Source organism: Triticum urartu, chromosome 5A (assembly GCF_056163025.1).
Source record: "Triticum urartu cultivar PI428250 chromosome 5A, HENAU_Tu73, whole genome shotgun sequence".
Lineage (NCBI taxonomy): Eukaryota > Viridiplantae > Streptophyta > Magnoliopsida > Poales > Poaceae > Triticum > Triticum urartu.
The window spans coordinates 114,049,079-114,121,167 of record NC_141877.1 but is presented as its reverse complement, the minus strand read 5'-3'; the positions used below and the strand labels follow the sequence as shown (position 1 = coordinate 114,121,167).

Below are 72,089 nucleotides of genomic sequence, written 5' to 3'. Positions count from 1 at the left end.
CAGCCGGGATTAAATGGATGGCCTGGGGGCGCTGCCAAGCACGACGGTGATGTGAGGTCGAGGGGAGGGTGGGGCGGCGGAGGCAGGGGTCTGGGCCGGTGGTCGCTGGCGGTTCGAGAAAGATCGTCAATAGTGACTGGCGGGAGGTAGACGAAGCCCATCTGCCCGTTCCTTATAGATCAGACGGTTCATAAAAAATCGACTGACCTATTTATTTTCAGTCGACTGAGGAGTACCTGCATTTCCTGTGGTCATATATTACAAAATCATACGGAATGGAATCTAATTTTGTCTGCCATGCAATGTTGTAGAGCTATCATATGTCTCCTATCATTTATTTTTCAGCTACCTGCTATCTGCTACTTTTACAATGCACTAGTTCTGCACACACTTCACCCATACTCTCACTATTGTGTTTTTATGAAAGGGTATTTCAGACTCTGCTGCCTTCACGGAAGCAGAAAATAAAAGAGAGAAGTTGCTCCAGCGTGGTACGCGGCTAGGCCAGACACGTTTCAGCCATTTAAAGGCTATAGTGTCGGCAGATGGAGACGGTAAACGTAGCTCTGGAGTTGATGACCTCGCTCCCAATGAACCATCTGAAGGAAATATGCCCTAGAGGCAATAATAAAGTTATTATTTATTTCCTTATATCATGATAAATGTTTATTATTCATGCTAGAATTGTATTAATCGGAAACATAATACATGTGTGAATACATAGACAAACAGAGTGTCACTAGTATGCCTCTACTTGACTAGCTCATTAATCAAAGATGGTTATGTTTCCTAACCATGGACAAAGAGTTGTTATTTGATTAACGGGATCGCATCATTAGGTGAATGGTCTGATTGACATGACCCATTCCATTAGCTTAGCACCCGATCGTTTAGTATGTTGCTATTGCTTTCTTCATGACTTATACATGTTCCTATGACTATGAGATTATGCAACTCCCGTTTGCCGGAGGAACACTTTGTGTGCTACCAAACTTCACAACATAACTGGGTGATTATAAAGGTGCTCTACAGGTGTCTCCAAAGGTACATGTTGGGTTGGCGTATTTCGAGATTAGGATTTTTCACTCCGATTGTCGGAGAGGTATCTCTGGGCCCTCTCGGTAATGCACATCCCATAAGCCTTGCAAGCATTGCAACTAATGAGTTAGTTGTGAGATGATGTATTACGGAATGAGTAAAGAGACTTGCCGGTAACGAGATTGAACTAGGTATTGAGATACCGACGATCGAATCTCGGGCAAGTAACATACCGATGACAAAGGGAACAACGTATGTTGTTATGCGGTCTGACCGATAAAAGATCTTCGTGGAATATGTAGGAGCCAATATGAGCATCCAGGTTCCGCTATTGGTTATTGACCGGAGATGTGTCTCGGTCATGTCTACATTGTTCTCGAACTCGTAGGGTCCGCACGCTTAAGGTTTCGATGACAGTTATATTATGAGTTTATGCATTTTGATGTACCGAAGTTTGTTTGGAGTCCCGGATGTGATCACGGACATGACGAGGAGTCTCGAAATGGTCGATACATAAAGATTGATATATTGGAAGCCTATATTTGGATATCGGAAGTGTTCCGGGTGAAATCGGGATTTTACCGGAGTACCGGGAGGTTACCGGAACCCCCCGGGAGGTATATGGGCCTTAGTGGGATTTAGTGGAAGAGAGGAGAGGTGGCCAGGGCTGGGCCACGCGCCCCTCCCCCCCCCCTAGTCCGAATAGGACAAGGAGAGGGGGGCGGCGCCCCCCCCCCCCCCTTCCTTCCCTCTCTCCTCTTTCCCCCTCCCGAATCCTATTCCAACTAGGAAAGGGAGGAATCCTACTCCTGGTGGGAGTAGGACTCCTCCTGGCGCGCCCTCCTCCTGGTCGGCCGCACCCCCCCTTCGATCCTTTATATACGGGGGCAGGGGCACCCCTAGACACACAAGTTGATCCACGTGATCATATTCTTAGCCGTGTGCGGTGCCCCCTTCCACCATAGTCCTCGAAATATTGTAGCGGTGCTTAGGCGAAGCCCTGTGACGGTAGTACATCAAGATCGTCACCACGCCGTCATGCTGACGGAACTCTTTCCCGACACTTTGCTGGATTGGAGTCCGGGGATCGTCATCGAGCTGAACGTGTGCTAGAACTCGGAGGTGCCGTAGTTTCGGTGCTTGATCGGTCGAGCCATGAAGACGTACGACTACATCAACCGCGTTGTGCTAACGCTTCCGCTGTCGGTCTACAAGGGTACGTAGATCACACTCTCCCCTCTCGTTGCTATGCATCACCATGATCTTGCGTGTGCGTAGGAAAATTTTTGAAATTACTACGTTCCCCAACAGTGGCATCCGAGCCTAGGTTTTATGTGTTGATGTTATATGCACGAGTAGAACACAAGTGAGTTGTGGGCGATATAAGTCATACTACTTACCAGCATGTCATACTTTGGTTCGGCGGTATTGTTGGACGAAGCGACCCGGACCGACATTACGCGTACGCTTATGTGAGACCGGTTCTCCCGACGTGCTTTGCACAAAGGTGGCTAGCGGGTGACAGTTTCTCCAACTTTAGTTGAACCGAGTGTGGCTATGCCCGGTCTTTGCGAAGATTAAAACAGCACCAACTTGACAAACTATCGTTGTGATTTAGACAGGGAGAGTCAAGAGGGAGTTGAGCAGGGATGCAGAGAAGAAAAGAAGGAAATAGGTTAAGGACAGTGCATGAGGGACTGGCCTGGTGGTTGCCGGCGGCGGCGCTGGTCGTTGGATAGCGAGGCGAGGATGGGGCCAGGGACGAGGCATGGCTCGGGCAGGGGAAGGAGGGGCGCTGCGGGATTCAGGCGGCTACGATGTGGTGGTTGGCTCACTGGGGAAATCGAGGGAGAATGGGTGCATCTGGATCCCGAGGAAGATAGTGGCGGCGGCCGAGAGGGATCGATGGGACATCTCCCTAGAAGTTAGGGTTTTGTCTAGATTTAGACTAGGGATTTTTATATAAATAAAGAGGGGGAGTTTAGGGTAGATTCGGACCCTCCGATCAAAATCAGGCGGTTCAAGAAAACTAGGATAGGAAGTCCAAATAAGAAAACAGTGATATTTTGGAGATGTTTGGGGATGATCTAGATCCAATGGTCACGACTACTCGGGTCGGGTTCGGGACAACTTCGGACACGCGCAAGGGGTCGATGCATTGTGCAAAGAGGGGTTAGGCGAACGAGGTCAAGTGTGTGGTTGGACTGAGAAGAGAGAGGGGGAATGCAACCCGGCAACCAATTCCGGAGACCGGAAACGTCTCACGATAGACCGGCAGCGGTGCCACTATAGTTATCCGTTGGGGCATCAAACGGACTCCGAATGCGATGAAACTTGGCAAGCGGCCTACTGACAACATAACAACACCACATGCCAACTTTCATCCCATTTCGAGAACATTTTTTGGCCACTTATAAAATAATATTTCAGACGTGTCGTGGGCGCATGCAAGTGTAACTGGGCTCAGAACGGACAACGGCCGGAACTGGGGGAACCCGGACGAAGGCAAGTTTTGCAAACATGATGATGCAATGCACATGAAGACATGGCAAGATGCAACACGCAAGCAGAATGACATGGCAACGACGGCGAATAACTGGAAGACACCTGGCGCAACAGTCTCGGGGCGTCACAACACTCCACCACTACAAGAGGATCTCGTCCCGAGATCTAGAATGGCACCGGAGGGAAACGAAAGAGGAAGAGAAGAGGTAAAACTAAGTTGCTTCTTTGACAAACTAGTGAAACCAAAGAACCTTGAGAGGTTGAACAACTGGAAAGAAAAAATACAATGGAGATGAAAGAAGTTGAAAACACTCCGTTAGAAAAGAGGAACAAGGAACATTACTAGAACCTTGTAGGTTGAAATACATAAGAAAAAGGGTTGCAATGGACAAGAAGTACATGCAAGCACTCCGGTTGAAATGAGATGTACAAGGAACGATAAAGATCAATTACGACAACACTCCGATTGGAAAAGGAAGGCATAGAATATGAACTTGACAAGATGAGAGGATACTTAATGAAATCAACAACACACTGCCTCTGGAACAAATGAGTGGAATGAAAAGAACGGAGAAGAGAACATCAACTTTCACCATGAATGGACATGAAGTAGCCTTCCTACAAAGAAGGGTTGAACGGAGTTGTTGAAAAATCAACAACAAAAGGATATGATTCCCGTGGACTTATGGAAAACATCTCAAAATTATGAGGTGACGACCAGCCACTAACGGAATTAATCAATTTGATTGAGAACACCAAAGAGACGAAAAACTTCTTTCATCGCGAGAATAGGAGGAAACTTGGATTATTGATAGACACCACAATAAGCAACATTCCTTAGGGAAGGCTTTAGGTGAAATCTAACCCAAGATAACTCCAAGGAGGAAAGTTATGGGTTTAAAATACCTCATTCCTGACAACTTGTGAATCATGAAACACAAAAGAAATTGTCAAGAATGACATAACACCACTTCAAAATATGAGATATGAAAGAGTTGCACTTCCGAATGCAAGATGAAGAATGCTTGAACTCCTCAAAACAAGACATGTGTTGGGCACCATGTTTATTTTAGAGTATGGCTTGGCAGATCTTAACTTAGAGAGAAATCTTGAAGAACAATTCAAGAATAAAAAGAATCCTTGACGAACCACCATGTTGAGCCTCCATGAAGAACTCCGGTAATGAAAGAATGATCAAACGAAAGGGAAAATTGAAAAGAACTCCGGGAGAAGCCTTGCAATGATTAGATGAAGTTTTGAAATGATATAATTGAAATAACTTGGAGCTCCATAAAATAAACATGAACAACTCTGGAAGAAGAAATTAGATCCCTTGGATGAAACAATAATAAGAATTACATTATACGTATCCTTCACCAATTTAGATTGATGACGAGTAACGGATTTGGCATACTACTTATTCTCGTAGAAAGGATTAAGATAGATATAGCGCAAACTTGGGAAGGTCTTCAATGATTCGCCGATAGGATTGGGAAGAAGGAATGAATTGATATTATAACCAAGGAAGGAAACTCTTGAACGAACCACCGTAAGAATTGAAAATGAATGTAGCAAAGGCAAAAATCACCGGGAAGAATTGGAGAACGAATGAAGATACTTGAGGGGATTTGGATACATGAGAACGAAGAGATCCTGAGCTGATTAGAGGATATTTGAACGATGCACCGGTAAGATTTGGAGAATGTGAGCTGAAAGCTTGAATGAATAATTCTGAGATGATGGGGTACGGAGAATCAATCTGAAAAGACTCTTGAATTGCTCCGGATGGGTGAAAAGAATTCTCACAATCGGAAATAATTATGAGAGTATGGCAACAAGCTTGAACTACGTATCTCTAAGAGAACGGATAAGATTTGGAGGAAAAACTCTTCTTCGGTCTTCAAGTGTTGAGAATGACGATGAGAAACACCACCATGAATTGTTGAGATACTCCGGGATGAAAATTAGAAAGGTTGAACCGACGATGACAAGAATTTAAAAAAAAATCTTGGAGAAAGACATTTGACTGATGACAAATCATTCTTACGTCAAACTTTGAAATGAATTTGAGAGTTACACCGGCAAAATAGAAGAGTCAGGTAAGATCCTGGGAAAAGACCTGTGGGTTAGGGCCCACTCAAAAGAAACTCCGTTGAACGATTTAAAAGAGAGATTGCGTCGGTTTGAATTAATGGCTTGAATGAGATAACAACCTCAAGATATGTTGAACGGATTAAGAATGAAAACACGAATCTCCTGAGATATCTTCAGCACTCCATAACAATGAATAGCGAGAAGTGAATGATTAAGAGGTGCACCGGCATGAGAAAGCATTTGAAACGAGGAAAAGATATGATCGAAACCAAAAGCTTGACTTGAATCCACCGGAGAAGAAAAAATGAAGAATAATAAACTTGAAGCTCTGTTAGTATCTTCCTGAGAATCACCGGATAAGAACATTGAGGAAATAATGAAGAAACCTCACATCCGTAAGATGGATACTTAATTCAGAAATCTGAGTCCTTGAAGAAAAAGGGTGCGAGGGCGGGAACACAAATGCAACTTGGGATGGATGAAACAAACACCGTTGAGAAAAACCGAGAGGTGATCTTCCGGATGTTGAAATGATCGGATCCACTTGAAGAGAAAACATGCCGGTTGAAAAGGATTGACATGACAATCTCGGTTATCATGAAGGATTAGTATTGACATAGAAGTGTGAGAAAACCACTTAGGGAAGGTATGGAATCAACACTTGACATTGAAGCAACTCGAATACCACAACTCAAAACAAAACAAAGGATTTGGCTTGCAGAATAAGCCGGAAACAAACATATGATAGACCCCATATCGTATCATGTGTCTGTTGGAAGGATATCCTACGTGGTACTTGAATTCCCACTTATAAACTCCCGAAACTTTCTGGTTATGCAATCAGGTGTTGGGGATACATGGGAAGCATAAAATCTCACCCAAACTAACAATTCCTACATCCAGCTGTATCCATCCTTCAACACATAACCAAGAAACCTTCGGAAATCATGTACCTCAACCTTCGAAAAGCATCCGTTATACGATTTATGGCAATACTCCCGAACTCCTGCCCCAGGTACTGGGTGGCGTCGAGGTTATCTCACCAACAACTACATAAAAATAGATTTTCGATGTCAGCAAAACTCAGGTATTCCAGAACTGCAATGATAAAATTGTGACGGCAACACCTTGGAGCTCAACTCCCCGGGACACGTCCACAACCCCTAAAAGTCAGGAGGCACCAAGAACAATGTTCTCGTCACAAGACTATCTGAACGATTCCAAGATACCCGCGTGATCCTAAAATTTTTTTAGTGAAATTTGAGGAGAGGAGAGTCAAAACTTCTACGTTAGGAGGCCTCACTAGAGCGACGAAGGGACTGAGGAGTAAAAAGAATCCTACTCTCCGATATATATAGTCCTAAGACTCAAAACATTTTGTTCTAGACTCGACAACGTCAGCGATTCGATCAGGCAGGGGGCTCCTAAGTCGGGGATGGCTCTGATACCAACTTGTCACACCCACAATGCGGCTATATCTCCCACGTGTCAGGGCAGGACTTAGAGGCATAGCCGCAGGGTAGGCTTGTCCCAAGAGGGGTAATCTTCACACATCCCATGTACTGAATAAGAAAGGGATAAAGAGTTGGCTTACAATCACCACTTCACACAATACATGAATAATTCATACATGCTCCAAAGTACAAACAAAGGTCCAACTAAGGAACCAAAATAAAGGAAGACAACCCCAAATGCTAGATCCCCGATCGTCCCAACTGGGCTCCACTACTGATCAACCGGAAATGAAACAAAACAACGATCAAGATCTTCATTGAGCTCCCACTCGAGCTGGGTTGCGTCAACTGCACTGGTATCATCGGCACCTGCAACTGTTTGGAAGTATCTGTGAGTCACGAGGACTCAGCAATCTCACACCCGTGAGATCAAGACTATTTAAGCTTATGGGTAGGGTAAGGTAATGAGGTGGAGCTGCAGCAAGCACTAAGCATATATGATGGCTAACATACGCAAATAAGAGCGAGAAGAGAAGCAACGCAACGGTCGTGAAGCTATAAGTGATCAAGAAGTGATCCTGAAACTACTTACGCACAAACATAACACAAGAACCGTGTTGACTTCCCGGACTCCGCCGAAAAGAGACCATCACGGCTACACACGCGGTTGATTCATTTTAATTAAGTCAAGTGTCAAGTTCTCTGCAACCGGATATTAACAAATTCCCATCTGCCACATAACCGCGGGCACGGCTTTCGTAAGTTCAAACCCTACAGGGGTGTCCCAACTTATCCCATCACAAGCTCTCATGGTCAACGAAGGATAATCCTTCTCCCGGGAAGACCTGATCAGTCTCGGAATCCTGGTTATAAGACATTTCGACAATGGTAAAACAAGACCAGCAAAGCCGCCCGAATGTGCCGACAAATCCCGATAGGAGCTGCACATATCACGTTCTCATGGCACACCGGATTGTCCAAACTTCTGGTAGGCCAACCCAAAGTTGCCCCTGGTGGCCACCGGCGGCTAACAGGTTGGACCAACACTCAGAGGAGCACTGACCCGGGGGTTTAAAATAAAGATGACCCTCGGGCTTTGGAAACCCAAGGGAAAAAGGCTTAGGTTGTTAGGCAAATGTAAAACCAAGGTTGGGCCTTGCTGGAGGAGTTTTATTCAAAGCAAAATGTCAAGGGGTTCCCATAACACCCAACCGCGTAAGGAACGCAAAAATCAAGGAACATAACACCGGTATGACGGAAACTAGGGCGGCAAGAGTGGAACAAAACACCAGGCATAAGGTCGAGCCTTCCACCCTTTACCAAGTACATAGATGTATTAATTAAAATAAGAGATATTGTGATATCCCAACATATCTGTGTTCCAACATGGAACAAACTTCAACTTCACCTGCAACTAGCAATGCTATAAGAGGGGCTGAGTGAAAGCGGTAACATAGCCAAACAACGGTTTGCTAGGAAGGTGGGTTAGAGGCTTGACATGGCAATATGGGAGGCATGCTATAACAAGTGGCAGGTAGCGCGACATAATGATAGAGCGAACAACTAGCAAGCAAAGACAGAAGTGATTTCGAGGGTATGGTCATCTTGCCTGAGATCCCGCAAGGAAGAAGAACGAGTTCATGAAGAAGACAAGTGGACTTAGTCGAACGAATCCTCACAACTCCAGAATGAAACCGAAGCTAACGAGAGAAGCAACCCGGAAAGAAGCAAGCAACATAGTAAACAACCATCACATAAACATGGCTTGATGCACAACCAATTATGATGCATGTCTGGTTTAAAGAGGCATGGCATGGCAAAGTGCACAAACAATACTACAAATTAAGTGGAGCTCAATATGCAACGAGTTGCATATTGACGAAACACCACATGACTTATTTAGTTCTCTCTTGGTTATGTACCCAACAATATTAAATGTTATTAAACATGGAAGGGGGTGAAGCACAACAAAACTATCTATCTAGGCAAATTTAAATGAGGCCGGAAGCAACAAATAACAATTCCGAAAAATCCCCATGTGCAAATTATGGATTCAGTTTTCTGTAAAACTGCAGAACCCTGGATAAAAGCTAAATTCGTAGATCTAGGGGAAAACATGATACGGGCCGAAACTGCTGGACTGGGCCGGACTGGAGTGCGCTGAAACTGGGCTGCTCACCTAGCGGCCAGATCTTGCTGGGCCGAACGAGGAAGAGAAGGGTCGGCCCAGGGGATGGAGTTGACCGGTCCACTAGCACTGGGACGGGGTCAACACGGGCAAGCGAGGCATCGGTTGCGGGCGTGGCTCCACTGTTTGAGATGAAGCAGACAGAGGAGAACGTGGGCGGCTTCAGACGATGCAGGGGGAAGCGGTGGCGCGCACAGGAGGTCGAGGATGGACGGGTTCATGGCGAGGCGGCGAGATCCAGCGGGGAAGCAGCTTGGCGGCCCCGGGCTTGAGAGGAGGCCGTCGGCGGAAACGGCGCGGATGGAGCAAGGTGGCGGCGACGCGGTACATGAGGCGCAGGGGCAAAGCAGAAGACACGGGCACATGGGCGAGGCACGGGATGGGGGCGCCGGACTTGGCGGGTCGAGCAGCGGGACTTGGCGGGTCACTGGAGTGTTCGACGCGGGGCGGCGTGCTCATCCAAGGTTCGACAGAAGCAGAGCTCGGCAGCAGCAGGACTTGGTGAAGGGCGGCGGATCCGGGCGATGGCGCGGCGGAGCTCGGGCCCTGGGATGCTGGCGAGGTGGCCGTCCGGGCCAGAAGACAAGCGCGGGGTCGAGCGATGCTGCGGGGTGCTCATCTCCCGTATGGTTCGGGTGTGAGGGGGTCAGGAGGTCGAGAAAGCATGGCGCGCCCGGGTGGCCAGAAGGTCGAGGTCGAGGCCAGGTTCGTGGGATGTAGCACGGGCACGGGACTGCTACTGCTTGGGTGGCCGGTGGCCATCGGCGCGAGGTCGACGAGGAACACGAGAAGGCTTCGGAAGAAGGCGAGGCGGTCGAGGTCGTAATGGAGCTTCAGGTTTGGGTGTCCATGGTGGTTTCCTGGATAGGGAGAGTCAAGAGGGAGTTGAGCAGGGATGTGGAGATGAAAAGAAGGAAAGAGGTTAAGGACAGCGCATGAGGGACTGGCCTGGTGGTTGCCGGCGGCGGCGCTGGTCGTCGGACGGTGAGGCGAGGAGTGGGCCAGGGACCAGGCATGGCTCGGGCAGGGGAAGGAGGGGCGCCGCGGGATTCGGGCGGCTGCGATGTGGTGGTTGGCTCACTAGGGAAATCGAGGGAGAGTGGGTGGATCTGGATCCCGAGGAAGATAGTGGTGGCGGCCGAGAGGGATCGATGGGACATCTCCCTAGAAGTTAGGGTTTTGTCCAGATTTAGACTAGGGAGTTTTATATAAGGAAAGAGGGGGAGTTTAGGGTAGATTCGTACCCTCCGATCAAAATTGGGCGGTTCAAGAAAACTAGGTTAGGAAGTCCAAATAAGAAAACGGTGATATTTTGGAGGTGTTTGGGGATGATCTAGATCCAACGGTCACGACTACTCAGGTCGGGTTCGGGACAGCTTAGGACACGCGCGAGGGGTCGATGCACTGTGCAAAGAGGGGTTAGGTGAACGAGGTCAAGTGTGTGGTTGGACTGAGAAGAGAGGGGGGAATGCAACCCGGCAACCGTTTCCGGAGACCGGAGACATCCGACGATAGACCGGCAGTGGTGCCGCTATAGTTATCTGTTGGGGCATCAAACGGACTCCGAATGTGATGAAACTTGGCAGGCGGCCTACTGACGACATAACAACACCGCATGCCAACTTTCATCCCATTCCGAGAACATTTTTCGGCCACTAATAAAATAATATTTCGGACGTGCCGCGGGCGCGTGCAAGTGTCACTGCGCTCAGAACGGACAACAGACAGAACTGGGGGAACCCGGACGAAGGCAAGTTTTGAAAACATGATGATGAAATGGACATGATGACATGGCAAGATGCAACACGCAAGTAGAATGACATGGCAACAACGGCGAATAACTGGAAGACACCTGGTGCAACGGTCTCGAGGCGTCACAACTGGAGCGCGGCGACAAGACGACCCACTGCCACCTTCGAAGCGGGCCCGGCGGCATGGCGGCTGGCCGTAGCCGCCGCTGCTGGAGCTGTCGCTGGAAGAAGAGTCGCTGTAGCTGGACGAGCCATGGCTAGCGCCGAGGGCGGGCCCGCCTTCACTCTCATCGCGGCCATCTTCCCTAAACACCCTCACATAGAGGGTCGCGTCGCCATCGTACTTCAAGTGGAGGGAGCACCGCCGGCCCAGGCCGCGCACGCGGGCAAATGTCTGTCAGCCGCGTGCCAGGGCTGCGTTGCCTGCGGCGGAGACCTCGACCGCGACCCACGAAGCCTTGGTGCAGCAGTCGTCCTCCTGCAGCTAGAAACCGCCTGAACCCATGGCTAGCATCTTGTCGGCAAAGAAGCGCGAGAGCTGAAGCCTAGTACCAGCCGGGTTCTCTGACCACACGACGAACTCCGACAGTACTTCCGACGAGTGGAAGCGCGGTCTGGGGGCCGTGCGACCATGGCGCGCCTCCCTTCATCGACGGGGCTGCCACGACCTAGGCGGCCACCACCGGGCGAAGAGGCGCCACCGCGGCCACGAGGGGCCGCGGCGGGGGTCACGGTGTGCTTGCGGGGACGGCTGCGCCCCCTCTTGGGCGGCGGTGAGCCGGGCCCCTCCTGGCGAGCCTTTCCCCCTTCGATAACTTGTACTAGTTGTCCCCCTTTGAATTTGGCCGTTGTGGGATCCCTTCCCGCTCAATATTTGGGGAGAGGACCAGGGCCTCTATAAATATGGCTAGCCACCACCATATAAGGGGGGATGGGGACAGATCCAGAGAGAGAGAGAAAGGATTCAGTTCATCCTCAACCACACAAGAACACCTCTCCTCAAGAGGTTGTTCTTCCCTTGTAACTGTTCATCCCCAGCCCAAGACGCAATCCACCAAACCGCACTGGAGTAGGGTATTACACCACATCGGTGGTCCGAACCAGTATAAACTCTTGTGTCTCTTGTTCTTTGGGTTCGTCGAGCTAGGCCGTGAGATCATGATGTGTGCGAGCTAGAGGGGGAGAGATCTTCGTGCGCACCCAGTGTTCGAACCTCAAGGGTTTTGCCGGAACCCGAAATCCGACAGAATCATACTCGTCGATTAGGAAGAGAGGTGTGAGACAATGCGTGAGAGATAGACCTGGAGATAATGTGCATACAGGAGACACGTAGGCAGGTCTATGTATATAGACAGGGTCGATGGGGATTGTGCGTGTGTATGCTTGTGAGAGGAAGAGTGCTTGTGATAAAGGTTAGTGAAAACAGTCGTGAATGGTTATGAGAGGGAGGGAGGGTTATATCGAGAGCATGTATGCGAGAAAGACACGTCGGGAGAGAGTGCGTGAGCATGTGTGATAGACCATCGATGGAGAGTGAAACTACATGTAAAAGACTGATGTACACATTGATTAAAGATATAAATTGTATCCAAATATTAGGATGGGATCATGATATTTGCAATTTTTGTAAGGAACGGTCATTGATCCATCAGACATCTAGATTCTATCGAATTTGAGCATGTCTATGTTATTATTCGACATAATTGATCCACATAGTTAGTATTTTGCACTCCAGACAATGCATCCTTTAGCAATCGAATATAAACATGAGTATAGTTCATGTTGTGTGTGTAAAGCACATTATACATACGAAAGTTACACAATGTACATTATAAATAGCTAGCTATGAACTAGTATACATTTGAATTCAACTTAAGGTGGTTTAAAAAATTGAATTCAACATGAAGTCCATTCAATTATTTGAATTCGATATCATGGCATTTGTAAATCATACCTAAATTATGGGGGCACCAATCTTTGCTCTGATTTTTTACATGATAGCATATATAGTCGTGTACAAAACAGATTCAAATTTAGCTCCTCCATTCCAAAATAATCATAGTTATATGATTTTCAAGGGTCAAAATTTCAAAAAGAAGCGGATAATTTAATGTGGTTTTCAAACATACAAGGTCAAATTTAACGTTGTCTATTTAGGTCAATCCTCAAAGTTCAAGAGTACTCTAAACGTGAATGCTTCTGTTTCAAAATTTCGAACGAAGCGCCAAAAGAGCCTCTACTTGCCCGAAACCGTGTGAGATCAATGTTTGGTAGTAGAAGGAAATTACTTTTCTAACTCTAACCCGTGAAACCTACCGGCCCGACGTCCAAAGGTCTAAACCGGGGTAGGTTTGTAGCTTCATCTAGACGCCACGCAACCACCTCCGAAGAACATTCATACACAATGGCCGCCTAAGCACACATGCGCACGGCCGAAATCGCTCCCGCCCACTATTTGGGACACCTGGGATTACCATCCTACCCCCGACCCATGGCAGGTCCAAAATTTAAGAGGGGGGGCAAAGTTTGTACTTTCCCCAAATTTCAAACAAGCGCGTCCCATCTGTTCAAAAAAGCCGAAAACAAGCGACTCCCAGACCGAAACATGGTTCTCCCTTAGCTCCCCCCCCCCCCCCCCCGTCTGATTCCCCATTTGTACTCCATGGGCGCCAAAACTACCTCTCCACCAGTCACGAAACCCCGGCGTCCTCCGTCCGCCACCCCATCCCACCCATCAACCGCCGCCCTCCTCCATCACGCCAGAGCCGATACCCCGACGTCGTCGTCCACCGCAACCTCAACCGCAACACTCTCCAAGGCTAGTAGTTGAAGCCGAGGTCGAGCCGTCCGTACCCGAGCCAGTTCAACCACACCGTCCTGGGCCTCACCACTGCCGCTCCAACTTGCCACCGTCCACTGCACCGGAGCTATTCCTGGTACGCCCTCCTTCACCACCTCAGATCTGCTTCCCCTCCGCCGACATACGGCCACGGCAACACAGTCAACAATTTGGCCATGGGTTTGTCCAAGCCTGCACCCTCCTCCAAAACATCGTTTTCCCCGGCAAAAAGAAGAAGATCGGCGCGACATGTGGAGGCGACCACAGTGGCAACCAGAAATGGTACTCATCTTCCCTTATTCGTGCAAATCTTACGTGTCTTCTTACACGGTATTCATCCCACAGAAGACACTAGTTGACCGCTTCTTCTTGATACTAGATGTTCCTAGTTACTCGTGATGCACAAGGTTTCTCCTCATATACTATTTCACCTTAGCTAGAGGTACGTCGCCTCCCTGGATTTCAATTCCTGGTCAGTTGATTCCTAATTAATGGAAGCATTCCCCGGCGTAACAGTCGCTAGTCCACCCGTTACGCCGGGGAAGCAGCACCTCGGTGTTTATCTTAGGGGCGTGTGGGGCCTAGAGCTGTTGGCGCCCGATCTGGAGGTCAGCCGGGATTAAATGGATGGCCTGGGGGCGCTGCCAAGCACGACGGTGATGTGAGGTCGAGGGGAGGGTGGGGCGGCGGAGGCAGGGGTCTGGGCCGGTGGTCGCTGGCGGTTCGAGAAAGATCGTCAATAGTGACTGGCGGGAGGTAGACGAAGCCCATCTGCCCGTTCCTTATAGATCGGACGGTTCATAAAAAATCGACTGACCTATTTATTTTCAGTCGACTGAGGAGTACCTGCATTTCCTGTGGTCATATATTACAAAATCATACGGAATGGAATCTAATTTTGTCTGCCATGCAATGTTGTAGAGCTATCATATGTCTCCTATCATTTATTTTTCAGCTACCTGCTATCTGCTACTTTTACAGTGCACTAGTTCTGCACACACTTCACCCATACTCTCACTATTGTGTTTTTATGAAAGGGTATTTCAGACTCTGCTGCCTTCACGGAAGCAGAAAATAAAAGAGAGAAGTTGCTCCAGCGTGGTACGCGGCTAGGCCAGACACGTTTCAGCCATTTAAAGGCTATAGTGTCGGCAGATGGAGACGGTAAACGTAGCTCTGGAGTTGATGACCTCGCTCCCAATGAACCATCTGAAGGAAATATGCCCTAGAGGCAATAATAAAGTTATTATTTATTTCCTTATATCATGATAAATGTTTATTATTCATGCTAGAATTGTATTAATCGGAAACATAATACATGTGTGAATACATAGACAAACAGAGTGTCACTAGTATGCCTCTACTTGACTAGCTCGTTAATCAAAGATGGTTATGTTTCCTAACCATGGACAAAGAGTTGTTATTTGATTAACGGGATCGCATCATTAGGTGAATGGTCTGATTGACATGACCCATTCCATTAGCTTAGCACCCGATCGTTTAGTATGTTGCTATTGCTTTCTTCATGACTTATACATGTTCCTATGACTATGAGATTATGCAACTCCCGTTTGCCGGAGGAACACTTTGTGTGCTACCAAACTTCACAACATAACTGGGTGATTATAAAGGTGCTCTACAGGTGTCTCCAAAGGTACATGTTGGGTTGGCGTATTTCGAGATTAGGATTTTTCACTCCGATTGTCGGAGAGGTATCTCTGGGCCCTCTCGGTAATGCACATCCCATAAGCCTTGCAAGCATTGCAACTAATGAGTTAGTTGTGAGATGATGTATTACGGAATGAGTAAAGAGACTTGCCGGTAACGAGATTGAACTAGGTATTGAGATACCGACGATCGAATCTCGGGCAAGTAACATACCGATGACAAAGGGAACAACGTATGTTGTTATGCGGTCTGACCGATAAAAGATCTTCGTGGAATATGTAGGAGCCAATATGAGCATCCAGGTTCCGCTATTGGTTATTGACCGGAGATGTGTCTCGGTCATGTCTACATTGTTCTCGAACTCGTAGGGTCCGCACGCTTAAGGTTTCGATGACAGTTATATTATGAGTTTATGCATTTTGATGTACCGAAGTTTGTTCGGAGTCCCGGATGTGATCACGGACATGACGAGGAGTCTCGAAATGGTCGATACATAAAGATTGATATATTGGAAGCCTATATTTGGATATCGGAAGTGTTCCGGGTGAAATCGGGATTTTACCGGAGTACCGGGAGGTTACCGGAACCCCCCGGGAGGTATATGGGCCTTAGTGGGATTTAGTGGAAGAGAGGAGAGGTGGCCAGGGCTGGGCCACGCGCCCCTCCCCCCCCCTAGTCCGAATAGGACAAGGAGAGGGGGGTGGCGCCCCCCCTTCCTTCCCTCTCTCCTCTTTCCCCCTCCCGAATCCTATTCCAACTAGGAAAGGGGGGAATCCTACTCCTGGTGGGAGTAGGACTCCTCCTGGCGCGCCCTCCTCCTGGTCGGCCGCACCCCCCCTTCGATCCTTTATATATGGGGGCAGGGGCACCCCTAGACACACAAGTTGATCCACGTGATCATATTCTTAGCCGTGTGCGGTGCCCCCTTCCACCATAGTCCTCGAAATATTGTAGCGGTGCTTAGGCGAAGCCCTGCGACGGTAGTACATCAAGATCGTCACCACGCCGTCATGCTGACGGAACTCTTCCCCGACACTTTGCTGGATTGGAGTCCGGGGATCGTCATCGAGCTGAACGTGTGCTAGAACTCGGAGGTGTCGTAGTTTCGGTGCTTGATCGGTCGAGCCGTGAAGACGTACGACTACATCAACCGCGTTATGCTAACGCTTCCGCTGTCGGTCTACAAGGGTACGCAGATCACACTCTCCCCTCTCGTTGCTATGCATCACCATGATCTTGCGTGTGCGTAGGAAAATTTTTGAAATTACTACGTTCCCCAACAGTGGCATCCGAGCCTAGGTTTTATGTGTTGATGTTATATGCACGAGTAGAACACAAGTGAGTTGTGGGCGATATAAGTCATACTACTTACCAGCATGTCATACTTTGGTTCGGCGGTATTGTTGGACGAAGCGACCCGGACCGACATTACGCGTACGCTTACGTGAGACTGGATCTCCCGACGTGCTTTGCACAAAGGTGGCTAGCGGGTGACAGTTTCTCCAACTTTAGTTGAACCGAGTGTGGCTATGCCCGGTCTTTGCGAAGGTTAAAACAGCACCAACTTGACAAACTATCGTTGTGATTTTGATGCATAGGTAAGATTGGTTCTTGCTTAAACCCGTAGCAGCCACGTAAAACTTGCAACAACAAAGTAGAGGACGTCTAACTTGTTTTTGCAGGGCATGTTGTGATGTGATATGGTCAAGACATGATGCTTAAATTTATTGTATGAGATGATCATGTTTTGTAACCGAGTTATCGGCAACTGGCAGGAGCCATATGGTTGTCGCTTTATTGTATGCAGTGCAATCGCGCTGTAATGCTTTACTTTATCACTAAGCGGTAGCGATAGTCGTGGAAGCATAAGATTGGCGAGACAACAACGATGCTACGATGGAGATCAAGGTGTCGCGCCGGTGATGATGGCGATCACGACGGTGCTTCGAAGATGGAGATCACAAGCACAAGATGATGATGGCCATATCATATCACTTATATTGATTGCATCTGATGTTTATCTTTTACGCATCTTATCTTGCTTTGATTGACGATAGCATTATAAGATGATCTCTCACTAATTATCAAGAAGTGTTCTCCCTGAGTATGCACCGTTGCGAAAGTTCTTCGTGCTGAGACACCACGTGATGATCGGGTGTGATAGGCTCTACGTTCAAATACAACGGGTGCAAAACAGTTGCACACGTGGAATACTCAGGTTATACTTGACGAGCCAAGCATATACAGATATGGCCTCGGAACACGGAGACCGAAAGGTCGAGCGTGCATCATATAGTAGATATGATCAACATAGTGATGTTCACCAATGAAACTACTCCATCTCACGTGATGATCGGACATGGTTTAGTTGATTTGGATCACGTAATCACTTAGAGGATTAGAGGGATGTCTATCTAAGTGGGAGTTCTTTAAGTAATATGATTAATTGAACCTAAATTTATCATGAACTTAGTACCTGATAGTATCTTGCTTGTTTATGTATGATTGTAGATAGATGGCCCGTGCTGTTGTTCCGTTGAATTTTAATGCGTTCCTTGAGAAAGCAAAGTTGAAAGATGATGGTAGCAATTACACGGACTGGGTCCGTAACTTGAGGATTATCCTCATTGCTGCACAGAAGAATTACGTCCTGGAAGCACCGCTGGGTGCCAGGCCTGCTGCTGGAGCAACACCAGATGTTATGAACGTCTGGCAGAGCAAAGCTGATGACTACTCGATAGATTAGTGTGCCATGCTTTACGGCTTAGAATCGGGACTTCAACGACGTTTTGAACGTCATGGAGCATATGAGATGTTCCAGGAGTTGAAGTTAATATTTCAAGCAAATGCCCGGATTGAGAGATATGAAGTCTCCAATAAGTTCTATAGCTGCAAGATGGAGGAGAACAGTTCTGTTAGTGAGCATATACTCAAAATGTCTGGGTATAATAATCACTTGATTCAATTGGGAGCTAATCTTCCAGATGATTATGTCATTGATAGAATTCTCCAATCACTGCCACCAAGCTACAAGAGCTTCGTGATGAACTATAATATGCAAGGGATGAATAAGACTATTCCCGAGCTCTTCGCAATGCTGAAAGCTGCGGAGGTAGAAATCAAGAAGGAGCATCAAGTGTTGATGGTCAACAAGACCACTAGTTTCAAGAAAAAGGGCGAAGGGAAGAAGAAGGGGAACTTCAAAAATAATAGCAAGCAAGTTGCTACTCAAGCGAAGAAACCCAAACCTGGACCTAAGCCTGAAACTGAGTGCTTCTACTGCAAGCAGACTGGTCACTGGAAGCGGAACTGCCCCAAGTATTTGGTGGATAAGAAGGCTGGCAAGGTGAACAAAGGTATATGTGATATACATGTTATTGATGTGTACCTTGCTAATGCTCGCAGTAGCACCTGGGTATTTGATACTGGTTCTGTTGCTAATATTTGCAACTCAAAACAGGGACTATGGATTAAGCGAAGATTGGCTAAGGACGAGGTGACGATGCGCGTGGGAAATGGTTCCAAAGTCGATGTGATCGCAGTCGGCGCGCTACCTCTACATCTACCTTCGGGATTAGTATTAGACCTAAATAATTGTTATTTGGTGCCAGCGTTAAGCATGAACATTATATCTGGATCTTGTTTGATGCGAGACGGTTATTCATTTAAATCAGAGAATAATGGTTGTTCTATTTACATGAGTAATATCTTTTATGGTCATGCACCCTTAAAGAGTGGTCTATTCTTATTAAATCTCGATAGTAGTGACACACATATTCATAGTGTTGAAGCCAAAAGATGCAGAGTTGATAATGATAGTGCAACTTATTTGTGGCACTGCCGTTTGGGTCATATCGGTATAAAGCGCATGAAGAAACTCCATACTGATGGGCTTTTGGAACCACTTGATTATGAATCACTTGGTACTTGCGAACCGTGCCTTATGGGTAAGATGACAAAAACACCGTTCTCCGGTACTATGGAGAGAGCAACAGATTTGTTGGAAATCATACATACAGATGTATGTGGTCCGATGAATGTTGAGGCTCGTGGCGGATATCGTTATTTTCTCACCTTCACAGATGACTTAAGCAGATATGGGTATATCTACTTAATGAAACACAAGTCTGAAACGTTTGAAAAGTTCAAAGAATTTCAGAGTGAAGTTGAAAATCATCGTAAAAAGAAAATAAAATTCCTACAATCTGATCGTGGAGGAGAATATTTGAGTTACGAGTTTGGTGTACATTTGAAACAATGTGGAATAGTTTCGCAACTCACGCCACCCGGAACACCATAGCGTAATGGTGTGTCCAAACGTCGTAATCGTACTTTACTAGATATGGTGCGATCTATGATGTCTCTTACTGATTTACCGCTATCGTTTTAGTACGCTCTAGAGACGGCCGCATTCACGTTAAATAGGGCACCATCAAAATCCATTGAGACGACGCCTTATGAACTGTGGTTTGGCAAGAAACCAAAGTTGTAGTTTCTGAAAGTTTGGGGCTGCGATGCTTATGTGAAAAAGCTTCAACCTGATAAGCTCGAACCCAAATCAGAGAAATGTGTCTTCATAGGATATCCAAAGGAAACTATTGGATACACCTTCTATCACAGATCCGAAGGCAAGACTTTTGTTGCTAAATTCGGAAACTTTCTGGAGAAGGAGTTTCTCTCGAAAGAAGTGAGTGGGAGGAAAGTAGAACTTGACGAGGTAACTGTACCTACTCCCTTATTGGAAAGTAGTACGTCACAGAAACCTATTTCTGTGACACCTACACCAATTAGTGAGGAAGCTAATGATAATGATCATGAAACTTCAGAACAAGATACTACTGAAACTCGTAGATCAACCAGAGTGAGATCCACGCCAGAGTGGTACGGTAATCCTGTTCTGGAAGTCATGCTACTAGATCATGATGAACCTACGAACTATGAAGAAGCGATGGTGAGCCCAGATTCTGCAAAATGGCTTGAAGCCATGAAATCTGAGATGGGATCCATGTATGAGAACAAAGTATGGACTTTGGTTGACTTGCCCAATGATCGGCAAGCAATTGAGAATAAATGGATCTTCAAGAAGAAGACTGACGCTGACGGTAATATTACTGTCTACAAAGCTTGACTTGTCGCAAAGGTTTTCGGCAAGTTCAAGGGATTGACTACGATGAGACCTTCTCACCCGTAGCGATGCTTAAGTCTGTCCGAATCATGTTAGCAATTGCTGCATTTTATGATTATGAAATTTGGCAGATGGATGTCAAAACTGCATTCCTGAATGGATTTCTGGAAGAAGAGTTGTATATGATGCAACCATAAGGTTTTGTCGATCCAAAGGGAGCTAACAAAGTGTGCAAGCTCCAGCGATCCATTTATGGACTGGTGCAAGCCTCTCGGAGTTGGAATAAACGCTTTGATAGTGTGATCAAAGCATTTGGTTTTATACAGACTTTTCGAGAAGCCTGTATTTACAAGAAAGTGAGTGGGAGCTCTGTAGCATTTCTGATATTATATGTGGATGACATATTACTAATTGGAAATGATATAGAATTTCTGGATAGCATAAAGGGATACTTGAATAAGAGTTTTTCAATGAAAGACCTCGGCGAAGCTGCTTATATATTAGGCATTAAGATCTATAGAGATAGATCAAGACGCTTAATTGGACTTTCACAAAGCACATACCTTGACAAAGTTTTGAAGAAGTTCAAAATGGATCAAGCAAAGAAAGGGTTCTTGCCTGTGTTACAAGGTGTGAAGTTGAGTAAGACTCAATGCCCGACCACTGTAGAAGATAGAGAGAAAATGAAAGATGTTCCCTATGCTTCAGCCATAGGCTCTATCATGTATGCAATGCTGTGTACCAGACCTGATGTGTGCCTTGCTATAAGTCTAGCAGGGAGGTACCAAAGTAATCCAGGAGTGGATCACTGGACAGCGGTCAAGAACATCCTGAAATACCTGAAAAGGACCAAGGATATGTTTCTCGTTTATGGAGGTGATAAAGAGCTCATCGTAAATGGTTACGTTGATGCGAGCTTTGACACTGATCCGGACGATTCTAAATCGCAAACCAGATACGTGTTTACATTAAACGGTGGAGCTGTCAGTTGGTGCAGTTCTAAACAAAGCGTCGTGGCGGGATCTACGTGTGAAGCGGAATACATAGCTGCTTCAGAAGCAGCAAATGAAGGAGTCTGGATGAAGGAGTTCATATCCGATCTAGGTGTCATACCTAGTGCATCGGGTCCAATGAAAATCTTTTGTGACAATACTGGTGCAATTGCCTTGGCAAAGGAATCCAGATTTCACAAGAGAACCAAGCACATCAAGAGACACTGCAATTCCATCCGGGATCTAGTCCAGGTGGGAGACATAGAGATTTGCAAGATACATACGGATCTGAATGTAGCAGACCCGTTGACAAAGCCTCTTCCACGAGCAAAACATGATCAGCACCAAGGCTCCATGGGTGTTAGAATCATTACTGTGTAATCTAGATTATTGACTCTAGTGCAAGTGGGAGAATATGCCCTAGAGGCAATAATAAAGTTATTATTTATTTCCTTATATCATGATAAATGTTTATTATTCATGCTAGAATTGTATTAATCGGAAACATAATACATGTGTGAATACATAGACAAACAGAGTGTCACTAGTATGCCTCTACTTTACTAGCTCGTTAATCAAAGATGGTTATGTTTCCTAACCATGGACAAAGAGTTGTTATTTGATTAACGGGATCACATCATTAGGTGAATGATCTGATTGACATGACCCATTCCATTAGCTTAGCACCCGATCGTTTAGTATGTTGCTATTGCTTTCTTCATGACATACATGTTCCTATGACTATGAGATTATGCAACTCCCGTTTGCTGGAGGAACACTTTGTGTGCTACCAAACGTCACAACGTAACTGGGTGATTATAAAGGTGCTCTACAGGTGTCTCCAAAGGTACATGTTGGGTTGGCGTATTTCGAGATTAGGATTTGTCACTTCGATTGTCGGAGAGGTATCTCTGGGCCCTCTCGGTAATGCACATCGCATAAGCCTTGCAAGCATTGCAACTAATGAGTTAGTTGTGAGATGATGTATTACGGAACGAGTAAAGAGACTTGCCGGTAACGAGATTGAACTAGGTATTGAGATACCGACGATTGAATCTCGGGCAAGTAACATATCGATGACAAAGGGAACAACATATGTTGTTATGCGGTCTGACCGATAAAAGATCTTCGTAGAATATGTAGGAGCCAATATGAGCATCCAGGTTCCGCTATTGGTTATTGACCGGAGATGTGTCTCGGTCATGTCTACATTGTTCTCGAACCCGTAGGGTCCGCACGCTTAAGGTTTCGATGACAGTTATATTATGAGTTTATGCATTTTGATGTACCAAAGTTTGTTCGGAGTCCCGGATGTGATCACGGACATGACGGGGAGTCTCGAAATGGTCGAGACATAAAGATTGATATATTGGAAGCCTATATTTGGATATCGGAAGTGTTCCGGGTGAAATCGGGATTTTACCGGAGTACCGGGAGGTTACCGGAACCCCCCGGGAGGTATATGGGCCTTAGTGGGCTTTAGTGGAAGAGAGGAGAGGTGGCCAGGGCTGGGCCGCGCGCCCCTTCCCCCCCTAGTCCGAATAGGACAAGGAGAGGGGGGCGGCGCCCCCCTTCCTTCTCTCTCTCCTCTTTCCCCCTCCCGAATCCTATTCCAACTAGGAAAGGGGGGGAATCCTACTCCCGGTGGGAGTAGGACTCCTCCTGGCGCGCCCTCCTCCTGGCCGGCCGCACCCCCCCTTTGATCCTTTATATACGGGGGCAGGGGGCACCCCTAGACACACAAGTTGATCCACGTGATCATATTCTTAGCCGTGTGCGGTGCCCCCTTCCACCATAGTCCTCAATAATATTGTAGCAGTGCTTAGGCGAAGCCCTGCGATGGTAGTACATCAAGATCGTCACCACGCCGTCGTGCTGACGGAACTCTTCCCCGACACTTTGCTGGATCGGAGTCCGGGGATCGTCATCGAGCTGAACGTGTGCTAGAACTCGGAGGTGCCGTAGTTTCGGTGCTTGATCGGTCGAGCCGTGAAGACGTACGACTACATCAACCGCGTTGTGCTAATGCTTCCGCTGTCGGTCTACAAGGGTACGTAGATCACACTCTCCCCTCTTGTTGCTATGCATCACCATGATCTTGCGTGTGCGTAGGAATTTTTTTGAAATTACTACGTTCCCCAACACCACCATCCCAGGTGCCCTTAACTTCGCGGTGTCATACGTGGTTGCATGTTGCATATGGTGTCTAGCTTGTATTCAAAAGGCCGAAGTCAGTCTTTATTAAGGTATGGAAAGATAGTTTTTACATGAACCACCATCCCGGGAGCACCCGAAGTCAAATGGGTAGTCAAGGCACTGGCCGAGCCAGTGACAAGCCCAGACAGACAGGCATCACCTGGAAGCCAACTAAAAAGCCACGATGGTGGCGAAGTAGCCCGCCTTCCACCAGGCTCTCAAGTCCTAGATGATCATGCTCACCACTCCAGCCGGATGTCTAGCTTGTATTGCTTCCAATTTGGTTAAATTGCATCAAACTAATGTTCTTGTGTATCTCTCATAAATCACTATACCTTTGAATATGACATGCCTTCCTATTTTTGGTACATACTAGTACATCTGTCTATTAACCACGTTCTTACATCAAACTAATGTTCTTGTGTATCTCTCATCAATCACTTATGATGAGGCAGTCAGGCAAGTGGACTACTGTGAGAAAATATCCTCATTTAAGGATTGCAGTGTCAGCCTCCCCACATGATTCTCAAGAAACAGTAAGGCTAGATGAAGATAGTTAACGTAGCTCTATAGTTGATTACTGCATTTCCCCTACACTAGCATCGCAGGTGCTTGCTCTAACTTGGCAGCGTGATATGTGGTTGCATGTTGCATGTGGTGTCTAGATTGTAATTCTTCCAATCTGGTTAAATTGCATGTGCTATTCTGCTTAGTTAATACATTATACGTGTTAATGTGACATGCCTTCCTGTTTTTAGTACATAGTACATCTGTCTATTAAGCATGTCCTTACATAAAACTATTGTTTTTTTGTATCCCGCATAAATCAATATGACGAGACACCTTTACTATATGCAGTGTGATATTAGTTGCATCTTTCCTATGATTTATAGCATGTGCTGCTTCTGATTTGTTGAAATGCCATTTATGATGGGACGCTTTTAACTTGGCAGAGTCATATTGGTTGCATCTTTCATGTGGTGTCTAGCTTGCATTGCTTCTTATTTATTGAAATGGTTTCTGCTTAGTTTACACAAACAGTTGTGAATATGCCATGTCGTCCTATTTTTCATATTATTCCATCCTGGAATCATTTGTTTGCCTTACATCAAAGTAGTGATTGTCAGTATCATGCACGAATGAGTTCTGAAGAGTAAATTTTATTGCTTTTTCTTGTCGGTTTTACTTGACAATTCATAATCAATAAAGCGGAAGGAAGTTAGCAAGGCAGCGGATGATGGTGCTCCTTCCAAACGGAGGGCCTCTACAGATTCTACTCCTCCATCCCCCCAAGATGATTTCCAAGACAACACATGCATAGACACTCAACGTAGCTGTGTTGATGATGAGCACGTCTCCCCTAGTGCACCATCACAGGTGCTCCCTCTAACTTGGCACTGTTATATGTGGTTGCATGTTATGTATGATGTCTAGCTTGTGTTGCTTCTAATTTTGTTGAATTTCATCTGCTTACTTTACACATTATACTTATGAATAAGACACATGTTCTTATTTCTAGAACATACAATATCTGTCTATCACACCATGTTCTTGCATCAAAGTACTACTATTGTGTAACCTGCAACAATCACTTATCATAAGACACGTTTGACCTGGGAGTGTGATATAGGTTACATCTCGCATTCTTTTCTAGCTTGTACTACTTCTAATTTGTTGAAATGGCACTTATGACGAGACATTTATAACTTGGTAGAGTGATATTCGTTGCATCTTTCATATGGTGTCTAGCTTTCATTGTTTCTAATTTGTTGAAATGCCTTCTCCTTAGTTTACACATCATAAGCTGTGAATATGCAATGCTGTGAATATGCAATGGCACTAATGACGAGAGACCTTTAACTTGGTAGTGTGATGTTGTTTGCATCTTGCATATGATTTATTTCTTGTACTGCTTCACATTTGTTTAAACGACATTTATGATGAGACACTGTTAACTTGGCAGAGCGATATTTGTAGCATCTTTCATATGGTGTCTACCTTCCATTGCATTGCTTCTAATTTAGTGAAATGTCTTCTGCTTAGTTTACACATCATAGTTCTGGTTATCTCATGCCGTCCTGTTTTTCCTACATATTACATCCTCCTATCATGTGGTTGTCTAACATCAAAGTTCAGTTCTTCTGTATCACGCATCAATTTTTTCTGAAGAACTAAATTGTTATTCGTTTTTCTTGTCGGCTTGACTTAACATGGCACAGAGAAAGAGGAAGCAAGACAGAACGACAGGGAAAGGGAAGCGGAAGAATCCTGAAGATTCTGCTGGTACTGATGGTTGATACGTCCATTTTGCATCATGCTTTTATATCGATATTTATCGCATTATGGACTGTTATTTCACTTTATGTCACAATACTTATGGCTATTCTCTCTTATTTTACAAGGTTTACACAAGGAGGGAGAATGCCGGCAGCTGGAATTCTGGTCTGGAAAAGGAGCAAATATTAGAGACCTATTCCGTGCAACTCCAAAAGTCCTGAAACCCCATGAAACGTCTTAAAAGAAATAAAGAAAAATCCATGCCAAAGATGAAGGCCAGGGGGCCCACACCCTTCTCACGAGGGTGGGGGGCGCCCCCCCTAGGGCGCGCCCCCTACCTCGTGGGCCCCCTGGTGGCTCTCTGATGCCCATCTTCTCCTATATGAGGTCTTTCGATGAGAAAAAAATAAGAAGGAACTTTTCGGGACGAGACTCCGCCGCCATGAGGCGGAACCTTGGCGGGTCCAATCTAGAGCTCCGGCAGAGCTGTTCTGCCGGGGAAACTTCTCTCCCGGAGGGGGAAATCATCACCATCATCATCACCAACGCTCCTCTCATCGGGAGAGGGCAATCTCCATCAACATCTTCACCAGCACCATCTCATCTCCAAACCCTAGTTCATCTCTTGTATCCAATTCTTGTCTCAAAGTCCGGGATTGGTGCTAGTAGGTTGCTAGTAGTGTTGATTACTCTTTGTAGTTGATGCTAGTTGGTTTAATTGGTGGAAGATCATATGTTCAGATCCTATATGCATATTATTACCCCTCTGATTATGAACATGAATATGCTTTGTGATTAATTACGTTCGTTCCTAAGGACAAGGGAGAAGTCTCGCTATAAGTAGTCATGTGAATTTGGTATTTGTTTGATATTTTGATAAGATGTATGTTGTCTAGCCTCTAGTGGTGTTATGTGAACGTCGACTACATAACACTTCACCATTATTTGGGCCTAGAGGAAGGCATTGGGAAGTAATAAGTAGATGATGGGTTGCTAGAGTGATAGAAGCTTAAACCCTAGTTTACGCATTGCTTCGTAAGGGGCTGATTTGGACCCATATGTTTCATGCTATGGTTAGGTTTACCTTAATACTTTTGTTATAGTTGCGGATGCTTGCAATAGAGGTTAATCATAAGTGGGATGCTTGATCAAGTAAGAACATCACCCAAGCACCAGTCCACCCACATATCAAATTATCAAAGTATAGAACGCGAATCATATGAACGTGATGAAAACTAGCTTGACGATATTCCCATGTGTCCTCGGGAGCGCTTTTCCTATTATAAGAGTTTGTTCCGGCTTGTCCTTTGCTACAAAAGGATTGGGCCACCTTGCTGCACTTTATTTACTTTTGTTACTTGTTGCTCGTTACAATTTATCCTATTACAAAACTATCTGTTACCACTTATTTCAGTACTTGCAGAGAATACCTTGCTGAAAACCGCTTATCATTTCCTTCTGCTCCTCGTTGGGTTCGACACTCTTACTTATCGAAAGGACTATGATAGATCCCCTATACTTGTGGGTCATCAAGACTCTTTTCTGGCGCCATTGCCGGGGAGTGTAGCGCCTTTGGTAGGTGGAATTTGGTAAGGAAAATTTTATACAGTGTGCTGAAATTTACTGTCACTTGTTACTATGGAAAGTAATTCTCTGAGGGGCTTGTTCGGGGTATCTTCACCCCGTCCAGTAGAGCAAAGAGTTGCTCCTCAACCTACTGAACCTATTGAAAATGAAATTCCTTATGAGTATCCTTCGGGTATGATAGAAAAACTGCTAGCTAACCCTTTCACTCGAGATGGAACAAAGCATCCTGATGAGCACTTAATATATGTGGATGAAGTTTGTCGATTATTTAAGCTTGCAGGTATACCCGATGATGTTTCTAAGGATAAGGTCTTCCCTTTATCTTTGAAGGGAGACGCATTGATATGGTATAGGCTATGTGATGATATGAGATCGTGGGACTATAAAAGATTGAAGCTGGAATTTCATCAAAAGTATTACCCTATGCATCTTGTTCATCGTGATCGCAATTATATATATAATTTCTGGCCTCGCGAATGAGAAAGCATCGCTCAAGCTTGGGGGAGGCTTAAATCAATGTTATATTCATGCCCCAATCATGAGCTCTCGAGAGAAATAATTATGCAAAGTTTTTATGCTCGGCTTTCTGAAAACAATCGCACCATGCTCGATACTTCTTGTGCTGGCTCTTTTATGATGAAGACTATTAAATTCAGATGGAATTTATTGGACAGAATTAAACGCAACTCTAAAGATTGGGACCTCGATGAAGGTAAGGAGTCAGGTATGACACCTAAGTTTTATTGTGTTAAATCTTTTATGGACACCGATATTTTCCGTAAGTTTAGCACTAAATATGGACTTGACTCTGAGATAGTAGCTTCTTTCTGTGAATCTTTTGCTACTTATGTTGATCTCCCTAAGGAGAAGTGGTTTAAATATCATCCTCCCATAGAAGTAAAAGTAGCTGCACCTATTAAAGTTGAAGAAAAGACTGTCACTTATAATGATCCTATTGTTCCTACTTCTTATATTGAGAAACCACCTTTCCCTGTTAGAATAAAGGATCATGCTAAAGCTTCAACTGTTGTTCGTAAAAGCAATATTAGAACTTATACACCTCCTGAACAAGTTAAGTAGAACCCAATATTGCTATTGTTAAAGATCTCTTGTCTGATAATATTGATGGGCATGTTATTCAGTTCGAAGGTGAAACTGCTAGAATTGCTAAACCTTGTGCTAAAGATAAACATAGACTTGTGGTAGGCATGCCTGTTATTTCTGTTAAAATAGGAGATCATTGTTATCATGGCTTATGTGATATGGGTGCTAGTGCTAGTGTTATACCTCATGACTTATACAAAGAAATTAAGAATGAAATTGCACCTGTTGAGTTAGAAGATATTGATGTTACTATTAAACTTGCTAATAGAGATACTATTGCACCAATTGGAATTGTTAGAGATGTTGAAGTCTTGTGTGGGAAAACTAAATATCCTGCTGATTTTCTTGTTCTTACTTCTCCGCAAGATAGCTTTTGTCCAATTATATTTGGTAGACCCTTCTTAAATACTGTCAATGCTACCATAGACTGCACTAAGAATATTGTTACTGTTGGTTTGGATGATATGGTTCATGAGTTTAATTTCTCTAAATTTAGTAAACAACATCGTGCGGAAGAATTACCTAGTAAGGATGAAATTATTGGTCTTGCTTCTATCGTCGTACCTCATAGTGATCCTTTAGAACACTATTTGCTAGACCATGAAAATGATATGTTCATGAATGAAAGAAGGGAAATAGATGAAGTATTCTTTAAACAGGAACCTATTCTGCATCACAACTTGCCTGTTGAAATTTTAGGAGATCCTCCTCCACCCAAGGGTGATCCCGTGTTTGAGCTTAAACCTTTGCCTGATAATCTTAAATATGCTTATCTTGATGAAAAGAAGATATATCCTATTATTATTAGTGCTAACCTTTCAGAGCATGAATAAGAAAGATTATTGAAAACTCTGAAGAAGCACCACGCTGCTATTGGATATACTCTTGATGATCTTAAGGGCATTAGTCCCACTCTATGTCAACATAAAATAAATTTGGAATCTGATGCCAAACCAGTTCGTGATCCTCAACGACGTCTGAATCCTAAAATGAAAGAAGTGGTAAGAAAAGAAATACTCGAGCTTCTGGAGGCAGGTATAATCTATCCCGTTGCTGATAGTGAGTGGGTAAGTCATGTCCATTGTGTCCCTAAGAAGGGAGGTATTACTATTGTTCCTAATGATAAAGATGAATTGATTCCACAAAGAATTATCACAGGTTATAGGATGGTAATTGATTTCCTCAAATTAAATAAAGCTACTAAGAAAGATCATTACCCCTTACCTTTTATTGATCAAATGCTAGAAAGATTATGCAAACATACACACTATTGCTTTCTAGATGGTTATTCTGGTTTCTCTCAAATACCTGTGTCGGCTAGAGATCAATCAAAGACTACTTTTACATGCCCTTTTGGTACTTTTGCTTATAGATGTATGCCTTTTGGTTTATGTAATGCACCTGCTACCTTTCAAAGATGCATGATGGCTATATTCTCTAACTTTTGTGAAAAGATTTGTGAGGTTTTCATGGACGACTTTTCCGTCTATGGTTCCTCTTTTGATGATTGCTTGAGCAATCTTGATCGAGTTTTGCAGAGATGTGAAGAAACTAATCTTGTCTTGAATTGGGAAAAATGCCACTTTATGGTTAATGAAGGTATTGTCTTGGGGCACAAAGTTTCTGAAAGAGGCATTGAAGTTGATAAAGCCAAGGTTGATGCTATTGAAAAGATGCCATGTCCCAAGGACATCAAAGGTATAAGAAGTTTCCTTGGTCACGCTGGATTTTATAGGAGGTTCATTAAGGACTTCTCAAAAATTTCTCGGTCTCTGACTAATTTATTGCAAAAATATATACCATTTGTATTTGATGATGATTGTGTAGAAGCATTTGAAATACTTAAGAAAGCATTAGTCTCTGCACTTGTTGTTCAACCACCTGATTGGAACCTACCCTTTGAAATTATGTGTGATGCTAGTGATTATGCTATAGGTGTTGTTCTAGGGCAAAGAGTTGATAAGAAATTAAATGTTATTCATTATGCTAGTAAGACTCTAGACAATGCTCAAAGAAATTATGCTACTACTGAAAAAGAACTCTTAGCAGTTGTATTTGCTTGTGATAAGTTCAGATCTTATATTGTTGATTCTAAAGTAACTATTCAAACTGATCATGCTGCTATTAAATATCTTATGGAAAAGAAAGATGCTAAACCTAGACTTATTAGATGGGTTCTCTTGCTACAAGAATTTGCTTTGCATATTGTTGATAGAAAGGGAGCTGAGAACCCCGTTGCAGACAACTTGTCTAGGTTAGAAAATATTCTTGATGACCCACTACCTATTAATGATAGCTTTCCTGATGAACAATTAAATGTTATAAGTACTTCTCGTAGTACTCCATGGTATGCTGATTATGCTAATTATATTGTTGCTAAATTTATACCACCTAGCTTCACATACCAACAAAAGAAAAAGTTCTTCTATGATTTAAGACATTACTTTTGGGATGACCCACATCTTTATAAAGAAGGATTAGATGGTGTTATTAGATGTTGTGTACCTGAGCATGAACAGGAACAGATCCTACGCAAGTGTCATTCTGAATCTTATGGAGGACACCACGCTGGAGATAGAACTGCACATAAGGTATTGCAATCTGGTTTTTATTGGCCTACTCTCTTCAAGGATGCCCGTAAGTTTGTCTTGTCTTGTGATGAATGTCAAAGAATTGGTAATATCAGTAGAAGTCAAGAAATGCCTATGAATTATTCACTTGTTATTGAACCATTTGATGTTTGGGATTTTGATTATATGGGACCTTTTCCTGCCTCTAATGGATACACACATATTCTAGTTGTTGTTGATTATGTTACTAAGTGGGTAGAAGCTATTCCAACTAGTAGTGTTGATCATAACACTTCTATTAAAATGCTTAAAGAAGTTATTTTCCCGAGGTTTGGAGTCCCTAGGTATTTAATGACTGACGGTGGTTCACACTTTATTCGTGGTGCTTTCCGTAAAATGCTTGCTAAATATGATGTTAATCATAGAATTGCATCTCCTTATCACCCACAGTCTAGTGGTCAAGTAGAGTTGAGCAATAGAGAGCTCAAATTAATTTTGCAAAATACTGTTGATAGGTCTAGAAAGAATTGGTCTAAAAAACTTGATGATGCATTGTGGGCTTATAGAACTGCATACAAAAATCCTATGGGTATGTCTCCGTATAAAATGGTCTATGGAAAAGCATGTCACTTACCTCTCGAACTAGAACATAAGGCATATTGGGCTATTAAAGAGCTTAACTATGATTTTAAACTTGCCGGTGAAAAGAGGTTATTCGATATTAGCTCACTTGATGAATGGAGAACCCAATCTTATGAAAATGCCAAGTTGTTTAAAGAAAAAGTTAAAAGATGGCATGACAAAAGGATACAAAAGCGCGAGTTTAATGTAGGTGATTATGTATTGTTATACAACTCACGTTTAAGATTTTTTGCAGGAAAACTTCTCTCTAAATGGGAAGGTCCCTATATTATCGAAGAGGTCTATCGTTCCGGTGCCATAAAAATCAACAACTTCGAGGGCACAAATCCGAAGGTGGTAAACGGTCAAAGAATCAAACATTATATCTCAGGTAATCTCATAAATGTTGAAACCAATATTATTGAAACCGTAACCCTGGAGGAATACATAAGGGACACTTTCCGGAATGTTTCAGACTCCGAAAAGGAATAGGTATGTGGTACGGTAAGTAAACCGACTCCAGAACAATTTTTAAGGCAATATTTCTCCGTTTTGGAATATTTAGAAAAATAGAAAAATAAGTAGCAGTCCGGGAAGGACACGAGGGCCCCACGAGGGTGGTGGGCGCGCCCTACCCCCCTGGGCGTGCCCCCCTACCTCGTGAGCACCTCGTGTGCTTTCCGAACTCCGTTTTCTTGCACGTTACGTATTTTGGTCGGTAAAAATTCATTATATATTCTCCTGGAGGTTTTGACTCCCGTATCACGCAAACCTCCTCTGTCTTCGTTTCGAGTTGTTTTCTGTCAGGGTTTTCCAGGCTAGGCATCATGTCGTCTCCCTCCTCCAACAATGGTGACAACGATGCTTGGCTAATGAAGATAGATCTGAAGAGGGAAGAACCCACGAAGGTCAACAAGGATGAAAGGATCAAGCTCCAGCAGCAGAAGACACCCTTCAAATTGATCATAACCTTCTTACCCCAACTGAGATCGAAGCTTTCAAGATGATTGAGTTGGCTCGTGTTCAAAACAAGTATCTCACACAAGAAAATATTTTGTTGAAGGAGCATATTGTCGCACTCAAGGGCATTATTCGCAAGCTGGAGGACCTCTTACGCTCAATGTGCGATTATCCGTTACCTCCACCTTCTTCACCAACCAAGGAGATATAATTACATGGGTATGGGCACTCCCCTTGGCAACTGCCAAGCTTGGGGGAGGTGCCCCGGTATCGTATCACAATAACAACTCCTATCTTTACCGTTTTTCTTAGTTTAATCCTATTAGTAGTATCTTGATCTAGTAGAATAAAGTTTATGGCATGATCTAGCTCTGAGTTTTGCTTTATGATCTCTCTATGTAATAGAGTCCGTGAGCTATATATAATAAAGATTAGTGTTGAGTCAAGGGCTTGATTATTTTACCATGATCTTGGGTAAATAAAAGAAAAGAGAAAAGGAATAAAAAGAAACAAAAAGTTCATATTGATCTTATTGAGAGTAATGACTTCACATAGAAAGAGTATGATAATTAAAAGTTGTTGGGAGTGGCAGACATAGCTTTGGTCATTGTTGCAATTAATAGGAAGTAATAAGGAAAGAGAGGTTTTCACATATAGATATATTATCATTGACATCTTTTATGATTGGGAGCACTCATTAAAATATGGCATGCTAAAGAGTTGATGTTGGACAAGGAAGACAACGTAATGAGTTATGTATTTCTTATATCTGAGATAAAGTATGTTGTCATGGATCCTCTAACTTGTTGAGCTTGCCTTTCCACCTCATGCTAGCCAAATTCTCAGCACCAAGTAGAAATACTACTTGTGCTTCCAAATATCCTTAAACCAGTTTTGCCATGAGAGTCCACCATATCTACCTATGGATTGAGTAAGATCCTTCAAGTAAGTTGTCATCGCTGCAAAGCAATAAAAATTGCTCTAAATATGTATGATTGATTGGTGTGGGATAAATAAGCTTTATATGATCTTGTGATGTGAAAGTAATAAAAGCGACGGACTACATAATAAAGGTTCATATCACAAGGGGCAATATAAAGTGACGTTCTTTCGCATTGAGATTTTATATATCCAACCATAAAAGCGCATGGCAACCTCTGCTTCCCTCTGTGAAGGGCCTATCCTTTATTATTATCTTCTACCTTATGCAAGAGTCATGGTGATCTTCACCTTTTCTTTTTCATTTTATCCTTTGGCAAGCTCAGCATGTTGGAAAGAACATGATATATATATATATATATATATATCTAATTGGATGTAGGGGAGCATGAACCATTATTGTTGACATTACCCTTGAGGTAAAAGGTTGTGGGGAAAAATTATAAGCCCCTATCTTTCTCTGTGTCCGATTAAAACTCCATAACCACAAGTATCGCGTGGGTGTTAGCAATTATGGAGGACTAAATGATAGTTGAGTATGTGGACTTGCTCTCTAGCTCTGACATAGACTCTTTCCGGTGTAATTATAAATTGCAATTGCTTCAATGACTGAGATTATAGTTTGTCGGAGCCCAATAAGGTTTATGATTTATACTTTTGCATTGTGAATAGATCATCACTTGAACATAAGTAATCATATGACAAAATCTATATATGTTGCTGTTATGAGAATAATCATGATGCCTTCATGTCCGTATTTTATTTTTATCGACGCCTCTACCTCTAAACATGAGGACATATTTATTGTTATCGGCTTTTCGCTTGAGGACAAGCGAGGTCTAAGCCTGGGGGAGTTGATACGTCCATTTTGCATCATGCTTTTATATCGTTATTTATCGCATTATGGACTGTTATTTCACTTTATGTCACAATACTATGGCTATTCTCTCTTATTTTACAAGGTTTACACAAGGAGGGAGAATGCCGGCAGCTGGAATTCTGGTCTGGAAAAAGGAGTAAATATTAGAGACCTATTCTGCGCAACTCCAAAAGTCCTGAAACTCCACGGAACGTATTAAAAGAAATAAAGAAAAATCCACGCCAAAGATGAAGGCCAGGGGGCCCACACCCTTCTCACGAGGGTGCCCCCCCCCCCCCCCGCGCGCAAGGGCGCGCCCCCCTACCTCGTGGGCCCCCTGGTGGCTCTCCGATGCCCATCTTCTCCTATATGAGGTCTTTCGATGAGAAAAAAATAAGAAGGAACTTTTTTGGACGAGACTCCGCCGCCACGAGGCGGAACCTTGGCGGATCCAATCTAGAGCTCCGGCAGAGCTGTTCTGCCGGGGAAACTTCTCTCCCAGAGGGGGAAATCATCACCATTGTCATCACCAACGCTCCTCTCATCGGGAGAGGGCAATCTCCATCAACATCTTCACCGGCACCATCTCATCTCCAAACCCTAGTTCATCTCTTGTATCCAATTCTTGTCTCAAAGTCCGGGATTGGTGCTAGTAGGTTGCTAGTAGTGTTGATTACTCTTTGTAGTTGATGCTAGTTGGTTTAATTGGTGGAAGATCATATGTTCAGATCATATATGCATATTATTACCCCTCTGATTATGAACATGAATATGCTTTGTGAGTAATTACGTTCGTTCCCGAGGACAAGGGAGAAGTCTTGCTATAAGTAGTCATGTGAATTTGGTATTCGTTTGATATTTTGATAAGATGTATGTTGTCTAGCCTCTAGTGGTGTTATGTGAACGTCGACTACATAACACTTCACCATTATTTGGGCCTAGAGGAAGGCATTGGGAAGCAATAAGTAGATGATGGGTTGCTAGAGTGACAGAAGTTTAAACCCTAGTTTACGCATTGCTTCGTAAGGGGCTGATTTGGATCCATATGTTTCATGCTATGGTTAGGTTTACCTTAATACTTTTGTTGTAGTTGTGGATGCTTGCAATAGAGGTTAATCATAAGTGGGATGCTTGTTCAAGTAAGAATAGCACCCAAGCACCGGTCCACCCATATATCAAATTATCAAAGTATCGAACGCGAAACATATGAACATGATGAAAACTAGCTTGACGATATTCCCATGTGTCCTCGGGAGCGCTTTTCCTATTATAAGATTTTGTTCCGGCTTGTCCTTTGCTACAAAAGGATTGGGCCACCTTGCTGCACTTTATTTACTTTTGTTACTTGTTGCTCGTTACAATTTATCCTATTACAAAACTATCTGTTACCACTTATTTCAGTACTTGCAGAGAATACCTTTGCTGAAAACTGCTTATCATTTCCTTCTGCTCCTCGTTGGGTTCGACACTCTTACTTATTGAAAGGACTACGATAGATCCCCTATACTTGTGGGTAATCAATGGTGCAATAGAAGGTCAAAGTCCAGCGGAAAATTGTACCGACAAGGTATCCCGTGCTACACGAGCTGCAGAACAAGCCAAACAGAAACAAATAGCTGCCACCAAACAAGTAGAGACAGCCCTAGTTGTTGCAACACCTTCCACAGTACCACCAGCTCCACGATTTACTTGTTGGTCAACTCAGCTAGCAGCACGTTCCCAAGCTCCCTTGCCACCTGACACTACTTCCGAAGCACTCTTGACACAAGATGCGTTGGCAAGATTAGATGAACTTTGTGAGCTTCAACAGTAAGAAGGTAGTTGCTGGAGCCAAGTTACAGTTGCATGCTTCTTTATATGTAGTCTCACAGTTTGATGTACACTAACACTTCCTATGTTTGTTGTTGGACTAGCACCTAGGCGCAAGAGGAAACAAACATTAGGGATAATGCTCGATAGGTTAACTAAATCTAGAGGAGGAAGAATGGAGATCCGTTTTGAGGCAGGTTTAAAAAGGCCACGTGATGCTACAAAGTGAGCCAAGTTAGTATCAGAGGCAGCGGTTGTTGTTAGGTGTAATGTACGTATCCTCCCAACATGGATTCAGTACAGGAATGACAAAGACGAAACACAGCTCAACACCTTCCTCGACCATTTATCTGTAAGTATGGTTATGTATGGAAAGTAGTAATATCTGCTTGCTCTGTCCAATACTTTCTAGGTTGCTAATTATGAGACTCCCATAATTTTCAACAGATGAGGTTCAAGTTGGATAGCCAAGATGATGCAACTAGACAAGCTTGCACCCATGTTTTCAAGTCTCCTCTGCGACAGTATCGGTATAACTTGAGGAAAACTCACTTTGAAGGCAAGGCTAACAGTGAACTTGCCCAAACATCTCCAGTGGAAAATATATCAGATGAAGACTGGAGAGACCTCGTTAAACACTGGTCCGATCCGAAGTATCAGGTACATTATATATATGTGATCATATCACATGTTGAAGTCCTATTTACGCATGTGCCACACAAATCTATCTTCTTGTAGGTGAATTGTTCAAAGAACAAGGCCAACCATACGAAAGTGAAATTCCAACAGATGACAGGATCTTGTAGCTATATTGCACACTGCTACGCTCTTGTAATTAGCTGTTGTTTCACTCTTTTTGTTGTACCATATTATCAGATCTATATTGACTTGTTCCAAATGCAGAGGAAAGCCCGCAAGGACCAAAAAGTACCTGAACCAAATGTTGTGGAAATCTTCAAGGACTGGCACACCAGCAAGACGAAGGGCATGACTACACCAGTCAAAGCCGTTGTTGTAAGTACTTAATCCTCATGCCTTTTAACTACTACTTACTCTGACTCGTGCCTTGAACTGCATGGTTTGCAGCCAATGTCTATTACTCTTTTCAATTTTATACACAATTGTCTTAGCGTATCATTACACCTTACAAGGTTTAAAAGAGAGGAGTGATGTTCTTTTGATCTTGACCTGTAATCTAGTTCCGTGCTGGACTTGCCCACACAATGTTACAATTGTCTGTTTGTCTGTTCTCAGTTGTTTTGTGATACGAATGATGTCATATTATGCTTACCGTATTATAAACTTTGTCTCTTTATCCTTAACTTTCAATATAATGTGAAGAAATAGACAATACATTAGCCATGGTACATGGTCATATGTTTGGAACCTGGTTTTATTATGTACTTTGTAGTAAAATACAACTAATATTTTACATGGGTTCACCAGAATAAGTTCTGTATATAGACCAAAGCTATTTTGTTTGGTTTTGCTGCCTCCTTAATATCTTCTGTTCTAGTAGTAATGTAAAAACTCAACTTTTCAGCAAGCTATGGAAAAAATGGTGGAACCGCCACCTTATGAAGGTGGCGAGGCAACTATAACCGCAATGTCAACTCTTGCTGCAGTGGGTCAGTACCTGTCCACTAGCAGTGCCAAAAGCACGTTCCTACGTAATACTGGGTTGGTTGTTCAGGCAATCTCGTCCAAACTGCCTCATGATCAAGATATGCAAGCTCAAAACAATGCCATATCTGTGCTCCAGACACAACTCCGTTCCCTAACAGAGACCCTTTGTGAAACAAGGACAGACATTGTTCGATGTCGTCAGGATATGCATGGTTTTGAAACCAGACTATCGGACATTTGCTATGTTGTTCAGGATCCTAGGAGAAATGAAAGCGAAGGTTATGGTGCTCCATCGGACAATACAGCATGAAAACGTAACAGTCAGGCCAAATGAACTGAGCTTCTGAACTTCTGGTGGTGCATTTATCTGCTAGACTGTTAAATTTTATGCCAACCTTCCTTTTGTTTTATAGTTGTAATTTGTTTTGTTGCGATACAAAATTTGTTCTTAACGTGCAGCCACCGGCTGAATAAAATAGCAAGCCATTTTTGTATAGTGTAGGGTGTTCCCTATATTTGCACTGGTGGAGATCTTTGATGCCCACTGGATGTAATCTGTGCAATCGCCTTAATAGCCTAGCGATAGTTTCGGGCTTATTTATTTCCTAGTCTTCGTTTTCCCTGGTTTGCTAGTGGCCGCAACAACCATGGGCCATATACGGACCGTGGTAACCATGACCCTGCTACGGGCCGTAGGATCCATGGGCCTCCTATGGGCCATCTTTAAATGGGCCTCCAACACGGCCGTAGAATCGGTGGGCCTCAGGCCGTCGGATAAATGGGTCTACATGGGTCGTAAACGGGCGTAATTGGTATCGGCCCAGCACGGTAACGGGCCATTAACAGACCGGAGGACAGCAAAGGCTTAATTCTGTCACAGGCATAACGGGTCGTTAATGGGCCAGAATATAGGACGGGCTGGAAATGGCGCAATGAGTTAACAAGCCAGGAACGGGCCGACTCTTGCCATGGGCTGAATTTGGCCCATTAGGGGAACAGGCCAGTAACAGGCCGGAAGTAATCGAGGGCCGGAAAGGAGCCCAAGAACGTGTGGGCCGTTAGTAGGCCGAAAGCTAACACGGGCTGGAAACGGCCCATGTGAATCATGGGTCATTAACGGGTATAAAGAAATTTACTGTTCATTCTGGGCTAGAGTCACCGTGCGCCTTTAAAGGGCCTAAAGATACGAAGGCCTCATATGGGCCGAAAGACGTCGTGGGCCATACATGGGCTGAAAGTGAAATGGGTTGGTGTTATATTTGACAGCCCACATGACATTGTTGGGCCGATTTCGGGTAGGCCCTAACGGGTCGTGAGTTACCGGACCGTAAAATGGGCTATTTGCGAAGAGACCGTTAACAGGCTTTTCATGGGCCAGTCCGCTAACTTTTGACCAAGTCAAATGGGTCGGCCTTTGGAAGCTAAATGGGCCGGTGGTGGGCCGTCGCATGTGTCGACATATCATAGGCGCCTATCTGACCCACTGACGAGCTGACACGTGTTTCCTCCAGCCAATCGGAATTTTACACATGGAAATTTCCCATTGGTTCGGGCTGTTAACGGGTTATCGGATCCAAAACCAGACCAAATAGCTTAATGGCGACCCATTACGGTGGATACCACGTGTCGGTAACCCTCGACAAAAGCACTTCTGTGACGTGCGATTTATCATCATGGAAGTGGACACTTTCGTGATGATAATTTTGGTAATGTCATGGAACACTTCTACTGTTGGGGAACGTAGTAATTTCAAAAAAATTCCTACGCACACGCAAGATCATGGTGATGCATAGCAATGAGAGGGGAGAGTGTTGTCGACGTACCCTCGTAGACCGAAAGCGGAAGCATTAGCACAACGCGGTTGATGTAGTCGTACGTCTTCACGATCCGACCGATCAAGTACCGAACGCACGGCACCTCCGAGTTCTGCACACGTTCAACTCGATGACGTCCCTCGAAATCCGATCCAGTCGAGTGTTGAGGGAGAGTTTCGTCAGCACGACGGCGTGGTGATGATGATGATGTTCTATCGACGCAGGGCTTCGTCTAAGCACCGCTACGGTATGATCGGGGTGGATTATGGTGGAGGGGGGCACCGCACACGGCTAAGAGATCAAGAGATCAATTGTTGTGTCTTTGGGGTGCCCCCTGCCCCCGTATATAAAGGAGTGGAGGAGGGGGAGGGCCGGCCCTCTCTATGGCGCGCCCTAGGGGAGTCCTACTCCCACCGGGAGTAGGATTCCCCTTTTCCTAGTAGAATTAGGAGCCCTTCCATGTAGTAGGAGTAGGAGGGAAGGAAAGGGAAGGGAAAAGGAGAAGGAAGGAAGGGGGCGCCCCCCCTCCCTAGTCCAATTCGGACCAGCCCATGGGGAGGGGTGCGGCCACCATTTGAGGCCTTTCTCTCCTTTCCCGTATGGCCCATTAAGGCCCAATACGAATTCCCATAACTCCCCGGTACTCCCGAAAATACCCGAATCACTCGGAACCTTTCCGATGTCCGAATATAGTCGTCCAATATATCGATCTTTACATCTCGACCATTTCGAGACTCCTCATCATGTCCCCGATCTCATTCGGGACTCCGAACTCCTTCGGAACATCAAAACACATAAACTCATAATATAACCATCATCGAACTTTAAGCGTGCGGACCCTATGGGTTCGAGAACTATGTAGACATGACCGAGACACGTCTATGTTCAATAACCAATAGCGGAACCTGGATGCTCATATTGGCTCCTACATATTCTACGAAGATCTTTATCGGTCAAACCGCATAACAACATACGTTGTTCCCTTTGTCATCGGTATGTTACTTGCCCGAGATTTGATAGTCGGTATCTCAATACCTAGTTCAATCTCGTTATCGGCAAGTCTCTTTACTCGTTCCGTAACACATCATCTCGCAACTAACTCATTAGTTGCAATGCTTGCAAGGCTTATAGTGATGTGCATTACCGAGTGGGCCCAGAGATACCTCTCCGACAATCGGAGTGACAAATCCTAATCTCGAAATACGCCAACCCAACAAGTACCTTCGGAGACACCTGTAGAGCACCTTTATAATCACCTAGTTACGTTGTGACGTTTGGTAGCACACAAAGTGTTCCTCCGGTAAACGGGAGTTGCATAATCTCATAGTCATAGGAACATGTATAAGTCATGAAGAAAGCAATAGCAACAAACTAAACGATCAAGTGCTATGCTAACGGAATGGGTCAAGTCAATCACATCATTCTCTAATGATGTGACCCCGTTAATCAAATGACAACTCATGCCTATGGCTAGGAAACTTAACCATCTTTGATTCAACGAGCTAGTCAAGTAGAGGCATACTAGTGACATACTATTTGTCTATGTATTCACACATGTATTATGTTTTCGGTTAATACAATTCTAGCATGAATAATAAACATTTATCTTGATATAAGGAAATAAATAATAACTTTATTATTACATCTAGGGCATATTTCCTTCAGTCTCCCACTTGCACTAGAGTCAATAATCTAGTTCACATCGTCATGTGATTTAATACCAATAGTTCACATCACCATGTGATTAACACCCATAGTTCACATTGACATGTGACCAACACCCAAAGGGTTTACTAGAGTCAATAATCTAGTTCACATCGCTATGTGATTAACAACCAAAGAGTACTAATGTGTGATCATATTTTGCTTGTGAGAGAAGTTTAGTCAACGGGTCTGCCACATTCAGATCCGTAAGTATTTTGCAAATTTCTATGTCAACAATGCTCTGCACAGAGCTACTCTAGCTAATTGCTCCCACTTTCAATATGTATCCAGATTGAGATTTAGAGTCATCTGGATCAGTGTCAAAATTTGCATTGACGTAACCCTTTACGATGAACCTTTTTGTCACCTCCATAATCGAGAAACATATCCTTATTCCACTAAGGATAATTTTGACCGTTGTCCAGTGATCTACTCCTAGATCACTATTGTACTCCCTTGCCAAAAACAGTGTAGGGTATACAATAGATCTGGTACACAGCATGGCATATTTTATAGAACCTATGGCCAAGGCATAGGGAATGACTTTCATTCTCTTTCTATCTTCTGTTGTGGTCGGGCTTTGAGTCTTACTCAGTTTCACACCTTGTAACACAGGCAAGAACTCTTTCTTTGACTGTTCCATTTTGAACTACTTCAAAATCTTGTCAAGGTATGTACTCATTCAAAAACTTATCAAGCATCTTGATCTATCTCTATAGATCTTGATGCTCAATATGTAAGCAGCTTCACCGAGGTCTTTTTTTAAAAAACTCCTTTCAAACACTCCTTTATGCTTTGTAGAATAATTCTACATTATCTCCGATCAACAATATGTCATTCACATATACTTATCAGAAATGTTGTAGTGCTCCCACTCACTTTCTTGTAAATACAGGCTTCACCGCAAGTCTGTATAAAACTATATGCTTTGATCAACTTATCAAAGCGTATATTCCAACTCCCAGATGCTTGCACCAGTCCATAGATGGATCGCTGGAGCTTGCATATTTTGTTAGCACCTTTAGGATTGACAAAACTTTCTTGTTGCATCATATACAACTCTTCTTTAATAAATCCATTAAGGAATGTAGTTTTGTTTATCCATTTGCTAGATTTCATAAAATGTGGCAATTGCTAACATGATTCGGACAGACTTAAGCATAGATACGAGTGAGAAACTCTCATCGTAGTCAACACTTGAACTTGTCGAAAACATTTTGCGACAATTCTAGCTTTGTAGATAGTAACACTACTATCAAAGTCCGTCTTCCTCTTGAAGATCCATTTAATCTCAATGGCTCGCCGATCTTTGGGCAAGTCAATCAAAGTCCATACATTGTTCTTATACATGGATCTCATCTCAGATTTCATGGCCTCAAGTCATTTCGCGGAATCTGGGCTCATCATTGCTTCCTCATAGTTCGTAGGTTCGTCATGGTCAAGTAACATGACCTCCAGAACAAGATTACCGTACCACTCTGGTGCGGATCTCACTCTGGTTTACCTACGAGGTTCGGTAGTAACTTGATCTGAAGTTACATGATCATCATCATTAGCTTCCTCACTAATTGGTGTAGTAGTCACAGGAACATATTTCTGTGATGAACTACTTTCCAATAAGGGAGCAGGTACAGTTACCTCATCAAGTTCTACTTTCCTCCCACTCACTTCTTTCGAGAGAAACTCCTTCTCTAGAAAGGATCCATTCTCAGCAACGAATATCTTGCCTTCGGATCTGTGATAGAAGGTGTACCCAACAGTTTCTTTTGGGTATCCTATGAAGATTTACTTCTCCGATTTGGGTTCGAGCTTATCATGTTGAAACTTTTTCACATAAGCATCGCAGTCCCAAACTTTAAGAAATGACAGCTTAGGTTTCTCGCCCAACCACAGTTCATACGGTGTCATCTCCATGGACTTAGATGGTTCCCTATTTAACGTGAATGTAGCTGTCTCTAATGCATAACCCCAAAACGATAGTGGTAGATCGGTAAGAGACATCATAGATCGCACTATATCTAATAAAGTACGATTATGACATTCAGACACACCATTACACTGTGGTGTTCCAGGTGGCGTGAGTAGTGAAACTATTTCACATTGTTTTAACTGAAGGCCAAACTCGTAACTCAAATATTTTACTTCTGCGATCATATCGTAGAAACTTTTATTTTTGTTACGATGATTCTCCACTTCACTCTGAAATTCTTTGAACTTTTCAAATGTTTCAAACTTGTGTTTCATCAAGTAGATATACTCATATCTGCTCAAATCATCTATGAAGATCAGAAAATAATGATACCTGCCGCAAGCCTCAATATTCATCGAACCATATACATCATCATGTATGATTTCCAACAAATCTGTTGCTCGCTCCATTGTTCCGGAGAATGGAGTCTTAGTCATCTTGCCCATGAGGCATGGTTCGCAAGCATCAATTGATTCATAATCATGTGATTCCAAAAGCCCATCAGCATGGATTTTCTTCATGCGCTTTACACCAATATGACCTAAATGGCAGTGCCACAAATAAAATGCACTATCATTATTAACTTTGCATCTTTTGGCTTCAATATTATGAAAACGTGTATCACCACGATCGAGATCCAATAAACCATTTTCATTGGGTGTATGACCATAGAAGGTTTTATTCATGTAAACAGAACAACAATTATTCTCTAACTTACATGAATAACCGTATTGCAATAAACATGATCCAATCATATTCATGCTCAACGCAAACACTAAATAACATTTATTTTAGGTTTAACACTAATCCCGAAAGTATAGGAAGTGTGCGATGATGATCATATCAATCTTGGAACCATTTCGAATACACATCGTCACTTCACCCTTAACTAGTCTTTGTTCATTCTGCAACTCCTGTTTCGAGTTACTATTCTTAGCAACTGAACTAGTATCAAATATTGAGGGGTTGCTATAAACACTAGTAAAGTACACATCAATAACATGTATATCAAATATACCTATGTTCACTTTGCCATCCTTCTTATCCGCCAATTACTTGGGGTAGTTCCACTTCCAGTGACCAGTCCCTTTGCAGTAGAAGCACTCAATTTCAGGCTTAGGTCCAGACTTGGGTTTTTTCACTTGAGCAGCAACTTGCTTGCCGTTCTTCTTGAAGTTCCCCTTTCTTCCCTTTGTCCCTTTACTTGAAACTAGTGGTCTTGTCAACCATCAACACTTGATGTTTTTCTTGATTTCCACCTTCGTTAATTTCAGTATCACGAAGAGCTTGGAAATCGTTTCCGTTATCCCTTGCATATTATAGTTCATCACGAAGTTCTAGTAACTTGGTGATGGTGACTAGAGAATTCTGTCAATCACTATTTTATCTGGAAGATTAACTCCCACTTGATTCAAGCGATTGTAGTACCCAGACAATCTGAGCACATGATCACTGCTTGAGCTATTCTCCTCCATCTTTTAGCTATAGAACTTGTTGGAGACTTCATATCTCATAACTCGGGTATTTGCTTGAAATATTAACTTCAACTCCTAGAACATCTCATATGGTCCATGACGTTCAAAACGTCTTTAAAGTCCCGATTATAAGCCGTTTAAGCATGGTGCACTAAACTATCAAGTAGTCATCATATTGAGCTAGCCAAACGTTCATAACATCTGCATCTGCTCCTGCAATAGGTCAGTCACCTAGCGGTGCATCAAGGACATAATTCTTCTGTGCAGCAATGAGGATAAACCTCAGATCACGGATCCAATCCGCATCATTGCTACTAACATATTTCAACTTAGTTTTCTCTAGGAACATATCAAAAATAAAACAGGGAAGCAATAACGCGAGCTATTGATCTACAACATAGATATGAAAATACTATCAGGACTAAGTTCATGATAAATTAAAGTTCAATTAATCATATTACTTAAGAACTCCCACTTAGATAGACATCCCTCTAATCATCTAAGTGATCACGTGATCCATATCAACTAAACCATAACCGATCATCACGTGAAATGGAGTAGCTTTCAATGGTGAACATCACTATGTTGATCATATCTACTATATGATTCATGCTCGACCTTTCGGTCTCCGTGTTCCGAGGCCATATCTGCATATGCTAGGCTCGTCAAGTTTAATCTGAGTATTCTGCATGTGCAAAACTGGCTTGCACCCGTTGTAGATGGACGTAGAGCTTATCACACTCGATCATCACGTGGTGTCTGGGCACGATGAACTTTGGCAACGGTGCATACTCTGGGAGAACACTTTTATCTTGAAATTTAGTGAGAGATCATCTTATAATGCTACCGTCAATCAAAGCAAGATAAGATGCATAAAAGATAAACATCACATGCAATCAATATAGGTGATATGATATGGCCATCATCATCTTGTGCTTGTGATCTCCATCTCCAAAGCACCATCATGATCACCATCGTCACCGGCGCGACACCTTGATCTCCATCGTAGTATCGTTGTCGTCTCGCCAATCTTATGCTTCTACGACTATCGCTACCGCTTAGTGATAAAGTAAAGCATTACAGGGCGATTGCATTGCATACAATAAAGCGACAACCATATGGCTCCTGCCAGTTGCCGATAACTCGGTTACAAAACATGATCATCTCATACAATAAAAATTAGCATCATGTCTTGACCATATCACATCACAACATGCCCTGCAAAAACAAGTTAGACGTCCTCTACTATGTTGTTGCAAGTTTTACGTGGCTGCTACGGGCTTAGCAAGAACCGTTCTTACCTACGCATCAAAACCACAACGATAGTTTGTCAAGTTAGTGCTGTTTTAACCTTCTCAAGGACCGGGTGTAGCCACACTCGGTTCAACTAAAGTTGGAGAAACTGACACCCGCCAGCCACCTGTGTGCAAAGCACGTCGGTAGAACCAGTCTCGCGTAAGCGTACGCGTAATGTCAGTCCGGGCCGCTCCATCCAACAATACCGCCGAACCAAAGTATGACATGCTGGTAAGCAGTATGACTTATATCGCCCACAACTCACTTGTGTTCTACTCGTGCATATAACATCTACGCATAAAACTTGGCTCGGATGCCACTGTTGGGAACGTAGTAATTTCAAAAAAATTCCTACGCACATGCAAGATCATGGTGATGCATAGCAACGAGAGGGGAGAGTGTTGTCCATGTACCCTCGTAGACCGAAAGAGGAAGCATTAGCACAATGCGGTTGATGTAGTTGTACGTCTTCACGATCCGACCGATCAAGTACCGAACGCACGGCACCTCCGAGTTCTGCACACGTTCAACTCGATGACGTCCCTCAAACTCCGATCCAGTCGAGTGTTGAGGGAGAGTTTCGTCAGCACGACGGCGTGGTGACGATGATGATGTTCTACCGACGCAGGGCTTCGCCTAAGCACCGCTACGATATGATTGAGGTGGATTATGGTGGAGGGGGGCACCGCACACGGCTAAGAGATCAAGAGATCAATTATTGTGTCTTTGGGGTGCCCCCTGCCCCCGTATATAAAGGAGTGGAGGAGAGGGAGGGCCGGCCCTCTCTATGGCGCGCCCTAGGGGAGTCCTACTCCCACCGGGAGTAGGATTCCCCTTTTCCTAGTAGAATTAGGAGCCCTTCCATGTAGTAGGAGTAGGAGGGAAGGAAAGGGAAGGGAAAAGGAGAAGGAAGGAAGGGGGCGCCCCCCCTCCCTAGTCCAATTCGGACCAGCCCATGGGGAGGGGTGTGGCCACCCTTTGAGGCATTTCTCTCCTTTCCCGTATGGCCCATTAAGGCCCAATACGAATTCCCGTAACTCCCCGGTACTCCCGAAAATACCCGAATCACTCGGAACCTTTCCGATGTCCGAATATAGTCGTCCAATATATCGATCTTTATGTCTCGACCATTTCGAGACTCCTCGTCATGTCCCTGTTCTCATTCGGGACTCCGAACTCCTTCGGTACATCAAAACACATAAACTCATAATATAACCGTCATCGAACTTTAAGCGTGAAGACCCTACGGGTTCAAGCACTATGTAGACATGACCGAGACACGTCTCCGATCAATAACCAATAGCGGAACCTGGATGCTCATATTGGCTCCTACATATTCTACGAAGTTCTTTATCGGTCAAACCGCATAACAACATACGTTGTTCCCTTTGTCATCGGTATGTTACTTGCCCGAGATTCGATCGTCGGTATCTCAATACCTAGTTTAATCTCGTTACCGGCAAGTCTCTTTACTCGTTCCGTAACACATCATCCCGCAACTAACTCATTAGTTGCAATGCTTGCAAGGCTTATAGTGATGTGCATTACCGAGTGGGCCCAGAGATACCTCTCCGACAATCGGAGTGACAAATCCTAATCTCGAAATACGCCAACCCAACAAGTACCTTCGGAGACACCTGTAGAGCACCTTTATAATCACCCAGTTACGCGGTGACGTTTGGTAGCACACAAAGTGTTCCTCCGGTAAACGGGAGTTGCATAATCTCATAGTCATAGGAACATGTATAAGTCATGAAGAAAGTAATAGCAACAAACTAAACGATCAAGTGCTATGCTAACGGAATGGGTCAAGTCAATCACATCATTCTCTAATGATGTGACCCCGTTAATCAAATAACAACTCATGTCTATGGCTAGGAAACTTAACCATCTTTGATTCAACGAGCTAGTCAAGTAGAGGCATACTAGAGACATACTGTTTGTCTATGTATTCATACATGTATTATGTTTCCAGTTAATACAATTCTAGCATGAATAATAAACATTTATCATGATATAATGAAATAAATAATAACTTTATTATTGCCTCTAGGGCATATTTCCTTCATCTACGACAGCACAGGTATGACTATCTTGATCCTGTCATAAAATCGTCATGGATGTACATGCATGACAGAAAACGTGACCTACTGTGACAAACACATATCATCACAAAAGTGTCTTTTTTTGTAGTGCATGTATTCACTGTGTGCTAATGCTTTGTTCCGGTTCTCTATTAAAAGGAGGCCTTAATATCCCTTGGTTTCCAATTGAACCCCGCTGCCACGGGAGGGTAGGACAGAAGATGTCATGCAAGTTCTTTCCATAAGCATGCATGACTATTTACCGAATACATGCCTACATTATATTTATGAACTGGAGCTAGTGTCGTATCGCCCTAGGTCATGACTGTCACATGATGAATATCATCCAACAAATTACCGATCTAATGCCTATGAATTTATCCTGTATTGTTCTTGCTAAGTTAATACTGCTACCATTACAATTGCACTTGCTACAAAAATACTGCTATCACTGTTACCGTTACTATTGCTCCTACTACTATTATCAAAACTATCGTATTACTTTGCTACTGATCACGTTGCTGCAGATTAATCTCCATGTGTGGTTGAATTGACAACTCAGCTGCTAATACTTGCAAATATTCTTTGGCTCCCTTGTGTCGAATCTATAAATTTGGGTTGAATACTCTACACTGGTGCGATCCCCTATACTTGTGGGTTATCACCCTGCTGTCCTTGGAGTTCGCCGTGCCGTCTATAGGCAGCACGACCCCATCATTGGACCTGGTGGCATGTGGATTGTTGTTCTCGTTGCGGATGATGCCGCTCGCCTGGTTGTGATTTGTAGAACATCGCGGAAGCTGCTCCTGGTCTCCGCCTCCTCCGCCGCTGCCTGTGCTGCAGTCTGTGTCATCGCCTATATGCAAAGGCGCTGGTGGCTTGGACGTAGACGGACCAACCGCCGTGGCGCCCTTCTTCTTGGGAGCCGTGGTGATGAAGATGATGAAGAAGCTGATGCGCTAACTACTAGTTCAGGTTCGCGCAAGCGACCCCCTGCCTGGCGCACCAAAGATGTCGTGCATACGATGATCTATGGGACCAGCAAAGATCCCTTTTGCGGTTTGACTAGGGAGATTGGTAAGCACAAAGAGCATAACTAGCAAGAACACACAACTTTTACCCAGGTTTAGGCCATTGTGAAGCGTAAAACCCTACTCCTACTTTGGTGTATTGAATGTGTGAGCACAAGTACAAGGGAGCGCAATTCCGGCAAGGTTGCACGGGAAGTGCAGCTATGTGCGTGTTTGTGCAAAGTGTTGACCTTTGTAAAGGTAGCCATGGGCCTCCTTTTATAGGCTAAGGGGTCACCGCAGTGGCAAAAAAGTAATTATAAGAGGTGAATAGTGGCTACAGTGCGAAATACCTAACTCTGGCGGGTTAGGACAAACACATTAATTGCGTCGTGAGGTGTCATGTTGATGAAGCTCGCTGGCAAGAGTGCCTCTCCTGCTGTGTCGTTCACCCATCTACCTCTTATCATCTTAACATGATCCTAAGATGGGTGTCATTAAAGTTGTGTCTTCGGCGGTGAGCTGACAAGTGCCCAGACAAGCCTCACCTAATTACCTGCCTGCTCGACACCTATACGACAAGTGACAACCTGGTCGATGAGGTGGAGCGGTGGCAAGGTAGTGAGATTATTACCGCGTTCGGAGCTTGCCGAGTCTTCTCTAGTTTGCGAGCAAGGGTCTTGCCGGCAACTTCAACCTTGATCTTCTGTACTCTCCTGTAGTACTTTTCGATCACCTGACTGGACGTCTTCTTCGTATCTTGGTAATATGGTCTTGAATTTGTTTTTAGTTGTCCTTCGGCAAGCCTAGCCATCGGGAAGGTTGCTAATGCATGTGCATAAGTCTGGGGGTACTAAGGACCCAAATCTTAGTACACCAACAGTATGCAATTGGTGCTTCTACCTGCCTTGCAAATTTGTGAGCAGCCAAAAAGTCCACCACAACACTCCCGATATATCTACCGCACATGCTTCTTGTATAACTTCATACATATATACTTTTCTCCATAGCTCCTTAGCTCCCTCATAAAGGAATAGCATGTGCTTTATATCCATGTATATTACACGCACGCCACATGCTATTATTTCTGATATGACGATTAACCAACACTACATAACATGGTAGAATTACATGCACACACTTCCATGCAACTTTGCTGGCAGAGAACATCTCTACAACTCTTTCCATACCAAGCTTATAGTTGATGATCTAGAACCATTGACTCGCTATAAGGAGCTCCCAAACCAAGGCTCCCACTCCATGTGATACACGAAACTAACAGAAAAATACACATATTTAATTACCCTCTAGCCTATGGAGTCCGTCGCGCCGTTTTGATTGAGCAGGATAGGCACAATCTATTGCACATCTATCTCCCAGATTGATCTAACAATATCAACGTTCCTACTCATTGTGATTGGGCCAATTAATTCACTGGCCTTACGGTTCACATCTATCTTTTAGAAATTGAACTAACAAGATCAATGCATCTTTCCATACATCAATTTGTCGCCCATCTCCCACTCGCTAGATTCCCCTCTTGTTAAACGTATGCAACCCTATCATTACACTTTGCCAAGTAAATGACGAGCCAAGTCTTGGCCTCTTTTGGTTCATAGGATAGGATTATTATAGGAATAGGAATCTTGTAGGAAATGAGATGACATGTATCTCAAATCCTATGAGTAGGAATAGGAAACAAGATGTCATTTGGTTGACATCAAAGGAATTTTTTCATTGAGTCTAGGCTCTTTTTTATTTTCCTATAAAATGTGGAGGATAGGAACCAATCCTATGTAGGAATAGGAATCCATTCCTATGAACCAAAGGGCTCTAAAGGAAAAAATCCTATAAGAATCCTATCCTCTAGAATTCCTATGAAATTCCTCTAAACCAAAGGAGGCCTTAGCTTAGTATTTAATATGAATCCATCCAGAAAGTTGTTATACTCCTCAACACTCTAGCACATAAACTTTCCGGCTCTAAGATCAGCCTCTAAGGCATCCTTTGGTTTGTAGGAATGTCATAGGATTTCTATGGGATAGGATTTGCATAGAAAAATTTCCTTTGAGACCCTTTGGTTTGTAGGAATGGATTCATATTCCTATATATGATAGGAATCAATCCTTCACATTTTAGAGGAAAAAAACATTAGGTAAGACTCAATGGAAAAATTCCTATCTTATGCATCAAATGACATCTCTTTCTCTATAGGAATTGAGATGCATGTCATCTCACTTCCTATGATTTTCCTATTCCTACAACATTTCTATCCTATGAACCAAAGGAGGCCTAAGGCTTCTTTTGGTTTGGAGGAATTTTGTAGGAATTTCATAGGGTGGGATTTTTATAGAAAAAATTCCTATGGAGCTATTTGGTTTGTAGGAATGCAATCCTATTCCTATGGAGGAAATCTTCATATCCTCCACATTTCATATAAAAAAATAAACATTAGCCCAGACTCAGGCCTCCTTTGGTTTGGAGGAATTTTGTAAGATTTTCATAGGATAGGATTTCTATAGGAAAAATTCCTTCAGAGCGCTTTGGTTTGTAGGAATGAAATCCTATTCCTATGAAGGAATTCTTCCTATCCTCCACATTTCATAGGAAAATAAATATTAGCCTAGACTCAATGGAAAAAATCTTATGGTGTGAATCAAAGGGCATCTCCTTTTCTATTCCTATGCATAGCATTTGAGATGCATGTCATCTCATTTCCTATGACTTTCCTATTCCTATGATTTTTCAGTCCTATGAACCAAAGGAGGCCTCAATGAAAAAAAATCCTATGATGTGAAACAAAGGATATCTCCTTTCCTATTCCTACTCATAGGCCTCCTTTGGTTCATAGGATAGGAATCTGATAGGTATAGAAAAATCATAGGAAGTGAGATGACATGCATCTCAATTCCTATATAGAAAGAGATGTCATTTGATGCATGGTATAAAGATTTTTCATTGAGTCTAGGCTAATTTTTTCTCTTAAAATGTGAAAGACTGACTCCTATCCTACATAGGAATAGAAATCCATTCCTACAAACCAAAGGGCTTCAAAAGAATTTTTCCTTTGCAAATCCTATCCTATGGAATTCCTGCAAAGTTCCTACAAACCAAATGAGGCCATAGGATTTGAGATGCATGTCATCTCATTTTCTATGACTTTTCTATTCCTATAATTTTTCTACCATTGAACCAAAGGAGGCCTAAATTTGTTTCCCTAGCATAGCCTTATGAAAAGCAATTCTGGTCTCTATTTTTTTGCATTCAATTCTGGTCTATTTTTTTTTGCATTCAATTCTGGTCTCTAAATCTCATCCCTTCTCTGTCCTTTGAAACGCATAATTTTGCAAAGTTTCTTCCGAAACCGAAATACAGACATAATCAAACTGTTTCCATCAATACCGTCCATCAAAGATCCTACGGCTGCGGGCTGCCCCTCACGACCGCCCTCGCATCTCCCAGCTCATCAACCAAAGACACCCTTTTCCTTTATTTTCCCCACATTATTTGATTTCCTCTCCGCCGCCGCCGTCGCCTCCCTCTCCGCCGCCACGGCCGCCTCCCTCGTCGTGGAATCCGCCCAACCGACGAGCTGCCTCCGTATCCGATTCGGCGAGCTAACACCACAACTCCTTCACGCAACCGTCGCCGTCTGAGGTCCCCCGCGCCGGCCAGCCCCACCCCGCCCCTCGTCGCCGACTATCTCCCCTTCTCAGTAGGGCGCTAGAAGGTAGGACGCAGAAGCTCACCGCCTCTCTCCACATCTCTATCCGTGTTCTGTTCTTCTGTTGTCGCCGAACTACCAGGCAGATCTGTTGTAGTTTGCTGTGTGTTAAGGTGGATTTGGCACACATGTTGAATTTGTAACCCTAGATTCGGTTCTCTTTTTGCTATATTTTGGTGGAGTATTCATGGTTGAATGGTGTATATTTCTCGCCGTAGCTTGCAATATCCACGTACTATGCATAAGCGGTCTACATACACAGGAGTAAATGGCTACTTCAACGGTAGAAGTAAATAGTACTCTCAGGGAACTGGTGTATAATAAAGTTCTTGTCAGCAGAGGCTTTAGGTGTTACTCAAGGACCCGTTCCATTTAAAATGAGGTTGCTCCCCAGATATTTGTATCCTCCTTGAGCTAAGAAGTAATATGGCAATGGCATTATGTCCACGTCAGATTTTATACAGCTGTTTAGATTTTGGGGTTGATGTTCACCGATTATTTTCTTGCTTATAAGGTTGTCTTTCCTCTGTGTAGTTGGTTACTTATGCGGATGTATTCATGCAATTTAACTTTTACAAAATTCCGTGCAATTAATGATTGCCTCATTTAAGAAACTTGTGCTACAAAATTCTATGTAATCATAACTCATTGTAGTTGATAGTTTCTTGATTAAATGTTGTTTAATCTTCTGTTTGCTCGTAAGAATCAATTTATATGGTGCTAATTCGTCTCTGTTTTCACCTGTAAATTATGATGCCAAGAACAGATTCTTTATAGCTGATATTTTTTTGTTGAGATGAAATTGAAAGATTAATGATTTCCTTGTATGTGGACCGTGTGTCTCATTACCATTTTATAAGATTTTAGTGTATTGTTTGGTTTTACATAAAACAGGTCTACTGTGTCTTGTGTAATTTACATCTGAGAAGAGCTGTATCTCTTTGATGATGCATGGAGTTCTTATGTCATGAAGTATATCTGATTCCTCTATTTTGGTTTTACACAGTCAACATGTCGTTGGATGTTACTCAAATACTCTTGAGTGCGCAATCTGCTGATGGCTCGATTAGGAAGCATGCTGAAGAAAGCCTCAAGCAGTTTCAGGAGCAAAACCTCCCAGGTTTCTTGCTCTCCCTCTCAAGTGAGTTGGCCAATAACGAGAAACCTGAAGAGAGCCGCAGGTTGGCTGGTTTGATCCTTAAGAATGCACTGGATGCAAAGGAGCAGCACAGGAAGAGTGAACTTTTCCAGAGATGGCTGGCACTGGATGCTGGTGTCAAGGCACAAATTAAAGCGTTGCTGCTGCAAACTCTCTCATCTCCTGTTGCAAGTGCCAGATCTACATCTTCTCAAGTCATCGCAAAGATTGCTGGCATTGAGATCCCTCAGAAGCAATGGCCTGAGCTTATAGGATCATTGCTCTCAAACATACATCAGGTCCAGCCTAATGTCAAGCAGGCGACGCTCGAGACACTTGGCTATTTATGTGAGGAAGTTTCTCCAGAAGCTGTTGATCAAGACCAAGTCAACAAGATACTTACAGCTGTTGTTCAAGGTATGAATGCTTCTGAAGGGAACTCTGAAGTGAGACTTGCAGCCACACGGGCATTGTATAATGCATTGGGCTTTGCTCAGGTTAACTTCTCCAATGACATGGAGCGTGATTATATCATGAGAGTCGTATGCGAAGCAACACAGTCACCAGAGGTGAAGATAAGACAGGCTGCCTTTGAGTGTTTGGTGGCTATTTCATCAACTTATTACGATAAGCTGGCCACATACATGCAGGACATATTTAATATTACTGCAAAGGCCGTGAGAGGAGATGAGGAGTCAGTTGCACTTCAGGCCATTGAATTTTGGAGCTCCATATGCGATGAGGAAATCGACATTTTGGACGACTACAGTAGTGAGTTTACAGCTGATTCTGATGTTCCTTGCTACTATTTTATCAAGCAAGCTCTTCCTGCTTTAGTGCCAATGCTGCTGGAGACTCTCCTGAAGCAGGAGGAAGACCAAGACTTGGATGAAGGTGCTTGGAACCTTGCAATGGCTGGTGGTACTTGTTTGGGCCTGGTGGCGAGGACTGTTGGTGATGACATTGTTCCTCTTGTGATGCCTTTTGTTGAGGAGAACATAACGAAACCTGAATGGAGGCAAAGAGAGGCTGCAACATATGCTTTTGGATCCATTCTGGAGGGTCCATCAGCTGATAAACTGGCCCCTCTAGTTAACGTAGCCTTGAATTTTATGTTGTCTGCGTTGTTGAAGGACCCAAATAACCATGTGAAGGACACCACTGCTTGGACCCTCGGAAGAATATTTGAGTTTCTTCATGGTTCTGCGCTTGAAACTGCTCCTGTTATTACAGCTGAGAACTGCCAGCAAATACTTACTGTGCTACTTCAAAGCATGAAGGATGTCCCAAATGTGGCAGAAAAGGCATGTGGGGCACTCTATTTCCTTGCACAAGGCTATGTGGATGCTGGATCGGCGTCACCATTAGCCCCTTTCTTCCAAGATATTATTCAGAGCCTTATTGTGACCAGTCACAGAGAAGATGCTGGAGAATCCAGGCTGCGTACCGCAGCTTATGAAACTCTAAATGAAGTTGTCAGGTGCTCTACCGAGGAGACAGCTCCTATTGTTTTGCAGCTGATACCAGTGATTATGATGGAACTCCATCAGACACTTGAAGCAGGAAAGTTGTCAACTGACGAGAGGGAGAAGCGGAGCGATCTGCAGGGCCTTCTCTGTGGTTGCTTGCAGGTCATTATCCAGAAGTTGGGAGGGATGGAGTCAACAAAGTTTGCCTTCTTGCAGTATGCGGATCAGATGATGGATCTATTTTTGAGAGTTTTTGCTTGTCGAAATGCCACGGTGCATGAGGAGGCTATGCTTGCTATTGGTGCATTGGCATATGCAGCCGGTTCAAACTTCGCAAAGTACATGGCGCAATTCTACCAGTACTTGGAAATGGGACTTCAGAACTTTGAAGAGTATCAGGTATGTGCTATTACAGTGGGTGTTGTGGGTGACCTGTGCAGGGCACTGGAGGACAAAATTTTACCCTACTGTGACGGCATCATGACCCAGCTCCTGAAAGATCTTTCCAGCAATCAGTTACACAGATCTGTAAAACCACCTATATTCTCGTGCTTTGGTGATATTGCACTGGCAATTGGGGAGAACTTTGAGAAGTATTTGATCTATGCGATGCCCATGCTACAAAGTGCAGCAGATTTGTCGGCGCATGCAACTGCAGCTGATGAGGAAATGCTCGACTACACCAATCAATTAAGGAATGGCATCTTGGAGGCCTACTCTGGCATTCTTCAAGGATTCAAGGGTTCCCCTAAGATGCAGTTACTGATGCCGTATGCCCCACATATTCTTCAGTTCCTTGACGCTCTTCATAATGGCAAGGATATGTAAGTCGTCTAGAATACTTTCTGTTTCCTTAATTTCTCACTTATTTACATGAATATTTCCTGCTTTCCGGATGCTCAAAGCTGGAAACTGGTCATGCAAACACATATAGATAACAATAATTAGACATTTTTCCTGTATGGCAGGCAAATGCCTAAGCTGCTTAAAAAATATAAAAGGGCCAAAGTACTGGAAAATTGATAATTATGGCAATTTTAACTCAATCAAGCTAGTTTCTGGAAACATGTAATTTCTTATATGCTATTCCCTCCTTCCAAAATATAAGTTATATATAATTTGGTAATATAGATGTTGATTTTTTTCCATATAAACTTGGTTAAATTTAAGTTATATCTTAGGGAAGGAGTACTGAATAACTATTAAGTTTTGTCATATGCCGCTAAAAGATTCCCGATTCATTCTGCACTACTCAATTCCGAAACTTCATGAATTGCTACCGCCATTAGTGGGCTGTTGGTGTGCTTCTGTTATCGTGTCAACCCTTTCACTTAATTGCCTAACTGGCCATGAGTCAACATGGATATGCCTTTTCTGGCTAGGTGTTCCTGCATGGGTACCTGCAATCAGTGGCGGATCTAGGATTTTGAAGCAGGGTGGTCCAACCTAATAAAAATTTTTTACAACAAATATGGCATGCCAATGTAGTAACTAATTTACCAATAGCAAAATATAAATTAATCAATTTTTTTCTCAGATAAGTCTTAATTTTGCATAAGAAAAGCCTATGTACCTTGAAAAGTTCAAAGAAGACTATCTGAATGTGTTCATTCTTCCACATCTGATACATGTATGTAATCCTGTGATGGTGGTTCACATTTTGTTCTTCAATGTGACAATGGCATGCACTGATTCAAAAAAATGAGAACAATTTATTAATTGTTTGACCCAAACTGAAACAATTCGGTAGTAATTAGTAAAATTCCTGGAAATTACAGCTCAAGATGCCACATAGATTAGAAATCTGACCCAAACTGAAACTGTTCAGCAGTAAGTAGTAACATTCCTGGACAGAATTCAGCACAGTACTAAATTACAATTTACAAAGGAGCACAACAAGCCTAAGCTCGTAATGAGCTGTTCTATCAGGTAGCAGCACGACTTGAATTGCTGGGCGATGGGCAGAAATCTCACCAAAGGTACCTCAAGAATTGCTGGGCGGCTGGCTGCAGACTTGCTGCCGCTGCAGAACGCCGGCTGCTGAGCGGCGACTGCCGAGTGCGGACCGGGCGGCTGCGGGCTTTCGGCTGGGTGCGGTCGCGCCGGCCAGGTGTGGGGCGGACAGAGTCGCCGGCGAGGCACGGAACCAGGCGGCAAGTCACGGCGGCGAGATGGGCGGGAACGTAGAGCAATCGCGAGGGGAATTGGGGACGGGAGGCTGTGCGACGAGTCGACGCTGTGTTGGCTGGGCTTTTCTATTATTTTCTTCCGGCCCATCCACTTATCTCTTATGGGCTATGTATATATATATGGGTCGACCAAATCCCAGGGTGGGCCGCGGCCCACCCTGTAGATCCGCCACTGCCTGCAATGTAAGGCTGCTTCTCTGTAAAATACCCATGGTAGCAGCAGCGCCGCCTAAGCAACACATGCATGCATCAGCAACACTGCTAAACCAGGGCAAAACTCACTAACACCTAGCCAACGAGTGAAGAAAAATAACGAAGAGACGAATCAGATAGAATGAATAGTGTTTATCGTAGGCATATGATGAAAATAGGAGTTCTTGCAATGATACATAAGCAATTTTCTCCCAAAATGAGGGTATACCTGACAAGTGTTATAGCCATATAGTCCGTTACAGGCCTGTTCTAACAATTTTTTTCTGGATGCCTTTGAGGTGATTTAGTAATTAAGAGCTAAGCCTTGCAAATTTTTGTGTTGGCGAACTTCTGATTATGATCTGCTACTTTAGATTGCATTTACTAATAGGCGTTAGATTCTAATTTGCGATTTCTTACTGTGCACTAAGTTTGGTCACTTTTGTTGTTCTATGGAATGTATGTTGTTTGCACTTGAATTGCCACTATGATGGAAAAGACCACACCCAATAATGATAGTGTGTCCACACACCTACGCACACCTTACACTATTGCCAGAATCGAATGTCTCCCCCTTAAGCCTCCTGGCCAGTCAACCCCACTCTTTTTTTAGCGGCCATGAACACGGACAGTGAAGTGTTATTGCAACAATTGACCAATATTTCAGCTTAGTGCGACTCATAGTTAAGCACGATAATTTTCTAAAATGATCTCTTACTGTTTCAGGGATGATTCTGTGATGAAGACTGCAATAGGTGTCTTGGGAGATCTGGCAGACACATTGGGTGTTCATGCTGGTCCCTTGATCAATCAATCGACCTCAAGCAAGGAATTTTTGGATGAGTGCTTATCATCCGATGATCCTCTGGTCAAAGAATCAGCTGACTGGGCAAGGATTGCAATCAGCCGTGCAGTTTCAGGTTGATGTGGCATTGGTGTCGAGTCTGCACATGCATCCATCCATGTGTCGAGTCTGGGTCTTCGGTTGCAGGTTGCATCGTATCTTTGGGGAAGTCCACCATCCTAACAGGAGTGTCGAAGGGTCCTCACTAACTGATGCATCAGTACATGTGTCAGTCCAGCCTTTTTCACTTGTGTGGAAAAGAGGGTTAAGTTGGCTGCCTGCTAACTTTGCTAAAGGCATCTAGAACCTTCAATTTCTTATTGGGGGTGAGATGAGCTTGTATGGTTGGGTGCCATGCCGATGGTTCGTTGGCGTGGCTTGCATGCCCTACGGTCTGGGTCTGCTATCGCTTTCCCTTGCATCCATCGCATGCATCAAACTTTGGTCGTATGGTTACAAGTCCCGGTTGCTTATGGATCCGTTATGCATAAGGGGCTCGCGTGCACTGTCACGGGATAATTTTGCACTGCTCAGGAGGTCCAAGTTGGTAGCTTGTTTATTTCTTTTTCGAGAGTACGGAGCTTGTTTATTTCATGTTTCCTTTTTCATACTTGCATTGTCCTGCATCCACTATTGGACTGTTTTGTAAGGGTTCCTGGTGGTCAAAACTTCGACGGCTTGCCGTTGTGCAAGACCCTGCATGCGTCGGTTTATTTCCAGGTATTGTGGGTTGAGCCCTTTTTTTTTGTTATCCTTGCTGCTGCTCCATTTCAGTTTTCATTGAGGCTGTGTGCTGGCGGGTTGAACAAGAGCTGTCATTGGTTTCGGGGTGGTTTTATTTTGGGGCAGCTGTGGAGTTGGATTTGTTTATTTACGGGGACCGTATAATTTGGCCGAACTCTGCCGACTCCTATCTCATGTGTCAGTATCATTCGCTGTGTATACAAGGATATGATCATGAACGGGTTCAGTGATATGGGTGTTTGTCTCTTATTTTCTTCATACTGCTCTGTCCTGGCGCATGCGCGTGAATCATAGGGCGTATTTGGGCCTGTTGGTCACAGGGACACAGGGATCAGCTTTTTCTTGAGAATGAGAGGACTTGAAATCCAAACTATTCCATGGCAAACGGGCCCGGAGAGAGTCGCCGACGTGTGGACCTAGGCATGGACATCACACAGAATTTAGGTCCTGCCTGCGAATTATGAATTGCCGCACAACACAGATAGTCGATGTCTCACCGCCGCTACCATCGACCAAAGCCACCGACCACCACCCATTGCAAGCCAGGTCTGGGGAGTCCCAGATCCGTCATCACAGGCAGTGGCTGCCACAACAACCGACCACCTTCGTTAGGGCAGGAGGCCGCACCACCGCGCCAGAGGAACGAGCCGCCACATGCACCGATGCACGGGATCCATCCTTCGCCGCCGCCTGTCCGGAAGCCGACCAACGCCATAACTGTTCGAGTCGCCTCCTGCAAGCCATAGAGTCGACTCACCCCTAATCGCCGACCCTCTACACGACGAGCGCCACTTAACCGTCGGTCTCCTCACCGCTGCAGACCACCCCGGGAGAGAGGCCCCGTTGCCGCCTTCACTGCACGGGCCTTGCCCATCAGCGACCTCCAGCGACGGCGAGGGAGAGGAGCGCGAGGGAGGGGCTGATGGCGGCGTCTAGGGTTGCAGCACGAGAGAGCCTTCGTTTCGTTTGGTAGGGTCTAGGTCTTGTGCGATACTTGTCTAGTGCCGTGGCTACGTGAATCTTAGATAATCGAATGTTTAAACTCACTACAGAAAAAATGAACACAGTGAAAATATTCCTCCAGAATATTTTTGTGGGACTAAATCTTATAAATTACACAAAACGATCCTACAAGTAACTTAAAAAAAATCTGAATCAAGTAGGATCAAAGCAAATCTGATGTTCACTTTGCCACAGCTTTCACGTCTCAGTCAGCAGGTGTCGACATGCTTTTCATCATTTAGTTTTCGGGCTTTATGTCAGTAAGTATGACATGCTAGATGACCAGGCTAAGATTTGATACTCTCGCAACTATGCATATCCTACTGCCGACATAAGGACAGCGTACCAGGGACGCGGGTCGAGAATCGGACACCACAGTAACATGTAGAACTATAAATTTTGGTGTGACTTTTTTTGACAATTAGATTGTGGTGCAGATGGTTGGGTTCTTTGTGAACCATAAATCTAATGTGTAGAATTAGCCAAATGAAGCCTAGCTCAGATGGTTGGGTTCTTTGTGGCTGAACGTCCATCAGAGTTTAAATCTTATACTTACACTCAATGAAATCCATTTCTTTTTTTTAAAGAGAGACTATTTTGATTCCTTTATAACTCTTATGTATCAGAATATGATTTTCTTTCTTGTTATTTCTTCGTAACCAATCTTCGTGCTTACCAGTAGCATCTTTTGGAACTTAGCAAATTGCTTCTGCGTCGAGAACCGAAGATTGTGTGGGTTGTAAAAGATGTGAATCTGTCTGCTCACAGATTTTTTTAAGTGTCCTTGTTTATTTGAGAAATAACTTCGATGAGCAAAAAAGGAAGACGTTAAGAGACCCTCCTGGCCAAACCTTACACTCTAAAATCCTTTTTCAAACCTGCTATCCTCCCATTTGATGAAAAAGAATTTCACGATCAAGAAGGGAGGATTAAAATAGTCCTATTGGTTGCTGCTTTCTTCAGTGATGCTCGTATTTTTTTGAATTTATTTTAAAATTTCGACGATGTTCGTTCAGTGGGAGGATGTTCCCATCGACTATAGAGGTGGTAGCGGTGACTTCGTCAATCTCAAAATAAAGTGTTAGGTTAGTCTCTCGAATGTGCTCATAGCATTCATAGAGATAAACATATGTGTATATGTATGACTGTCTGCAACTGTATTGTGTTAAAAAAAACGTAGTAATATGTATTTGCAATCCAATATGCCTGCAATCTTTCTACAAACGGGCCTAGAATGCACCCTCGGTAAAAACTAGAAACATGTGGCCATACGCTGGTGCACTGCATTGCATGCGATGCGTACGTGGATTTAAAGTTAGGGAAAAGCACACATTCCCCATCCACGAAGCGTAGGGGTAGCTCTCTGGATTCAAAGAAAAGAAACTAGTCGGCGGAGATTCGATTTAAACAAAAGCCACCCTGGGCCTGCCCCTGCCCCTGCCCTGCCTACACTAGGCCGTGTTTTTATGGCCCGGTGCGTGCTCGTGCCGTCCTTTTCTCGGGGGGCAAAGCTCGTGCCGTCCTTTTCTCGGGGGGCAAAGCTCGTGCCGTCCTTTTCTCGGGGGGCAAAGCTCGTGCCGTCCTGCTCGGCTTTTCAGTGCAGTCAGGCTACGGAGAGATGCTTCAGGCCATGAACTATGGAGGCATACGTTGGTGCTGCCTCATGTTCGTCCTGTTCCGTCTCGGGTGCACAGATGACACGAGTACTATAGCTGCACGCGAGTGCAGTAGAGCGACAGATAAAACAGTTGTACTCCCTATTCTTTTTTAAGTTGAACGCCACACATAATTGGGCGTGTACTTCCTCTCGTGTGTCCAAGGACCCACACAACATGTTACTCCTACTCAACCACACCAAATATTTTTTTAGCACCAAATTTTGTTGCGAGCCACCGACTGGGTGGCACGGTAACAGTAACATGTGATACCCCCCCCCCCCCCCCACCCCCCCCCCCACCCCCCCACCCCCCCACCACCACCACACACACACACACACAAAGTAACGTGTCACGCGCACATGCTAGCCCGGCCACATGCTTTGAGAGAACGAACGTACACCGAGAGAACATTTTCTAGTCGACACCAGCGTCTTTAGCTCGTCGCACTAACAATGATAGCTTTAAGTTCTTTAACCTAGTGAATATCAGACGCGGCTACAATCCCGAACCTTCGTGCCCAAGCCATATTAACCTATAAATACTCTCACAGCCCTGAGGCATAAACCTCAACCCAAACCAGTGCCAGCCTCTCTCTTCTTCCTCGACTCCCGATTTCCTAGCACCAACAGGTAGCAGCTAGCTAGTCATGGCGTCCTCCAAGTCCCTTGCCCTCCTGCTACTCGTGGCTCTGTCGGCGACGGCCATGTCCGCCGCCGGTCAAGGCTGCGACGGCCACAAGGTGACGGTGCAGAACCTGTGTGGCCACGACCTGAACCTGGGCATCAACGCGGTCTCGAACAGCAAGATGCTCTTCCCCAACGGGTGGCTGCTCCCCAACGGGAGGCACGAGTCGTTCGACGTCTGCGCGTGGTCGGGGAGCGTGTCGGCGCAGGGCGCCGCCGTGGCCAAGTTCCACATCGGCCATGAGGGCGGGGCGTACTACGAGGTGAGCACGGACCAGGCGAACATGCCCATCCGCGTCTCCGTCACTCCGCACGGCAACCCGCTGCAGGGGCACTGCCCCACTGCCGGATGCAACAGCGGCAACCACTGCTTCGAGCACTCCGTCCCCGGCGGCAATTGCCATGGCGTCTCCGAGATCAAGATCATCTACTACAACCCATAGACCGATCGTCCGCCTACGTAGTACGTAGCTGCTGCACCTACTAGTGTTGAATAATGCTGCAGCTAAGCTCGATCGTCAGTGGCGTTCCACCGACGTGGTTGTACCGTCGTCAGTCGTGCAGTGTCGGATTTGCAGTTTAACTACTATATTTTGTGGTACGTACTAAAATGTATACATGATCGGAGGGAAGACATCTCTTTTTTATATATTATAAGAAAAAACAAAGTATACATAACGGCCTGAGTCTAGAGCCACTTTGGTTCAAGTATATTTGGAAAAAGCAGAAATTGGAAAACTCCATGATTGTACGCCATGCCTATTTGAATCCTATAATTACCCCAACAGCTAGTTTGGCACCCTTCATTTCATTTCATTTGGTAGAAATGAAATGAAATGGAATCTCCATGGGGATCTCATTTGTTTGGAATGGAAATCCAGTTGCAAAAATCATGTTTGGCTGCCACAACGATTTCTAGATTGAAATAACTACCATATCCTGTTTGGCTACCATTTTGGCAACAATTGATAAACTAACACATAATCCAACTTCAGAAATGAACTTCATAATGCACAGACTAATCCACATATTAAAATTCAACTACATCTGACATGTTCATCTTCATAAAGCACAAAATGTGGCCTGACACAAGCAAGACAAAGGTTCAAAGTTCGTACTCCCTCCATTTCTTTTTAGTCCGCATATAAGGTTTCGTCAAAGTCAAACTTTGTAGAGTTTGACTAACTTTATATTAAAAAATATAAACATTCACAATATAAAATCAATATTATCAGATGCACCATGAAACATATTTTCATACTACATAGTTTTAGTATTGTAGATGTTTATATTTTTTTATATAAATTTGGTCAAACTTTGTGTAGTTTGACTTTGACCAAATCTTATATGCGGAGTAAAAAGAAACGGAGGAAGTACTAGGCAAGGTTTGGAAGGCAAAATACTAGCTACATCCAGGGGCGGACCCAGAAAAAAAAAGACCCAATGTCCACATATAGACAATACATGGGTGGGTATCAAGCAATAATATACGCAAGAGTTCCCTCCGGAAAAAAATATAAGAAAGTTTAGATCACTAAATATAAGAGCATTTAGATCACTAAAGTAGTGATCTAAACACTGTTATATTTATTTACAAAGGGAGTAACACACAAAATTAATTAAAAATGTCCAGCGGTAAAAATGCCAGCCAATACCAAAATAAAAAAGAGTAAACGACTAGTTGTTGAAGCATCATTTAGTTCATTTGATACCTTGATGAGCAAATATTGTCATCTTGTGCTAAGATCTTCGTCCTTTTAAGAAACATTTTCATAAATTCCCCTAGAATTCTAAATGCTCTTACATTTCTTTATGGAGGGAGTACTCCTATGTATATTATTGCTTGGTACCCACTCATGTATTGTGTATATGTGGACACCGGATCATTTTTGTTCTGGGTCCGTCCCTGCCCTCCCCCGACCTTATAATCACGGGTGAAGGCCTAGAGTTGGCCATCCGAGGGGAGTGACCGAAATAGCGGACAATGACGAGTGAAGGCCTGGGATTGGCTAGGCGAAGTTTCTATCCTCTGGAATTTAAGAATGAAATATGACGGTCAATTCCGTGGCAGCCAAATGAATAAGCTTGGGTATTCGCGAATGAAATCCACCGAATTTGACCCAAATGATTGCGCCAAACAAGCCGTAAAAAATGTGAATCCATTAATTGAATATATACAAGACTTTCTTCAAAAAATAAATATAGAGCACTGGACTTTGTTCAGATACATCATATAGAAGAAACAAATGTCTAAAATGTGTCATTCTAAGGCCGGACAATTGCCTCTTATCCAAAAAAGAAACAAATGTAGTGCAAAGGACTCCTTGCAAGTATTCAAAGATTTTTTTTTTTGCAAAAGAACGCCAGAACTATTTATCTTCATTTGGTAGTACAATGAACATAAAAAATAATAAATATTACATCCAGATCCGTAGACCACCTAGCGACGACTACAAACACTTAAGTGAGCCGAAGGTGCGCCACCGCCATCGCCCCTCCCTTGTCGGAATCGGGGAAAACCTGTTGTAGTAGACAGTTGGGAAGTTGTCATGCTAAGGCCCCATCGGACCAGCACACCAGAACAACAACCGCTGCTGATGAAGAGCGGGAAGGATCGAACCTGAAAACACACGAACGAAGACGAACGACGACCAGATCTGAGCAAATCCACTGTTAGAAGGTATAGAGAGGGATTGTTGTGAAATATGATGGATGTTGTATTGAGCCTCTCGGGCGGTTTATATAGAGTACAAGGCTTGGAGGGCAAGAAGCCTCTCCTAGAGATAAGACAGGAGATGATTACAAATCATAGTCTACCAGATACAAAGATATGCCTATATACTCTAACATCCCCCTGCAGTCGTAGCGGTAGTGGCGCAAACAACAGGAGCGTCGTGGATGGTTAGACTGGAGAGAATAGCAACCGACAGGCTGACATCCCCCCGCAGTCATAGCGGTAGCGTCGTGGACGGTGTCCGTCGCGGACGCGTTGACTGTAGAGGAAGCCGACGAGTTGCTCAAGCAAATGATAGTCCTTTGTGCCGATGTCGAGGTAGCCGAGAGCGTAGGGTGGTGTAGGCGTGCGAAGAACGCTGTGGTCGATGTCGAGTCTGGGCAGCCGGTGTCGAGGTAGTCGCCGTGGAGCCGTGGGCACAAGGAGACGCCGTGTTAGTCATAGGAGCAATGGTGTCGAAGTAGTGGTGCGCCGGGAAGAAGACGGTGTTGACGGCAGGTCGCGCAGGGTTTGCCAAGCCTGGGGCCACGTCGTAGACAAATGCACGTATCAGTGTTGCCAGCACCGGGCATGCGTAGACGACAAAGACGAAGTTGACGAAGCGCCGACCAGGCTTGCCAGACCCGGGAACACGTCGTGGATGAAGGCACGCATCGGTGTTGCCAGCACCGGGCAAGCGAAGACGAGGGACCTGCACGAGATGTACACCATGTCGAGGAGTCGGAGGGCCAATAGAGAAGAAGACTCGACGACGGCTGTGGCGCCAATCGGCGAGGGCCGATATCACCAACGGTGGTCAGAGTAGACGAAGTGGTCGGGGTACATGACGGCGAAGCTGGCGACGGGCTGGTGCTGGACAAAGACGAAGGGGGTGGACGGGCGGCGGCTACGGAGGTAGCGGCGGCAGCGACCGAAGAAGAGTGGCGGCGGCGGCTTGACGGCGGCGGCGGGTATGTTAGTAGCACGGCGGCGATGCTCGACGTAGGCGAGGAACCCGACAACATGACGAAGACCGGCGCGGACGGTGGCATTCCCGCGCTGAGGGAGATGGCGCGGCGCATACCACGTGAGGTCAACGTGCGGTGACAGCGGAGTGGACCGCGGGCCGCGGCGCTAGCGGCGAGGGGCAGGTCGTGGCGACGGCAGGAAGACCTCGGGACGGCGACGGGGACCACGAGCCGTGGTGCGACGACCCGAAGGGGTCGCGCAATGGCGGAACCCAGGTCGGTGCAAAGGCGGGAACGGTCTCGGGACGGCGACGTAGACCGCATGCCACGCTCGCTACGGCCGATGAGGCTACGCAGTAGCGGCGCGAGGGTTGATGCAGTCACGGGGACGACCTGAAGCGGACGACCTCAGGACGGTTGTGGACTGCCGGCCGCGGCACTAAGGCCCGAAGGGCGGCGCAGCGGTGACATGGGTCGATGCAGCCGGGAGAAGAACCACAGGACGGCGGCACTGCGGCCCGACGAGGCGACGCAGCGACAGCCCGTTGCTCGATCGGTGATGGGGCGCCGTACTCCGAGACGATCTTCACAGGATTGAACATAACATCTGGTTGATCAGACCGAAGGCATGTGTCAGAGGCAGCGCCGGTCCTGGAGTTTCGGGGGCCCCGGAGCGAACTCAAATGAATGGGCCCAGTGACAGCATTGGAGGAAAAAATTGATTCCATACATTGATAAAAAAATATTGCAAAGCTATAATAAACAACGGTAATTTTTCTTGGTAAATATCACTCCAAATCATAAATAACAATTTCATACTTTAGGTGTAAATCAAACATCATAAAAGTCATGGAGCATAACAGAAAAGAAATGACATACTAGCGAACCTCCAAGCCTCCAGTAATCATGAGAAACGGCTCTGTGCATTTTTTGATGCAAAATCATGAAATGAAACTGTTAAGATAAATGTAGTCTATTTCAAACACAAGATTTTGTTCCTTATATGCCTTTTTTATAATCAGAATATCTCTTGATTTATTGTCAAGAGTGTCCCAGTTTCTAGGGTCATAGATATCAAAAGGAGAAGATCCTTGTTCATCTACATTTGCAGGATTCTCACGGCCACTCAAATATTTATAGGAGTCTCATATGGGCATTGTTTTCCTCAATTGTGGTCTCATTCTCAGCGGGTTGTTATTGGCCTTGTGCCTCTTTTTTTTTCTGAGCAACTGCCCTTGTGCCTGTGTGCGTGCCTGCCTGCCTTCACAGTTGGGCTTCTGCTGGACATAGGCCTCCCTGCCTACATAATCTTTCTTTTTTATTTAGCATTTTATCAAGGCCCATATCTATATATAGCAGCACTAGGTCAGGGCCCCTAATTTGATTGGCCCCGGGCCGTCGCCCCTGCTGCCCTGGCCCGGGGCCGGCCCTGGTCGGAGGACGGGACGTGCAACATGCAACGAGACGTGGGCATGTACATGCGCAGGAAGGCTGATTGAACGCGGACACGCGAGCAGCCTCCACGGTATGAAGCCAGGCAGTCGCGGATCATGCCCGGCCAACATGCAAGCAACCTGCATGCAACAGCCATGGGGCGTGCATCCACTCCAGCAGCCAAGCTCGGCCGCGCGGGGCGCATGAGTGGTCGTGGGTGACGCGGCCCGCCCGACTCGACCGCCGGACCAGCGCACCCGAAGCACGCGCGGAAGGCTTGAGGCGCCGTGTGGCAACCAGTCCCGTCGGAGTTGATGAAGACGTTGAGGAAGTAAAACGTGTTGCAGATGACGAACGGTGGCTGACGACACAAACCGACCTTAGATTGGAGAAACAAAAAATACACCGATCAATGCGCCCGACGGGAGAGAAAAACTCCAGATCAAGGGATCGGGAAAAGACTCTCTAGAGCAACTGGTCAACACGATCGACGGACGGACCCTAGGTACGGGCAGCGTGGCCCCTGGCGGCGGTCATGGAAGCCGACCACCCCGAGTGTTAGAAGGAAGAGAGAGATTGGTGGAATAGTTTGATATATTGCTTGAGCCTCGTGGGCATATATATATATATATATATATATATATATATATATATATATATATATATATATATATATATATATATATATAGGAGTACATGATCATCTTGGAGTACAAGGCAAGGTAAAATAATATCTTACGCTATCCCAGCTTTCCTAATAATCATGATACTCAACACCCCTCGCAGTCATAACGGTAGCGACGCAGACGGTGAGATTGGAGAATAATTCGAAGGTAAGCCAACGGACACCCCCCACAGTCGTAACGGTCGATGCATCGCGGAGTCGTGGCTGGAGTGGGAACCGATGAGGTTGCTCAAGCAAAGCGGTAGCCCTTTGTGTCGTTTGTCGAGGTAGCTAAGAGCGTGTGTGCACTAGTAGAAAAGGGGGCTTTGGTCCAGGCCGGGTAATCCCATTAGTCCCGGTTCAGTCCAGAACCGGGACCAATGGGTGCATTTATCCCGGTTCGTGCGGCTAAGGCATTAGTCCCGGTTCACCTGGGCCCTTTAGTCCCGGTTCGTGCCACGAATCGGGACTAAAGGGTGCGATGCCCATTAGTCCCGGTTGGTGGCACCAACCGGTACTAAAGGTAACCTTTAGTACCGGTTGGTGCCACCAACGGGACTAATGGGTTTTGAGGCATTAGTACCGGTTCATGGCACGAACCGATACTAAAGGTCCCATTTTCAAACTCTCTCCCCCCCTGGACCGCCTTTTCAGTTTTAGAAAAAACAAAAGAAAATGATGGAAATGTTAAAAAAAATAAAATAAAATAAGTTTCCCATGTGATATGTGGTCTAGTTGTTGGGAAAATTTACAAATATGAATTTCGACTTTATTTACAAAATCTCTCTGGAATTTGTAAAATGGGCATAACTTTTGCATACGAACTCGGATTAAAAAGTTTTTATATGAAAAATCATTTACTCGAAAAGTTACATCTGATGGAGACGGCCTACGGCTTGTTTGCAAATTTGTAGAATCCTCAAATTCCAAAAGGAAAAAAAGTTATGCTCAAATTTCAGTTTTTTTAAATTTTCATTAAATCTGGTCAAACTATGGCCAGACTACTTATTCAAGAAGTATTAGTGTTACTAAATAATTATTCAAGAATATTAGTGTTATTAAATAATTATTTCAGTTTTTTGAATTTTGGTCAAATCTGGTCAAAACTATGGTCAAACAATGGTCAAACTACTTATTCAAGAAATATTAGTGTTACTAAAAAATTATTGTTTTTTAGAACAATAGTTTCAAACTCAAACAGTGAAATGTGTGACTTCATGCTCAAGCTAAACTCCTGAGGGTTAATAGGATTGACATCTTACTATTGTCAGAAAAACAACGAGTGCAGACTTGGAAACGAGGGAGAATAGAACCCGGAAGTTAAGCGTGCTCAGGCTGGGGGAGTGGGAGGATGGGTGACCGTCCGGGAAGTTAGATGATTTGAAATGATGAGGGGTGATTAGAGATTAAATTGAGCAGTGATGAGGGGTAATTAGAGAATAAAGGTTAAAATAATTCAGAAATCTGAAAATAAAAAAATTTCAAAAAAATTTCAAATTTTTTTTTAGAAAATCTCCTTTAGTACCGGTTGGTGTTACCAACCGGGACTAAAGGTGGACCGGCCACGTGGAGGGCCTTTAGTCCTGGTTCTGGTTTGAACCGGGACTAAAGGGTCAGGGCATTAGTACCGACCCTTTAGTCCCGGTTCAAGAACCGGAACTAAAGGCCCTTTTTCTACTAGTGGTGGTGAAGCCATGGTTGAGGTAGCCGTGCGAGGGACGCCGTGGTCGATGTCGAGTCGGGGTGGCCGGTGTCGAGGTAGTTGTCGTGGACCGGGGAGAAGAGCGGTGGCGGCTGTCGTGGTTCTAAGCCTGACAGTAGAATAGGGGGGGTAGGAATGTAGAGGCAAGATCCTAGCTATGGAGGAGTTGTACACACGAGTTTTACGAGTTCAGGCCCTTCTCGGAGGAAGTAACAGCCCTACGTCTCGGAGCCCGGAGGCGGTCGACTGGATATATGCATGTGAATTACAAAAGGTGCGAACCTTCGTCCCAGAGGAGGGGGTGGCTTATATAGAGTGCGCCACTCCCCTCCATTACACAGGGTTCAATGTTCATAAAGGAGGAGCGTTACTGGTAACGTCCGGAGTAAAGTGCTATAAATGATTATTAAAGCTATGACTTAAATCCCGACCGTTGCGGAGTGAGTGGCTTCACATCTTCTGGTGGTCGAGTGGTTGTTCGCATGGTCGAGTGTCTTCAAAGCTGTCGAGTGGAACATAACTTCATGGTCGAGTGGATGATGATCTCCCTTCGACTGCTTCTGGTTCTTTTAGAGATATCCTTGGGGAGGGTATCTTGGACAGATCCATGACCCTATCCTAGGTACATAGCTTCGTCATTAGCCCCTAAATGGATCAGGGTTTGAGTGGGGAAGGAGTTAAGAACACTTCCGACTCATTCTTCGTGTTGTGAGTATAACTTGTTCTGGAGCCATGAACTGGGGAGACAATGCCAAGTTCTTCTTCAGTCGCCTTGGTCCATTCTTGGTTTTGTCGAGTGAATTTTCATGGTAGAATTCCGAATGATAATGTAGAGGACGTTTTCAGTCTGACAAGTTGCTCTGCTCTCTACGGATTTCGCGGGATTCGAATTTTGGGAAGCGCGCCAGACGGGCGTGCCGTGGTAATCGGGACGGATTAGGCAAGTCTCCTCGATCTCCGTGCCACCTTTTTCACCACGTACTGTGCGCGCGACTGTTGCGGGATTTGTTTAGATCGTCTGGGCCTACCAGTCAGTCACTCAGGGAACGACCTTATAAAAGGCACCGGACCGGGTCTCTGCCCCGTGCGCTCCCATTCTCTTTTCTACTTCCTTCGACCTCTCCGCCACGCTCGCTCCTGCTCTCATCGCCGAACCCTCGCTCGAACTCGATCCGCCGTCATGGGAAAAGAGAAGACGATGGCGCTGGAGCGCGCGAAGAAGGCGACCGCGAAGGCGAAGGGCAAGCGGACTAGCCGGGGCGGATCCTCGTCGAGATCCGGCCTGCCGCCGGGCTAGATCCAGGGCGACTGGATCCGCTCGACGATCAGCCAAGATGACCTCGACGACCTGGTGGAGGGGGGACTGATCCCCCACAAATTGACGCAGCTCCGGGGGAACGAGACCGAGCCG

General features: G+C 44.5%; 2 protein-coding genes across 2 annotated transcripts; both read left to right on the top strand.

Moving 5' to 3' along the window:
• The first annotated feature begins 53,033 nt into the window (after window positions 1-53,033).
• LOC125508047 (importin subunit beta-1) lies at window positions 53,034-59,861 on the top strand. Its single transcript, XM_048672609.2, has 3 exons — window positions 53,034-53,284; window positions 54,285-56,709; window positions 58,993-59,861. The coding sequence occupies exons 2-3, from the start codon at window positions 54,290-54,292 to the stop codon at window positions 59,189-59,191; spliced, it is 2,619 nt and encodes an 872-aa protein (XP_048528566.2). The 5' UTR covers window positions 53,034-53,284; window positions 54,285-54,289; the 3' UTR covers window positions 59,192-59,861.
• Window positions 59,862-63,060: 3,199 nt separating this feature from the next.
• On the top strand, window positions 63,061-63,908 carry LOC125555719 (uncharacterized). Its single transcript, XM_048718579.2, has one exon. The coding sequence runs from the start codon at window positions 63,161-63,163 to the stop codon at window positions 63,638-63,640; it is 480 nt and encodes a 159-aa protein (XP_048574536.1). The 5' UTR covers window positions 63,061-63,160; the 3' UTR covers window positions 63,641-63,908.
• Window positions 63,909-72,089: the final 8,181 nt, after the last annotated feature.

Excerpts from the sequence above, each read along its gene's own strand:
- LOC125508047 (XM_048672609.2), top strand. The coding sequence starts at position 54,290 with ATGTCGTTGGATGTTACTCAAATACTCTTGAGTGCGCAATCTGCTGAT. Across the intron at positions 56,710-58,992 it reads CTTCATAATGGCAAGGATAT|GGATGATTCTGTGATGAAGA; the intron begins GTAAGTCGTCTA and ends TTACTGTTTCAG.
- LOC125555719 (XM_048718579.2), top strand. The coding sequence starts at position 63,161 with ATGGCGTCCTCCAAGTCCCTTGCCCTCCTGCTACTCGTGGCTCTGTCG.